This window comes from Somniosus microcephalus, chromosome 3 (genome assembly GCF_052327205.1).
Source record: "Somniosus microcephalus isolate GS21.2 chromosome 3, FLI_Smic_1.0, whole genome shotgun sequence".
Classification (NCBI taxonomy): Eukaryota; Metazoa; Chordata; class Chondrichthyes; order Squaliformes; family Somniosidae; genus Somniosus; species Somniosus microcephalus.
The window spans coordinates 182,530,681-182,602,769 of record NC_140989.1 but is presented as its reverse complement, the minus strand read 5'-3'; positions in this window follow the sequence as shown (position 1 = coordinate 182,602,769).

The following is a 72,089-nucleotide window of genomic DNA, read 5'->3' as shown; positions in this document are numbered from 1 at the left end:
ATATGAAATTGAGTATAAGGGCACGAAATAGCATGGAAACGCTGATGGGCTATCACGCCTGCCACTGCCTACTGCGGAGGAAGCACCAGCAGTGGACCCTGTCGAAATATTTCATTTGACTATAATTGAACGCTTGCCAGTAACGAACGCTGGTATAGAGAAGGAGACCCGAAATGACCCGACACTGTCTCGGGTATATGACTTGATGGTGAAGGGATGGCCAACACATGGCGACTCACTGTTGCCAGCATTCTCATCCAGAAGAGAACAGCTGTCAGTATGCCAGGGGACCTTGATGTGTGGATCCCGAGTGGTAATTCCACCCAAGTTAAGGGAGAGAGTGCTCAATGAGCTTCACGACGGTCATCTGGGAGGGGTGAAAATGAAAAGCCTTGCTAGGGCTTATCTGTGGTGGCTGGGGATCGATCAGCAAATCGAGGACCTGACAAAGAGCTGCTCAGGATGCCAGAAGGTCCAAAATGCACCACCACATGCCCCTCTACACCCATGGGAGTGGCCCTCATCTCCATGGCAACGGGTGCATATTGATTTTGCTGGTCCATTCATGGACTCAATGTTTTTAATAGCCGTGGATGCGCACTCGAAATGGCCTGAGGTGATCAAAATATCCTCCACCACCACGGAGAAAACTATTGCAGTCCTACGGACCATATTTGCCAGGAACGGCTTGCCAGAGCAGATTTGCTCTGATAATGGACTACAGTTTGTGTCTGAAGAGTTTCGGAGATTTATGAAAAGGAATGGGGTAAGGCATTACACATCCGCCCCGTATCATCCAGCCACAAATGGATTGACTGAGAGGTTCGTACAAACCTTTAAAAAAGCAGTAAGGGCCATGTGCGATGACGACATTCCACTGCAGCATAAGGTGGACAATTTCCTGTTAGCCTACAGAAATGCGACACATGCAGTCACCAACCAGACCCCGGCCATGATGTTCTTTAACCGAAGGTTGAGATCTCGTCTGGATTTGCTCAGACCAAATGTACGAAGAGATGTTGAGAATAAGCAATTCCAGCACATCAATGAGAAGCCGACAAGGAGCTTCAATGTAGGGCAACCAGTCTTGGCCCGCGACTACCGAACAGAGAAATGGCAACCAGGAACGATATGCACACAGCAGGGGCCACTAATGTACACTGTGGATGTTGGGGAGAACATTGTGAGATGCCATGTTGACCAGATCCTAGAGTCACAGGAAGGAGTCAACCCCATGTCTCGGCCATACGTACCTGGTGATGAACCCGACGTACAGGTAGCATCTACCCCAGAAACAGTAGTATCGGAAGCTGATGAACCAACCGACGACAGGGGGCCAGAATCGCCTCCGCACCAAGAGCAAGACACTCAGGAAAGGCGCTATCCAGAAAGGATCAGGAAGCCTCCCCAAAGACTGAATTTATAAATAGACTATTTTCAGTTAATGTTGCATGTTAAAAGTGTTAATTGTAATTAGTTGATATTTAATTGTTAAATGAATGTTATGGTACTGTTAATCTAAAAGGGGAGGAATTGTAATGCATGTACCTTTAAGGGGAGAACTACTTTTTACAGCTCCTGTATACTGTAGTACCGGCAGTGACCACACCTGTGTATAAACCCTGAGTAGGGATCTGTACAGTTAGTTTTGAAGTAACCCTCATTCAGTAAACACCTGTTGATTGTTCCCTGCAGTCTCTTGTCTAATTATTGAAGGACACAACATCAAGATACACGGATCTAACACTAACCTGCAGGGCTACAGACCAAGAGCTGTGAAGTGGGATTAGGCTGGATAGCTCTTTGTTGGCTGGCGCGGACATAATGGGCTGAAATGGCCTCCTTCCGTGCTGTAACTTTCTATGATTCTAAGGTACTCCCACAGTGCTGTTAGGGAGGGAGTTCCAGGATTTTGACCCAGTGACGATGAAGGATCGGCGATATACTTCTAAGTCAGGATGGTGTGTGACTTGGAGGGGAACTTGGAGGTGGTGGTGTTCCCATGCGCCTGCTGCCCTTGTCCTTCTAGGTGGAAGAGGTCGCGGGTTTGGGAGGTGCTGCCGAAGAAGCCTTGGCAAGTTGCTGCAGTGCATCTTATAGATGGTACACACTGCAGCCACGGTACGCCGGTGGTGGAGGAGTGAATGTTTAAGGTTGTGGAAGGGGTGCCAATCAAGCAGGCTGCTTTGTTCTGGATGGTGTCGAGCTTCTTGAGTGTTATTCATAGAAACATAGAAACGTAGAAGATAGGAGCAGGAGTAGGCCATTCGGCCCCTCGAGCCTGCTCCGCCATTCAATGCGATCATGGCTGATCATTCAAATTCAGTACCCTGTCCCTGCTTTCTCCCCATATCCCTTGATCCTTTTAGCCTTAAGAAATATATCTAACTCCTCCTTGAATATATTTAATGAATTGGCCTCTACTGCCTTCTGTGGTAGAGAATTCCACAGGTTCACCACTCTCTGGGTGAAGAAATTCCTCCTCATCTCTGTCCTAAATGGCTTACCCCTTATCCTTAGACTATTCGAGCTGCACTCATTCAGGCAAGTGGAGAGTATTCTATCACACTCCTTACTTATGCCTTGTAGATTGTGGAAAGGCTTTGGGGAATCAGCAGGTGAGACACTTGCCGCAGAATACTTAGCCTCAGACCTGCTCTTGTTGCCACAGTATTTATGTGGCTGGTCCAGTTAAGTTTCTGGTCAATAGTGACCCCCAGGATGTTAATGGTGGGGGATTCAGCGATGGTAATGCCGTTGAATGTCAAGGGGCGGTGGTTAGACTGTCGCTTGTTGGAGTTAGTCATTGCTTGGCACTTCTGTGGTACGAATTACTTGCCACTTATCAGCCCAAGTCTGAATATCAACAGTTTTTTTGCATGCGGGCATGGACTACTTCATTATCTGAGGAGTTGTGAATGGCGCTGAACACTGTGCAATCATCAGCGAACATCCCCATTTCTGACCTTATGTTGGAAGGAAGGTCATTGATGGAGCAGCTGAAGATGGTTGGGCCTAGGACACTGCCCTGAGGAACTCCTGCAGTGATGTCCTGGGGCTGTGATGATTGACCTTCAACTACCACAACCATCTTACTTTGTGCTAGGTATGACTCCAGCCAGTGGAGAGTTTTCCCCTGATTCCATTGACTTCAGTTTTACTAGGGCTCCTTGATGCCACACTCGGGCAAATGCTGCCTTGATGTCAAGGGCAGTCACTCTCACCTCACCTCTGGAATTCAGCTCCTTTGTCCATGTTTGGACCAAGGCTGTAATGAGGTCGGGAGCCGAGTGGTCTTGGTGGAAGCTAAACTGGGCATCAGTGAGCAGGTTATTGGTGAGTAAGTGCCGCTTGATAGCACTGTCGATGACACCTTCCATCACCTTGCCACAAGGCTTGAAGTTCATACTGGGAGGTAGCAATAATACAGTAAGTGATACACACATTTGGAATATTTTTTTGATTTATTCTCATGATGGGGGTATCTCTGGCAAGACTAGCATTTATAGCCCATCCCTAGATTTTTAAAATTATTCTTCGTTCCTGGGATGTGGGCGTCACTGGCAAGGCCAGCCTTTATTGCCTATCCCTAATTGCCCTTGAGAAGGTAGTGGTGAGCCCCCTTCTTGAACCGCTGCAGTCCGTGTGGTGAAGGTACTCCCAACAGTGCTGTTAGGGAGGGAGTTCCAGGATTTTGACCCAGCGACGATGAAGGAACAGCGATATATTTCCAAGTCAGGATGGTGTGTTAACTTGGATGGGAACTTGGAGGTGGTGGTGTTCCCATGCGCCTGCTGCCCTTGTCCTTCTAGGCGCTAGAGGTCGTGGGTTTGCGGGGTGCTGTCGAAGAAGCCTTGGCGAGTTGCTGCTGTGCATCTTGTAGATGGTACACACTGCAGCCACGGTACGCCGGTGGTGGAGGGAGTGGATGTTTAAGGTGGTGGATGGGGTGCCAATCAAGCGGGCTGCTTTGCCCTGGATGGTGTTGAGCTACTTGAGTGTTGTTGGAGCTGCACTCATCCAGGCAAGTGGAGAGTATTCCATCACACTCTTGACTTGTGCTTTGTAGATGGTGGAAAGGCTTTGGGGAGTCAGGCGGTGAGACACTCGCTGCAGAATACCTAGCCTCTGACCTGCTCTTGTTGCCACAGTATTTAGTTGCCCTTGAGAAGGTGGTGGTGAGCCTTCTTCTTGGACCGCTGCAGTCCATGTGGTGAAGGTACTCCCACAGTGCTGTTAAGGAAGGGAGTTCCAGGATTTTGACCTAGCAACGATGAAGAAACAGTGATGTATGTCTAAGTCAGGATACTGTGTGACTTGGAGGGGAATTCTGCAATTTTTAAGCAGGCACATCTGCTGCAACCATCACCAAGTGCAATGCTTTGCTTCTGAGTGCAGTCGAAGTGACACTAAATTGATTTTTACGTTTAAAGAAATATTACATGTTCCCCAAACATCTTACTATTATTTTTCCTCAGCCCCAATATCTGTCCTTCATCAAGGGAGGAAACGGCCATGGTCATTTCATTCTACGTGTGAAGCTGAATGCGAGCAGGTTCCCTGTAACTTTAAAGACTGAAACGCCCATTTAAAAAGGCCGAGCTGGACCCTGGGGTGAGCGGGGTGAGTGCGAACTCGCTGGCCTAAGTTCGAGGCCCAGGTTAATTTCAGTGCCGGACTTCACCAATTGCCGCCAGGCAGTTGCCGGCTCGAAATGGCAGCTGGCCAGGAGGTGGGAGATGACGTTCGGGCGATCAACCGGTACTGTGGGAAGGCTCACTGGCAAGCAGGTAATTCGCAGCGTAGGGGGCTTCGGGAGGGCCCCGCAGGAGTGAAGAATGGGACAATCTGGGGCAGGGGAGGCCACAACTTTACTTGTGAGTGTTATGTTCATTAATAACTAGTCGTTTTCATTATGAACAGCTTGCTTGAGCTAGTCACTTTATTCATGCCATGTGGACTTCTGTATGCAGGCATCCATCTTGACTACTGCCTTCTGGGTAGCCTCCTCTTATATACATAGAGCTCTACAGCTCCACCTAGTGTACCATTCTAGAATGACAGGTTACTGATCATTACATCCCCCTTTCTTTGAGGTTAAACAAAATCAATATCAATCAATATCAATCCACTTTCAAGAAGCACGATAAATATGATATCAGTAACGCTTTTGTTAGTGCTCTATAAACATAAACATTTTCACAACAGTCAACACATTTTCAAAGCTTTACTTTATACTCAAAGATTAAGTCTATCAGGCTTTTTTACTTCACGTGTTTATCTTCTCAGCACGGGTAAGTCTGATGTGTTTTCATGAGAGCCTGTATGTGTGTTTGTGTTAGATTGTTCTGGTGGTGATTGACAAGATTCAGTTGCGGCATTGTCATCAATCTGCTCTTGGATAGTTTCTTGTGTTTTTAGGAGGGAACGGTGGTTCCTCCTGAGAATCTGTCCTTCCTCAGTTCTAACAGTGTATGACCTTGGTCCTACTTCCTCAAGAACTGTAGCTTTCCTGTTCCATGCATCTGGATCCTCAATCCTGGCAACATCATCCCTTGTCAATGGTTTCAGAGTTTTGGATGACTTGTCATAGTATGATTTCTGTTTCAGCTTTAACAGTTGAAGTCTCTGTCTCAGTTCCTTACTCTGCTTTTCTTTTGCACAGCAGGGTAGCGTGGTGTGCAACTTGCAGGAGTTCAGCAGGTGAAGAACCAGAGTCTAAAGGTGAGGCTCGGTAGCTCAGCAGGGCGAGATAAGGATCAGACTTGCTTTCTGTCACTTTCTTCAGTAGCTGCTTGAGAACTTGAACACCTTTCTCTGCCTTACCATTTGACTGAGCATACAGAGGACTGGCTGTGATGTGCTGAAAGTCATATTGTGCTGCAAACTGTTGCCACTCCTTACAGTTGAAGCACGGACCATTGTCGCTAACGGCAATCCTGGGAATTCCATGTCTGGCGAAGATGGATTTCACATGCATTATGACACTGCTTGCCGTGGTGCTTGAGAGCAGCGCCATCTCAGGAGAATTAGAATAGTAGTCAATCACTATTAGATATTCTTTACCATTCAAATGAAAAAGGTCAATACCAGCCTTTTGCCATGGTGCTGTTGGTAAGTCAGCTACTATCATTGGTTCCTTTGTTTGTTTGTTTTGGTGTTTCTTACATGTCTCACATTCACCTATCATGTTCTCAATGTCCTTATTTATGCCAGGCCAATAAACAGTGTCTCTTGCTCTCCTTTTGCATTTTTCAATTCCGAGGTGTCCCTCATGAATCCTTTTGAGCATGTCTTGACGTAAAGCCTGTGGAATGACTATTCTGTTCTGTTTTAGTAATAGTCCACTTGCGACACTCAACTCTGACCTGATGTGAAAGTACTTTGGACAGGAACCTTTTGGCCAATCATGATGACTGTTCTCTATTACTGTTTGTAACACTGTATCTTTTACTGTTTCTTCTGCTATTTGTTTGATTTTGTGTCTGACACGGGCAGCGCAGCAGTGACCATACTCACATGAACATCCACGTGTTCTTCAGTAGAGCTCACATGACTCATTGTGGGTGCTCGGGATAGTGCATCTGCTAACACTATATGTTTGCCTGGTGTGTAGATCAGTTCAAAGTCATATCTTTGCAGCTTCATCATGAGTCGTTGAATCCTTGGAGACATCTCATTCAGGTTTTTTTTTATGATGGCAACCAGTGGGTTCAACTGTGAAGGTGGGAAGTCCATATATGTAGCCATGGAACTTTTCTAGTCCAACTACCAAGCCTAGACATTCCCTTTCAATCTGGGCGTATCGACACTCAGAATCAGTCATAGACCTGGAGGCATAGGCAACAGACTTCCAATCTTCACCCTCTGCTTGTAGCAAGACCGCGCCTAGGCCATCTTTTGATGCATCCGTTGACACTTTGATTCTCTTTGTTGGGTCAAAGAAGGTGAGTACAGGTGTGGTTGTCAGCACTGTTTTGAGGTTCATCCACTCTTGTTCATGTCTTTCTGTCGATGCGAACTCATTTGTTTTATGTAGCAGGTCTCGCAGACAGGCTGTCTTGGCTGACAAGTTAGGAATGAACTTTCCAATGAAGTTTATCATCCCCATGATGCATAGCACTCCTTTTTTGTCAGTGGGTTGGGGCATGTTGAGTATAGCGTTTACTTTTTCCATATCTGGCTCTATTCCTTTACCAGATAGATTATCTCCTAGGAAAGTGACTTTTTGGACGCCAAACTGACACGTGGCTTTGTTGAGCTTCAGTCCATTCCGGCGTATGCTCTGTAGCACTTTAGTCAGTCTCTCATTGTGTTCTTTCAGTGTGGAGCCCCAGATGATGATATCATCAACATAGACCCGAACTCCTTCCAGACCTTCAATTATGTGTTCCATCGCTCTATGAAAGATTTCAGATGCAGATATTATCCCGAAAGGCATTGTGAGGAAACAATACCTGCCAAATGGTGTGTTGAAGGTACAGTATTTGGTGCTCTCTTCATCTAGTGTTAGTTGCCAAAATCCTTGTGAGGCATTGAGCTTTGTGAAGTATCTGGCACCTGACATTTCACTGGTGATTTCTTCTCGCTTGGGAATCTGGTAGTGTTCACGTTTTATGTTTGCATTTAAGTCCTTTGGATCCATGCATATTCTTAGATCATTGTTCTTTTTCTTTACACCTACCACGGAGTTAACCCAGTCTGTTGGCTCTTCGACTTTCCTGATGACTCCTAGTGTGATCATTCTGTCCAGTTCTTTCTTGAGCCGGTCACACAAGGGTGCTGGAACTCTCCGTGGAGCATGGCTGAGCATCCTCCTTTAGCTGGATCTTGTAAGTGAATGGTGGAACTCCAAATCCTTTGAACACACCCTGGAAATTACTCACTACAGAATCCACCGAGTCATCTGGTCTGCTTATGGCACAGTTTATATGGTAGACTCTCTTGACCAGTTCTAAGTCCTCACAAGCTTTGTCACCTAGTAGTGAATCAAGTCCTTCAGCCACAACAGAAAACATGAGGTGATGCACTTTGTCTTTGACTGTCACTTTAAGTCTGCATACACCTAAGCTATCTATTTTCTGTCCATTATAGTTCTTCAGTAGTACTGACTTTTTCTGTATTTTGGGCTTTTCTTTCATGTTTTTAATGTCACTCATACTGATTAAGTTTGCTTTTGCCCCAGTGTCTAGTTTCAATGTAACTAATGCTCCATTTACCTGCAGTGGGATCATCCATTTGTCCTCTTTTACTGCATTAACTTTATGTTCAGCATTGTCAATTCCTGAGGGCTGCACATTTTCTGTATCCTTTTCTATATTGTCACATGACACCATTCCTACAGAAAATGTCTCACTTAAATCAGTGTCCTCAATCACATTGACTTGGACTTGTTGCCCTTTCTTTGTTTTTACTTTTGAAAAGCATTGTTTGGCAAAGTGATTCTTTCCATGACATTTTGTGCACATTTTTCCAAACGCTGGGCATTGTCGTGACTGGTGTTTGTAACCACAGCGTTTACAATTAAAAATTCCTTCCTCCGATTGCTTTTCATTTCTGTTCTGCCCACGTTTCTTCCCTTTGTAGGACACAGCACCGACAGCAGCACTATCACTTACTACAATCGCATTGTTATTAATTTCACTGAAAGTCCTCACGTGCTTTTGAGCTAGCTCACTGGCTTGGCATATTTTCACATCATTTTCCAATGTTATTTCGGTTTCTCTCAACAGATGTTCCCTGACCTTTTTTATCATGAATACCAAACACAATCTGGTCACGAATCATGGATGATTTCAGTTCAGTGAAATTACATGTCTGTGCTTTCAGTTTCAGATCGGTCACAAAGCTATCAAAAGTCTCATTTTGCTGCTGTGTCCATGAACGGAACAAGTACCTCTCATAGGTTTCATTCTTTTTGGGAGAACAATGTGTATCAAATTTCTTTAGCACATCTTCCAATTTTTCTCTGTTCTCCTCTTGATTAAATACAAATGTATTAAATACCTCTATCGCTTGTGGGCCTGCAACCGTGAGCAGTAACGCTATTTTCCTTGCGTCTGGCTTCGTACCGAACCCGATGGCAGCAATGTAGAGTTCGAATTGTTGTTTGAAAGTCCGCCAATTGCAGTCGACATTCCCCGTGAGTTTCAAACCCTCCAGTGGCTTCAAAGTCTCCATGTCGCGTTTCACAATTTTCAGCAGATTTTACCACTTCTGGTACCATGTTATGTTCATTAATAACTAGTCATTTTCATTATGAACAGCTAGCTTGAGCTAGTCACTTTATTCATGCCATGTGGACTTCTGTGTGCAGGCATCCATCTTGACTACTGCCTTCTGGGTAGCCTCCTCTTATATACATACAGCTCTACAGCTCCACCTAGTGTACCATTCTAGAATGACATGTTACTGATCATTACAGTGAAGTCAGAGGAGCATTCTTGCTTCCTCAAGGAATGTCAAAAAGACTTGCATTTATATAGCACTTTGTCATTCCCTCGGAAACATCTCATGTTTACAATTCTTCTTTCCTTGGAAATGGATGGTTCTTCCCCCAAGAAAAGAAACACACATGATGCGCAAAGTACAATTTACACAGACTGTCCCAAGACCAAGACAACTTTGTCTTGGCCAATAAAGTGGCACCAGACATGAGCCGAATGCCACCTAGACAAGAAAAAAATCTCAACGTGCTTTGCACCCTATGAAATACTTTCAAGTGTAGTGATTGTTGCTATGGAGGAAAATATTGTAGCCATTTTCTGCAAAGTAAGATCCCACAAAAGGGCAATGAGAAGACTGACATTTAATCATAAGAATATTAGTCATGAAACTTGGAGAACAGTGCCATGAGATCTTTAATGTCCAAATAAACCACTGGAATACACAAATGTGACCTATTCTGATCCAAGAGATGCACCTTTGACAATGCAGCACTCCTCTATTACACTGAAGTTCTGCAGTGGGGCTTGAGTGTGCTTTCTTCTGACTCAGCTGCACGAGTGCTACCAACTAAGTCAAACTGACATTTTAGATCAGTAAAGTATGAATTATGAAGAACTTGTATAAGTGTATGAAAGGCACTTGGACCAGGGGAGAGGTACTCTAGAATTCTCAAAGAAATGAATGAAGAAACAGAAAATACTCTGGTTAATATGTTTAGAAGCTTCATAAATACAAAGGCTGTAGCTGAAAATTGGAGAAAGTGACGATTTGTTCTTATATTTCAAAAAAGTTTAGGACGTGAACCCAGGAATTATGGACCAGTTAACCTGACCAATCTTCTCTCCTCTCCTCTCCTCCTGAGCTGCTTCGATGGCCACTGGTGACCCAATCGTATCTTGCCCAAGAAGCCACTTTTTATTTGTGAGCTTAGATGGTGAGAGCTCCGAGGCTATTTGACTAGTTGGCCAGCAGAACTGAATCAAATCCTGTCTACACCTGATTGTCTAAACATGCACTTCCAACAGGGGTTGCTTGACAGTCATCAGGAGCAGGAGCAATGGCCAATTTCCCCCTCCCTAACGCAGGGACATTGAGACCAATTGCAGTACCTCCACTGTTGCCCTGGATGAGATTAACCAACTCATCATAGACTAGGAGATTAAATCTGGGACCTTTGTGATCTATATGGTTCAGTTACAAACTATATGATGAAGTTAGTAGGATATGGTAGCCTAGTGGTTATGATACTATGGAGATTATGTTCAAAGCTCACCATGGCAAGTTGTGAAATTGAATTCAGTAAATCTGCTTGACTCTTGATGCCTTCTGAAGTGGCTGAGCCAGCTGTACAGTTGTAAAGTAGCCACTACAAAAACAGAATAATAAGCACGAACACCAAAAGGACTGTAGTGGTTCAAGGAGAAGGCCAATCACCATCTTCTCAAGGTAACTAGGGATGGGCAATGAATGCAGCCAGGATGCGCTGTCCACGTCCTGAGCACAAAATTTTAAAAAGTTAGCTGTTGGGGAGCTGTTTATATGAAGCTTTTAAAAAAAGCACAAAGGCTCATAGAGCTAATGACTAGCTGGACTGAAAATTAGCTTAGAAATAGAAAGCAGATGGGGGAAAAAGGCTCTGTCTGGGCAGCAGTCATTAGAATAGTTCCTCAGGTGTCTGTTCTGGGTTCCCTACTGTTTACAATGAGCAATATGGAGCCAGTGCTTAGACTCTAATTATAAAATCCATTCATGCGAGCAAGTTATGTGATGGTATGACCAGTGTGAGGGAGATTGAAATACCAGCTGAAGAAGTGAAGCAGATGGACTGAGGAACAGTAAATTGATTTTAATGTAATGTTATGTACTTTGGAACAGGAAACCGAGCTGGCCGAGTCCTGAAGGACATAACTGCCAGACTGGGCCTGCGGCAGATAGTGAGAGAACCAACACGAGAGAAAAACCTACTTGACCTTGTCCTCACCAATCTACCTGTCGCAGATGCATCTGTCCCTGACAGGATTGGTAGCAGTGACCACCGCACAGACGAAGTCCTGTCTTCACACTGAGGACACCCTCCATTGTGTTGTGCGGCACTACCACCGTGCTAAATGGGATAGATTCAGATCAGATCTAGCAGCTCAAAACTGGGCATCCATGAGGCGCTGTGGGCCATCAGCAGCAGCAGAATTGTATTCCACCACAATCTGTAACCTTATGGCGTGGCATATCCCTCACTTTAACATTACTGTCAAGCCAGGGGACCAACCCTGGTTCAGTGAGGAGTGTAGAAGAGCATGCCAGGAGCAGCACCAGGCATACCTAAAAATGAGGTGCCAACCTGGTGAAGCTACAATACATGACTGCATGCATGCTAAACAGTGGAAGCAGCATGCTGTAGACAGGGCTAAGCGATCCCACAATCAATGGATCAGATCAAAGCTCTGCAGTCCTGCCACATCCAGTCGTGAATGGTGGTGGACCATTAAACAACTAACGGGAGGAGGAGGCTCCATGAATGTTCCCATCCTCAATGATGGTGGAGCCCAGCACGTGAGTGCAAAAGTCAAGGCTGAAGCGTTTGCAACCATCTTCAGCCAGAAGTGCCGAGTGGATGATCCATATCGGCCTACTCCTGAGGTCCCCACTTTCACAGAAGCCAGTCTTCAGCCAATTGGATTCACCCCATGTGATATCAAGAAACGGCTGATAGCACTGGATACAGCAAAGCCCTGACAACTTCCCGGCTGTGGTGCTGAAGACTTGTGCTCCAGAACTAGCCGCATCTCTAGCCAAGTTGTTCCAGTACAGCTACAACACTGGCATCTATCTGACAATGTGGAAAACTGCCCAGGTATGACCTGTCCACAAAAAACAGGACAAATCCAATCCGGCCCATTACCGCCCATCAGTCTTCTCTGAATCATCAGCAAAGTGATGGAAGGTGTCATCGACAGTGCTATCAAGCGGCACTTACTCACCAATAACCTGCTCACTGATGCCCAGTTTGAGTTCCGCCAAGACCACTCGGCTCCCAACCTCATTACAGCTTTGTTCCAAACATGGACAAAGGAGCTGAATTCCAGAGGTGAGGTGAGAGTGACTGCCCTTGACATCAAGGCAGCATTTGACCGAGTGTGGCATCAAGGAGCCCTAGTAAGACTGAAGTCAATGGAATCAGGGGGAAATCGCTCCACTGGCTGGAGTCATACCTAGCACAAAGGAAGATGGTTGTGGTTGTTGGAGGCCAATCATCTCATCCCCAGGACATTGCTGCAGAAGTTCCTCAGGGCAGTGTTCTAGGCCCAACCATCTTCAGCTGCTTTATTAATGACCTTCCCTCCAACATAAGGTCAGAAGTGAGGATGTTCGCTGGTGACTGCACAGTGTTCAGCGCCATTCACAACTCCTCAGATAATGAAGCAGTCCATACCCGCATGCAGCAAGACCTGGACAACATTCAGGCTTGGGCTGATAAGTGACAAGCAACGTTGGCGCCACACAATTTCCAGGCAATGATCATCTCCAACAAGAGGGAGCCTAGCCACCTCCCCTTGACATTCAATGGGATTACCATTGTTGAATCCCCCACCATCAACATCATGGGGGTCACCGTTGACCAGAAACCTAACTGGACCAGCCACATAAATACTGTGGCAACAATAGCAGGTCAGAGGCTAGGTATTCTGCGGCGAGTGACTTACCTCCTGACTCCCCAAAGCCTTTCCACCATCTACAAGGCACAAGTAAGGAGTGTGATGGAATACTCTCCACTTGCCTGGATGAGTGCAGCTCCAACAACACTCAAGAAGCTCGACACCATCCAGGACAAAGCAACCTGATTGATTGGCACCCCATCCACCACCTTAAACATTCACTCCCTCCACCACCGGCACATCGTGGCTGCAGTGTGTACCATCTACAAGATGCACTGCAGCATATACCGCTGTCCCTTCATCGTTGCTGGGTTAAAATCCTGGAACTCCCTCCTCAACAGCACTGTGGGAGTACCTTCACCACACAGACTGCAGTGGTTCAAGAAGGCAGCTCACCACCACCTTCTCAAGGGCAATTAGGGGTGGACAATAAATGCTGGCCTTGCCAGTGACGCCCACATCCCAGGAAAGAATAAAAAAAAGTTGTGGAAGGTGAAGGTGCGGTCTTTAGCGTAGGTGAAAAAGTCTTATCACTTCCCTTTCAGCTTCCAACAGCTTCCTTCGGAACCATCTCTTGAATTTTGCTTTCATTCAATTGTGGCGGTACCACCGGTTGTACCCTACATAAAGACACATAATTCCCTTTAACTTACCTTACTGTATGTTTAACTTAACTTTTGGGGCCGTTGCCCTTTTAACTTACCTGTTGGGGCCATTGCCCCTTTAAGACGCGCCCTAGCGCGCTGACGTCACGTCATGTATGACGTGACGTGCGTACGGCGGCTGCCGGCCCGACTCGGCCTTCCAGGATGGCCGCCAGCACAGCCCGGCCTAGCGTCTTCGGCCTCAACAGCCAGCCGATGGGAGCGACGCAATCTTCCGCTCCCGCGGCAAGCACCGGCACAGCCCGGCCTCGCGACCTCGGCCTCAAAGGCCAGCGACGCAACGACACGCATCACGTGATGCCCTAAGCACGGGAAACGTGAACAACGTGATGACATCACAACACAAACACGATGACCCATCACGCTCCCCACAGGACTGCGAACTCAGTCCACGTGGAGTCCCTGCTGGGACAAGACCTATACCATGGTGCTCCTACAGTCAGCCACCTTACCTGCCATCTTACCTGATGTAATTAGTCTGTTCCTGTAAATAAACAACTTGTTAATAGTTCGTCGAAGTCAAACTCTCTTATTTAGTGGCGATCTACACGAACCGCTACATTGGTGACCCAACGACGTGAGTACGGGAGTTCATCAATTCCTACACTACAATTGGTGACCCCGTATCCGTGAACGATTTTCACGGTAGCAACGCGCAGCCTGACCCTCGTCTTCACAGATGTACAGCACGCCCAACGGCAACCGTCGACCACCAACGCTACATTGGTGACCCAACGACGTGAGTATGGGAGCTCATCAATTCCAACACTACAATTGGTGAACCCGTATCCGTGAACGATTTTCACGGTAGCAACGCGTGCCTGAACCTTTTCTTCCCAGAAGACGACCGACGCACAACTGATGAACAACCATGGAACAGCAACCGCCTAACACCGATTCCTCCAAAGGCGACCCCGTCTTTGCGAACGTATTCGCAAGGTAAGCGCAGCCTGGAGCAGATCCCGTTTGACACGGACAAACCTCAACCGGACCGCCACGGAACAGCAACCGCCTAACACCGATTCCTCCAAAGGCGACCCCGTCTTTGCGAACGTATTCGCAAGGTAAGCGCAGCCTGGAGCAGATCCCGTTTGACACAGACAAGCCTCAACCGGACCGCCACGGAACAGCAACCGCCTCACTCCGCCAAAGGCAACCCCGTCTTTGCGAACGTATTCGCAAGGTAAGCGCAGCCTGGAGCAGATCCCGTTTGACACAGACAAATCTCAACTGGACCACGTTCATTTTTTTTTTGTGAGCAATTTTCACAAAAGAAGCACGCCATGGAAGCACCAGCCGTTTTGCTGTCACTACCGCAATCCAGGGAGCCACAGTCTCCCTCGTGCTTTATACCGGTAGAAGCCCCGTTCGACGAGAACATCGATGCGGCGCTGACCATGCACTTGCTCACGGTCCCCATACTCGTCTTTCCTACCGTCACACGGATCGTCCGCCTCTACATCCACAGCGACAGCAGGTATAAATCTCTCCAAGTGCGGGGTACAGCATGTTCGGGCCCACAAAATCGGAGCGTGCCCTGCGGGGATACCACGAGGACTCACCCCCGCGAAACACGAGGACCCACTCCTCGCGCACGAGGACCCATCCCTCGTGAACCACGAGGACCCATCCCTCGTGAAAAACGACGACTCCTTCTCCGCCGACGACACACCAGCCCTTCAGCCTGCTGGTTGTGTTACCTACTACACGATTCGGCGTGAACAAAAGGCGTGCCGCCCTCCCGGCTGTTTTCTCCCAAATCTACAACTGTTACAAGTGTTGCTGCCCTCCAGGCAGAGTTAACCCCTCCTGAAAGCAACAACAACCTGGACTGTTGCCGCCCTTTCTCCAGTTTTCCCTTTAACAAACGCAAACGTCTACTGAAGCTGCACACATCGAGGATGGGTCCAACGGGCATCCTGTGGCCACGATCAGCCACGTGAAAGTTGCTAGCTTCACCGATCACAGGTTAACGCAGTAACTCTTCACCCTCTGTTGTGTTAACATCGTAGCACTATGGCACGCACCGTTCTGCGTGTTCCAGCCTCCTGAAGGTTTCGCTCACCTGTCGGCGAGTTCACTCACCTCGCCTGTCAAGTCCTTCTGGAACGTTCATTTGGCGTTCCTGCAGAGTTCGTTATAACAAGGACTTGTTCCAACATCAACAGAGTCATCGCCCGCGTCCGCCCAACCTGCCCGTCACTCTGACAAGGCCTGCTGTTTCGCACGTCTCCACGGTCCTTCGCCTGACGGATACACTTTATTCACCATGACGCGCGTACGGATCCCCTCATGAGCAGCATCTTCGGAACTCGCTCGCCAAGCCAAGACAGCACGACCGCCGAGACCACCAGCGTCAGACCATCTCATCCTTGGACTTTCGTTAAAGCAAATTCTGGGGGGGCCCATGTGGCAGTACCACCGGTTGTACTTTACATAAAGACACATCATTCCCTTTAACTTACCTTACTGTATGTTTAACTTACCTTTTGGGGCCGTTGCCCTTTTAACTTACCTGTTGGGGCCATTGCCCCTTTAAGACGCGCCCTAGCGCGCTGACGTCACGTCACGTATGACGTGACGTGCGTGCGGTGGCTGCCGGCCCGACTCGGCCTTCCAGGACGGCCGCCGGTACAGCCAGGCCTAGCGTCTTTGGCCTCAACGGCCAGCCGACGGGAGCGACGCGATCTTCCGCTCCCGCGGCAAGCACCGGCACAGCCTGGCCTCGCAACCTCGGCCTCAACGGCCAGCGACGCAACGACGCGCATCACGTGATGCCCTAAGCGCGGGAAACGTGAACAACGTGATGACGTCACAACACAAACGCGATGACGTCATCACGCTCCCCACAGGACTGCGAACTCAGTCCTCGTGGAGTCCCCGCTGGGACAAGACCTATACCATGGTGCTCCTACAGTCAGCCATCTTACCTGCCATCTTACCTGATGTAATTAGTCTGTTCCTGTAACTAAACAACTTGTTAATAGTTCGTCAAAGTCAAACTCTCTTATTTAGTGGCGATCTACACGAACCGCTACACAATCCTACTTGTTCCCTTTTCCCTCCTGCTTGATGTCCACTCTTTTCCCACCACCCAAAAAAGCATTCTGAGACATCTCTTTGTGAATGAGGAGCACTATAGAAATATCAGTTGTTTTTCTCTTCCGTCTTTCTACTTTCTTCCTCAGATGTTTTCCTCTTGCCTATTTTAATATTCTATGAAGGGGACGTGAATGTAGAAAGTAGGGCATGCTAAGCGATGAGATTCTAGAGCTTGCCAGTCATTGTTTCTGACAGGATAAATGGCTGTGTTTTCAGATTCTGCTGAAAACATGTAGCCTGTGTGATCCTGCTTTTGGCAGTTCTACAAAAAGCACTAAACATGATCTCTTACTTGTCAGTACCACTCCGTATAGACCTCTAGGCAGGTAGTGGTGTAAGAGTTAGTAAACCAGGAGGAATAGCTAGAATTATGTACAGGATTAGGTTGTAGTATTAGTAAGGGATAAATGTGATTTAATCAGTCTCTGGACACTGAGAGATACAATGACCAGTAGTTAGGTGAAGTGTGGAATTTTAATTGCTGGACTAGCGCCAACACGTCTGGGTGCCAGTAGGGGAGTATGAAAGGAGAATAAAGCTCTCTGTAATAAATATCTAAAGAAGATAAGGAAGTGAAGGCTAGCAACGACAGGCATAGTCACTCGTGGATGAAGAATGTCCGGAGAACAATAAACAGACAGTAACACTAATGAGCATGAGCACGGGAAGGAGAGATGATCCATGTGTCTGCTGACGCGATTACGTATTACATCGAGTTACATAGAGTCCACAGCACAGAAACAGGCCATGCCACTCAACTGGTCTATGTTGGTGTTTATGCTCCACATGAGCCTCCTCCCATCTTACTTCATCTCATCCTATCAGCATATCCTTCTATTCCTTTCTCCCTCATGTGTTTATCGAGCTTCCCCTTAAAAGCATCTATACTATTCACCTCAAGTACTCCTCACCACATCCTCACCACTCTCTGGGTAAAGAAGTTTCCCCTGAATTCCCTATTGGATTTGTTAGTGACAAATACAAATAATTTATTGTCTTTAGTTTTGGACACCCCACACAAGTGAATACTTTTTCTCTACATCTACCCTATTAAACCCTTTCATTATCTTAATGACCTCTATCAGGTCACCCCTTAGCCTTCTCTTTACTAGAGAAAAGACCCCCACCCTGTTCAGCCTTTCCTGATAAGTATATCCTCTCAGTTCTGGTATCATAGAGTCATAGAGTCATAGAGTTATACAGCACGGATAGAGGCCCTTCGGCCCATCGTGTCCACGCCGGCCATCACGCCCTGTCTAATCTAATCCCATATTCCAGCATTTGGTCCATAGCCTTGTATGCTATGGCATTTCAAGTGCTCATCCAAATGCTTCTTGAATGTTGTGAGGGTTCCAGCCTCCACAACCCTTTCGGGCAGTGAGTTCCAGACTCCAACCACCCTCTGGGTGAAAAAGTTCTTTCTCAAATCCCCTCTAAACCTCCCGCCCTTTACCTTGAATCTATGCCCCCTAGTTATTGACCCTTCTACTAAGGGAAAAAGCTCCTTAGTATCCATCCTATCTATGCCCCTCATAATTTTGTACGCCTCAATCATGTCCCCCCTCAGCCTCCTCTGCTCCAAGGAAAACAAACCCAATCTGCCCAGTCTCTCTTCATAGCTGAAGCGTTCCAGCCCTGGTAGCATCCTGGTGAATCTCCTCTGCACCCTCTCCAAAGCTATCACATCCTTCCTGTAGTGTGGCGACCAGAACTGCACACAGTATTCCAGCTGTGGCCTAACCAGTGTTTTATACAGCTCCATCATAACCTCCTTGCTCTTATATTCTCTGCCTCGGCTAATGAAGGCAAGTATCCCATATGCCTTTTTTACCACCTTATCCACCTGTTCCGCCGCCTTCAGGGATCTGTGTACTTGCACACCCAGATCCCTCTGACCCTCCGTCTTGCCTAGGGTCTTACCATTCATTGTGTATCCCCTTGCCTTGTTAGTCCCCCCAAAGTGCATCACCTCGCACTTTTCCGGGTTAAATTCCATTTGCCACTGCTCCGCCCATCTGACCAACCCATCGATATCGTCCTGCAGACTGAGACTACCCTCCTCGCTATTTACCACCCTACCAATTTTTGTATCATCCGCGAACTTACTGATCATACCTTTTACATTCATATCCAAGTCATTAATATAGACCACAAACAGCAAGGGACCCAGCACCGATCCCTATGGTACCCCACTGGCCACAGGCTTCCAGTCACAAAAACAACCTTCGACCATCACCCTCTGCCTTCTGCCACTAAGCCAGTTTTTTATCAAACGTGCCAAGGCACCCTGGATTCCTTGGGCTCTTACCTTCTTGACCAGTCTCCTGTGCAGGACTTTATCGAAGGCCTTACTGAAATCCATGTATACCACATCCACTGCGTTGCCCTCATCCACACACCTAGTCACCCCCTCAAAAAATTCAATCAAATTAGTCAGACATGATCTTCCCTTGACAAAGCCATGTTGACTATCCCTGATTAATCCTTGCCTCTCCAAGTGGAGACTGATTTTTGTCCCTCAGAATTTTTTCCAATAATTTTCCCACCACTGATGTTAGGCTCACTGGCCTGTAGTTCCCCGGTTTTTCCCTACTCCCCTTCTTGAATAATGGAACTACATTAGCGGTTCTCCAGTCCTCTGGCACATCCCCTGTGGCCAGAGAGGTTCTGAATATGTGTGTTAGAGCCCCCGCAATCTCTTCCTTTGCCTCACACAGCAGCCTGGGATACATTTCATCCGGGCCTGGGGATTTATCCATTTTTAGGCCTGCTAAAACCACCAATACCTCCTCCCTCTCGATGTTAATGTGTTCGAGCATATCACAGTCCCCCCGCCCTATTTCTATGTCTACATCGTCCCCCTCCATAGTGAAAACAGATGCAAAAAATTCATTTAGAACCCCTCCTACATCTTCCGGCTCCACACACAGATTGCCACTTTTGTCCCTAATGGGCCCTATTTTTTCCCTAGTTATCCTCTTACCCTTAATATACTTATAAAACATCTTAGGATTTTCCTTTATTTTGCTCGCCAGTGTTATTTCATGGCCCCTCCTTGATCTCCTAATTTCTTTTTTAAGTATCCCCCTGCACTTTTTGTACTCCTCTAGGGCTTCCTCCATCTTTAGCCTTTTGTATCTGCCAAAAGCCCTCCTTTTTTTTCTAATCCATTCTCGTATATCCCCTGACATCCAAGGTTCCCTGTGGTTTTTGGAACCACCCTTGACCTTTACGGGAACATGTTGCCATTGTATGATCTCAATCTCCCTTCTGAAAGCCTCCCATTGCTCCGATGCGGATTTTCCTACAAGTAGCTGATCCCAGTCCATTTTGGCCAGATCCTGCCTTATCCTATTAAAATCGGCCTTCCCCCAATTTAGAACCTTTATTTCCGGCCCATCCCTGTCCTTTTCCATAACCACCTTAAATCTCACCATATTATGGTCACTGTCACCAAAGTGCTCACCTACTAGCACTTCTTCCACTTGGCCGGCCACATTCCCTAGAATTAGGTCCAGTACCGCCCCCTCTCTTGTAGGACCTTCTACATGCTGGCTCAAAAAGCTCTCCTGGATGCACTTTAAGAATTCTACACCCTCTGTGCCTTTCACGCTCTGACTATCCCAGTTAATATTGGGGAAGTTGAAATCCCCCATTATTATTACCCTATTATTTGCACATTTCTCTGAGATTTGCCTACATATCTGTTCCTCTATCTCCCCCTGACTGTTTGGAGGCCTATAGTACACTCCCAGCAAAGTGCTTGTCCCCTTCTTGTTTTTAAGCTCCACCCATATGGCCTCATTAGAGGAACCTGCTAATATGTCATCCCTCCTTACTGCAGTAATTGACTCCTTAATTAATATTGCTACACCTCCTCCCCTTATACCCCCCCCTCTGTCTCGCCTGAAGATTCTGTACCCCGGAATATTGAGCTGCCAGTCTTGCCCCTCCCTCAACCATGTCTCCGTGATAGCAACAATATCATACTCCCATGTGTTTATCAACACCTTCAGTTCATCCACCTTATTTGCAAGACTCCTTGCATTAAAATAGATGCCATCCAGCCTTGCCCTTGTATATTTGCCCTGTCTACCAAGCTGACTTGTTTTTTTCTCTATAATTGGCAGCACATCACCCACTATTTCAGCTCCCCTCTGTATCCCATCCCCCTGCTAAGTTAGTTTAAACCCCCCACAACAGTGCTAGCAAACCTCCCCGCAAGGATATTTGTCCCGCTCTGGTTCAGGTGCAACCCGTCTGACTTGTACAAGTCCCACCTTCCCCAGAAGCAGGCCCAATGATCCAGGAAAGTAAAACCCTCCCCCCTACACCAACTCTTTAGCCACGCATTCATCTGCTCTATCCTCCCATTCCTATACTCACTAGCACGTGGCACTGGGAGTAATCCAGAGATTACAACCTTTGAGGTCCTGCTCTTTAATCTGTTACCTAGCTCCCTAAATTCTTGATGCAGGACCTCATCCCCCTTCCTACCTATGTCGTTGGTCCCAATGTGGACCACGACCTCTGCCTGCTCACCCTCCCCCTTAAGAATGCCCTGTAGCCGCACAGTGACATCCATGACCCTGGCCCCAGGGAGGCAACAAACCATCCTGGAGTCACGTTTGCGGCCACAGAAACGCCTATCTGTTCCCCTTACGATAGAATCCCCTACCACTATTGCTCTCCCACTCTTTTTCCTCCCTTTCTGAGCAGCAGAAGCGTCCCTGGTGCCAGGAAGCTGGCTGCTGCTGCCTTCCCCTGGTGAGTCATCCCCCTCAACAGTATCCAACTTGGCATACCTGTTTGAAAGGGGGATGTCCGCAGGGGGCCCCTGCACTTCCTGCCTGCCTCTGTTGCTCCGCCTGATGGTCACCCCCTGTGCAGCCCTACCCTGAGGCGTGAACAACTCGCTAAACGTGCTATCCACGACCCTCTCAGCATCGCGCATGCTCCAAAACTCATCCACCCGCAGCTCGAGCGCCACAATGCGGTCTACAAGTAGCTGCAGCTGGATGCATTTCCCGCACACATGGTCGCCAGGGACACTGGCAGCGTCCCTGACTTCCCACATAGAGCAAGAGGAGCAGAACACGGGTCTGAGCTCTCCTGCCATGACTTACTCCTTTAATTAATCTAAAAATTTATTCAATACCCCAGTTACAGGTATACTCTAGGGCGCTTTATTTACCAACTGTCCTCACTACAACACAGAGCCCCTAGAAATTTAACACCACAGAAATCAAGCTTGTAATGAAGAGAGAAATACTCACCAACCAATCACTTACCTGCTCCCTGGTGACGTCACACCCCGATTACTTTTTACCTCTCTGCAACTTCTGAGCTCGCAGACTGGAGTTTGGTATGCCTCTCCTGGCCCCACTGCCACCTTTTGTAGCTCACCGCCGCCGAGTCTCCCGCAGGTCCGCTGCTCCCGCTACCTGCCGCCGCTGCTCTGAGGCCTCTCCTGGCCCCGCTGCCGCTTTTATTACCTCGCCGCCGAGTCTCCCACAGGTCCCGCCTCTCGCTGCCTGCCGCCGCTGCTCTGAGGCCTCTCCTGGCCCCGCTGCCGCTTTTATTACCTCGCCGCCGAGTCTCCCACAGGTCCCGCCTCTCGCTGCCTGCCGCCGCTGCTCTGAGGCCTCTCCTGGCCCCGCTGCCGCTTTTATTACCTCGCCGCCGAGTCTCCTACAGGTCCCGCCTCTCGCTGCCTGCCGCCGCTGCTCTGAGGCCTCTCCTGGCCCCGCTGCCGCTTTTATTACCTCGCCGCTGAGTCTCCCACAGGTCCCGCCTCTCGCTGCCTGCCGCCGCTGCTCTGAGGCCTCTCCTGGCCCCGCTGCCGCTTTTATTACCTCGCCGCCGAGTCTCCCACAGGTCCCGCCTCTCGCTGCCTGCCGCCGCTGCTCTGAGGCTTCTCCTGGCCCCACTGCCGCTTTTATTACCTCGCCGCCGAGTCTCCCACAGGCCCCGCCTCTCGCTGCCTGCCGCCGCTGCTTGTGAATCTTTTTTGCAGTTACTCCAGTGACTCAATAGCCTTTTCATAATATGGAAACCAGAACTGTGCACAGTGCTCCTAGTGTGGTCTAACCAAGGTTCTATATAAGTTTAACATAACTTCCCTGCTTTTCAATTCTATCCCTGTGGAAATGAACCCCAGTGCTTAGTTTGCTTTACGCTACTTTTAGTGATTTGTGCATCTGTACCCCTAGATCCCTTTGTTCCTCTACCCCATTCAGACTCTTATTATCCAAGCAGTATGTGGCCTCATTATTCTTCCTACCAAAATGCACCACCTCACACTTACCTGTATTAAAATTAATTTGCCAATTATACGTATTAACCATGCGTACTCACACATTAACCGCACTTAGTAGAAAGGTGCTTACACAGGAACCTCAGGCTTATCTTACGTGATTGACCATATAAAGGTACTGCACACCGGAGCACTTTAGGAACTCTACCTAGTCTTGCATAGGACTACCGTGTGTGGTTTGGAGGATGCAGCTTACGAATCTTTGATGAGTTCTGTGTTCGTGAAGCTTATTGTCACCGATCTCATGAGCGCTGCATGTAATGGGTTGTATTAGTGTGTTTACTCATAAATATTACTGATCGGACCTCTCTCTACCTCTTGAGTTCATATGCATATATAAGGGAAGGATAGGATTATCCTACACCCAACAAATGGGGGAGAGCATCCGTATGAATAAATCACCCCTTGCTTATCTTTCACTCCCTAGAAAGTGCCCAGCCTCTGCTTTTCTTCTCCCTCTTACCGTACAGCTAAGATTGTGAACTGCCTTTGTGAGGAATGATGAGCACACAGGTAAGTGTATATTGTAAGTCATAAAAATATAGGAATGTTTTACCTCTGACTGTAATGCAGAATTAGAATTGTTTTGGATTTATGTGCAATGACATATTTGTACAAAAAAATTCTACTGCAACTAAAATAAATCATAGCATTACATTAAGATGGAATTGAAAAAAATAGCAACATAGGAACATTGGAATTGCTGGCCAAGTAAAGCCCAAGGTCGGTCTAGCTCACCTCCTACCATCCTGGGAGTCACATGAAGTGATAATGGAGTTGTTGACTATTCATAGCAATCACTCTCTATCAAAGAGTCTACAACAGACCCAGACATGACACAAGGAAAACCTCCGTGGTGGAGATCTTTGGGAACCATAGGTGCAAAAGTCACCTTTTTCCTCCCAAGTATGCTACAGTTACCCCATGTCATGTCTCAAATTACTGTATTCCAAAACGTTATTTTCTGAAAGAAATCGATCTGATTTGCATTTGAATGAATCAATGCTAACTGCTTCCAGCATCTCACTGGGAAGTCTGTTCCACAGATTAACCACCCACTGAAATATTGTTCCTGCAGATTAGTTTTGAATTTACCCCCCCTTCAAGCGCAGGCGGTGTCCTCTGGTTCTACTGTCCTGGACAAGGTGAAATAATTTGTCCTGGTCCACAATATCTAGTCCCCTTAGAATCCTAAGAACAGCAATCATCTCACCTCTCAAACTTCCCTTTTCCAGTGAGAACAAGCCCAATATGTCATTCTGTTTGTAATAATGGTGTTTACATTTATGTGGCACCAAACAAGCAGCTTTGACATACCTTTATTAAGAAAGTGGGACAGTGAAAGCAGTGCAGGAGCACTGAATATTGGAATATGGTGTTGCAGATGTGAGTTAAAACCCAATTCCCTCCGTTCCTGATATGGGCTGTGATGTGCTGAGAGATGTTGCGCGAAGGCTTGCCATCTCCCAGCAGGAGGGAAAATCTGAGAGGGTGTCCTCATTGGTTGCAACTGTGCATCTCCTGGCAGCCAGAATAGCAACAATTTGTGAGGAAAAGAAACTCCCTTCACAATGGCACAAGATGCAAAAGAAAGAAAGAAAGACTTGCATTTATATAGCGCCTTTCACGACCACCGGACGTCTCAAAGCGCTTTACAGCCAATGAAGTACTTTTGAAGTGTAGTCACCGTTGTAATGTGGGAAACCCAGAAGGACATGTGAACAGGAGAAAATTAAGGAAAAATGGGAGCTGCGTGCATCGATTGGAAGGTTCATTAAAAAAAGGAAACCAGGACTGTGAAGATAAAAGACAGCCACATGTGCCAGAACAGAAAGGGAAATTGCTGGGCGCAGGGCCATGTACAGGATGAAGCGATTTTCCTTTGTTTAAAACATAAATTGCTAAAAGATTACTTACACTGGTGGAAAATGATTGAACACAGAAGTGATGGAAAAGTCATAAAATAATAAAATGTAAATGAATATCATTTTTACTTGCAAAGAAATGAAGTAGTTGACTTCATGGTAGCTTTTAGCTATATAATAATACAAAATATTACCGGATGTTAAATTTTGAGAGCTGGTCACTGGAAAAATAGTTCACATAAATTGCCTGTTAATGAAGTAGTGGTCCTTGAAGACATTTTAACAATCCAATCAGGGTGAACTTTAGAGGGCTGAAAGTGAAATCCCTGTGAGGATGTGGGTCAGTTGAGCAGATTGATTCGATAGCCAACCTGGGATGCTAACTGTGTCCTTATTGCTGGCATAGTGAGATGCATGACACTCATGTCACTTTGTATCTTTTAGATACCACAGCAGCAAGATTATTATCGGTACCCTGAGGTCTTGGCACAGTCCCAAGTTCATGTATGCCCAAGGTATTGGGTAAGGGACAATGCTAGCCACTGGTGTTGACGTGTCCCTTCATGCATTACAGTCACAAGACAAAACATGTGGCCTGTCCCAGGAGTAGCCATGTGGAGAATCCATTAAATATGTTGATGTTCTCAGGGTGTCACAGGGCTGTGGCTGGCCCTTGGATGGTGATCCTGGGAAATTGTGTGTTCCCCGTCACAATCCTAAATGTTGTTTTCTTTCCCCTCAGATTAGGTAATCAGTCTTGCAGGGAGGACCAAGCCAAAGAATAGTGTTTGGAACAATCATTCATGATATGAAACATTGATTTAAGAAGAAATGAATTTTCATTATCTGAGAAATGATAAATAACTTGGAAAATTATCATAAGTCTTATGGAAATGGTTATGCCCTTGCATAGGAAGCACAATATTTTGGCTACCTTAATTCCAGCTGAAGTTAACTTTGGTGTCGATTTTAACCCTAACCACCCGGTAAAAACCGGGCAGGTGGGAAGTTCAAAATGAGTCGGTGACTTACTCGCTCAGATCTCAACCCTTTGCGCCATTTCAGAATTTAACCTGCAGGCAACTGCAGGCGAGTGAGGTGCCTGCCTAAAGCCGAATGAATTTATGTGAATTGGGGTCCCATTGCGCCACCACAGCTCTCCCGGCAGGCTGAAGATGGTTTGCAGACACAAGCGGCCCTCCAAATTTTCCTCAGTTGGGCCAGGAGGAGCAGGAGCACCCCTCTGGGCTCCACAGTGGAATTCACGGCTGCCCCCCCTCCCCCCGACTCTCCCCCTTTCTCCCCCGCAGGCAGCCAAGGACAACATGGTCTTGAAGAGATCGCAAAGTCTCTGAAGAATGGACTCAGTCGGGAAAATTTTTGTGGACTTTATGGGATTTTTCTGAGGATATTTTCCCTGTTATGGGATTGCCCTGTGCAGATAAGTGAAAGTCTGGTTTGTTAAAACTCCAGAGAACGCATGGCAGTTGACTGTAACAAAAGAACTGTCCATCATGTATGGGTTCGCCCAACAGCCCTGGAAAAAGGAAGGGGGCCATTGAACCTGATTAGAAAAGCCACTCTAATATGCAAAGTACTTCTCACCTCCATCTCAGAAGAGAAGCAGAACAATGAACCCACTGGCCTCACCCAGCCAGAAGGGAGCCAGTTTTCCCAACACAAAGACCGAAAGATATGTCCCAGACTTATGGCCATTAATCCAATACGCATGGGTCTGACGATGACCCATCACTGATTAAGCATCGGAGTGCTTAGAATTTCTCCCAACACAAAGACCGAAAGATATGTTCCAAACTTAGGGCCATTAATCCAATACGCATAGGTCCGACGATGACCCATCACTGGTTAAGCACCAGAGTGCTTAGAATTTTTCCAACACAAAGACCGAAAGATATGTCCGAGACTTAGGGCCATTAATCCAGTACGCATGGGTCTGAGGATGACTCATCACAGATTAAGCACCGGAGTGCTCAGAAGCAAATGGATTTTATAGATTGGCGGGAAAAGACAGGCAGCCTATCTATAAAGACAGATTCTTTTCCACCATTCTCTCTCTCTCTCGCTCCTGCTCCAACAAGACAAGAAGTACCAGAGAAGCCGACGAGCAGAGCGATCGAAACCGGGGTAAGCATAGTCTCTAAGAAGTGAAGCTTTTGGGCTACTCCGAGGGTGGGAGCTTCGTTTGGTTCAGACAGATGAAGGGGTTTATGCAACTGGGTAGTTCGTTGGTAGGGGTGGCATTAGCGTCCACCATAGCAATAAGGGAATTACTGCTTGTTATAGTCTCCAGTTTTGTACTGTATGTATGTTGATTGTAATCCGGATTTTATTCTCCACAGGGATAGTGATTTCATTTAGTAGTGCATGTTTTAACCAGTGTATGTTAGGCCAAATAAATACAAGTTTGATTTTTCACTGAAGCGTTCCTGTCTGTGACTTATTTCATTTACACTCTGAATAATAATTCTGGGGTATAGAACTTTTGTAAGGCGGGGGCTATTCGAACCATCCATCTAGCAATTGGGCTAGGATCAAAAACCGTTTACCTATCTTGGCGACCAGCGGCAGGATCTGGGTTAAAAGTGTGTAAAAAAAATGCCTACATCTCTTGGCGACCGCGGCAGGACCTGGGTTAAAAGAATGTAAAAAACCGCCTACATCTCTTGGCGATCAGTGACAGAACCTGGGTTAAAGGAGTGTAAATCAGTCATGGACAGTGCTTCTGGCGAAAGATCCCAAATGGAGGAAAGGATTTCTTCATATGTGTTTAAGAAGGTTAACGTCACTAAGAAGTGGGTGCTAGGCTTGTTGCGTGCTGAGCGTCCGGTGGACACAGCGGCAGAATGGACGGAGGGCAAGGAGAATAGGTGCAGCATTGAAAAGGCAATATGGCTTGTCTGTCTACAAAGGCAAGTGCAACTGCTAGATAAGCAGGTTGCTAAGTTAGAGGCAGAGCTCAGGGAGTCTGAGGCACAGTCAGATGCAAGGGCTCTAGTAGGGAGCAGGTTATGCATGGAGCTAAGGGATGAGAAGCAGGGAAGAATAAGCCAGGAGAAAACCTTCCATAACCATAAGGAGTTCCTGCAATGCCAGGTAACTGAGGCAAAGGGGAACGAGAGGGTGGTTAGGGAGGAGAACGCTCGCTTGTCGAGTGAGGTAAAGTTGCTGGGAGAGCAGTTGAAGGATATTCAGGTGGCATACAGAGTCGCTAGCACTGGAGGGTTTGATACGGGTAATCATGGTCCTTGCCAGGAGCAGATCCAGAATTTGACCGATGCTCTATCTAAAGCCAAAGGGATGGTCTGCTTGGTAGCTCCAGGAGTGGTCCGGGTAGATGAGAAAGAGCAGGAGGGAGATAAGGAGGACTGTAAGACAGAGGAGGACGCTCGACCACCGCCCGAAGAGCCGGGACCAGGACCCATGTGCCCTGTCCGGCAGCGGAAATATGGTGCACTCGTAGGCGGTCAAGAGCAAGGAGCACTGCAGAGTGACTTTGTGGTCCCGTATATGACCCCCCCAGCTGCAGGCAATGGTCTCTAACCTAACCAAACTGACCAGCACAGGGGACCCATCTGTCCATTTTACGGATGTGGAGCAGGTGGGGGGGATCAATAATTGTAACGAAGCTGAGACAGCCAAATTACTTTTATTTTCCCTGGATAGTAGGTTGTACCAGTCACTCTCAGCGGGTAGCAAGAGGGGGCAGGGTACGTTAGAGGGGATAAAGGATGACATCCTAGAGGCTATGGGCCTCAATGATGGAAGTCCCTTTTCCCGAGTGGAAAGGAAACTGCAGTCAGCTGGGGAGGCACCGCAGGCTTTCGCGGACAGGCTTTGGCCCGTCTACCGGAGTGCCTGTGCAGGGGTGCCCGACCGGGCGCAACTGCAGGGGGAGCCTAGGGCTCATTGGCTGAGGACCCAAGTAGCGAACAGCCTGCCCAGGATCAAGGCCAAAGCAGAGGGGTGGTTCGATTCCAGGGATCCCCAGACCACAGAAGAGAGTGTGATCTGGCAGTTAACTCTCTCTTTTAAAAATGGTAGCGGTGAGGATGACAAACCAAAGGGCAGTGTACACGAGTTAAAGCCTAGTGGAGGCAACGTTAGAAGAGAGTGGCACCAGGAAGAGCGTGGCGCCAGGAAGGGCGAGAGCGGAGAGGCGGCGGACCTGCGAGGGAGCACCAGAGGCGGCACATAAAGAGCACCAGAGGCGGCGAGCAGCGAGGCCCAGAGCCCCGAGAGAGCGGAGAGTCGGCGGACCTGCGAGGGAGCACCAGAGGCGGCACATAGAGAGCACCAGAGACGGCGAGCAGCGAGGCCCAGAGCCCCGAGAGAGCAGAGAGTCGGCGGACCTGCGAGGGAGCACCAGAGGCGGCACATAGAGAGCACCAGAGGCGGCGAGCAGCGAGGCCCAGAGCCCCGAGAGAGCGGAGAGGTGGCGGACCTGCGAGGGAGCACCAGAGGCGGCACATAGAGAGCACCAGAGGTGGCGAGCAGCGAGGCCCAGAGCCCCAAGAGAGCGGAGAGTCGGCGGACCTGCGAGGGAGCACCAGGGGCGGCACATAAAGAGCACCAGAGGCGGCGAGCAGCGAGGCCCAGAGCCCCGAGGGAGCGGAGAGGTGGCGGACCTGCGAGGGAGCACCAGAGGCGGCACATAGAGAGCACCAGAGGCAGCGAGCAGCGAGGCCCAGAGCCCCGAGAGAGCGGAGAGTCAGTGGACCTGTGAGGGAGCACCAGAGGCGGCACATAAAGAGCACCAGAGGCGGCGAGCAGCGAGGCCCAGAGTCCCGAGGGAGCGGAGAGTCGGCGGACCTGCAAGGGAGCACCAGAGGTGGCACATAGAGAGCACCAGAGGCGGCACATAAAGAGCACCAGAGGCGGCGAGCAGCGAGGCCCAGAGCCCCGAGGGAGCGGAGAGTCGGCGGACCTGCGAGGGAGCACCAGAGGCGGCACATAAAGAGCACCAGAGGCGGCGAGCAGCGAGGCCCAGAGCCCCGAGGGAGCGGAGAGTCGGCGGACCTGCGAGGGAGCACCAGAGGCGGCACATAAAGAGCACCAGAGGCGGCGAGCAGCGAGGCCCAAAGCCCCGAGAGAGCGGAGAGGTGGCGGACCTGCGAGGGAGCACCAGGGGCGGTTTACCAATCCAGGTTCCGGGAGAGGGAAGCAAAAAGTAATCGAAGTGTGACGTCACCAAGAAGCAGGTAAGTGATTGGTTGGTGAGTCTTTTCTTTCTAAATTTTTCTAAACTTAAATTTTGTGGTTTCTAAGGTCTCTGTTGTGTAGCGGGGACAACTATTAAGCAAGGGCCTTTGAGTATATCATTTAATTGAAGTGAAATTGGTGGGATTCATTTAATTTTAATTAATTAATTAAAGGGTAAGTCATGGCAGGACAGCCCAGCCCCGTAGTGTGCTCCTCCTGCTCTATGTGGGAAATCAGGGACGTTTCCTGCGTCCCTGACGACCATGCGTGCAGGAAGTGTGTCCAGCTGCAGCTACTGACAGACCGCATTGCGGCACTGGAGCTGCGGATGGATTCATTTTGGAGCATTCGCGATGCTGAGAACGTCGTGAATATCACATTTAGCGAGTTGGTCACACCGCAGGTAAAGGGTGTACAGGCAGGAAGGGAATGGGTGACCAGCAGGCAGAATAAGAGGCGCAGGCAGGTAGTGCAGGAATCCCCTGTGGCCACCCCCCTCTCAAACAGATATACCACTTTGAATACTGTTGGGGGGGATGACGCATCAGGGGAAGTCAGCAGCAGTCAACTTCCTGGCACCATGGGTGGCTCTGCTGCACAGGCTAGGAGGAAAAAGAGTGGAAGAGCTATAGTGATAGGGGACTCAATTGTAAGGGGAATAGATAGGCATTTTTGCGGCCGCAATTGAGACTCCAGGATGGTGTGTTGCTTCCCTGGTGTAAGGGTCAAGGACATCTCGGAGCGGCTGCAGAACATTTTGGAGGGGGAGGGCGAACAGCCAGTTGTCGTGGTGCACATAGGCACCAACGATATAGGTAAAAAATGGGATGAGGTCCTAAAAGCAGAATACAGGGAGTTAGGAGGTAAATTAAAAAATAGGACCTCAAAGGTAGTAATCTCAGGATTGCTACCAGTGCCACGTGCTAGTCAGAGTAGAAATAGGAGGATATTTCAAATGAATACGTGGCTAGAGGAATGGTGCAAGGGGGAGGGATTCAAATTCCTTGGACATTGGAACCGGTTCTGGGAGAGGTGGGACCAGTACAAACGGGACGGTTTGTACCTGGGCAGGTCCAGGACCGATGTCCTAGGTGGAGTGTTTGCTAGTGCTGTTGGGGAGGGTTTAAACTAAAGTGACAGGGGGTTGGGAACCTGAGCAGGGAGACAGAGGAATGGGAAACAAGGAAAAAAGCAAAAGACAGGAAGGAGAAAAACAAAATTAGAAGGCAAAGAACTCAACGGTTTAAATCAAACATGGTAACAGTAAATAATAATTCATATAGGTCTGAGAGCATTAAAAAAACAAGCCTGAAGGCTTTGTGTCTTAATGCAAGGAGCATTCGGAACAAGGTGGATGAATTAGCTGCGCAAATAGAGGTAAACGAATATGATTTGATTGGGATTACAGAAACATGGCTCCAGGGTGGCCAAGGCTGGGAACTCAACATCCAGGGGTATTCAATATTTAGGAAGGATAGGCATAAAAGAAAGGGAGGTGGGGTAGCATTGCTGGTTAAGGAGGGGATTAACACAATTGAAAGGAAGGATATTAACTCTGATGATGCGGAATCTGTATGGATAGAACTGAGAAATAGCAAGGAGCAGAAAACGTTAGTGGGAGTGGTATATAGACCTCCAAACAGTAATACGGAGGTTGGGGATGGCATTAAAAGGGAAATTAGAGAAGCATGCAGTAAGGGCACAGCAGTCATCATGGGTGACTTTAATTTACATATAGATTGGGCTAACCAAATTAGTAAAAATACTGTGGAGGAGGAATTCCTAGAATGTTTACGGGATGGTTTTCTGGAACAATATGTCGAGGAACCAACCAGAGATCAGGCCATCTTAGACTGGGTATTATGTAATGAGAGAGGATTAATTAGCAATCTTGTTGTACGAGGCCCCTTGGGTCAGAGCGATCATAATATGATCGAATTCTTCATTAGGATGGAGAGTGAAGTAGTTGACTCGGAGACTAGGGTCCTGAATTTAAATAAAGGAAACTACGATGGTATGAGGCGCAAATTGGGTAGGATTGATTGGGGAATGTCACTCAAAGGGTTGACGGTTGATCGGCAATGGGAAACATTCAAAGACTGCATGGATGAACTACAGAAGTTGTTCATCCCAGTTTGGGATAAGAATAAAACAAAAAGGGTGACTCAACCATGGCTAACAAGGGAAATTAGGGATAGCATAAGATCCAAGGAGGGGGCATATAAATTGGCCAGAAAAAGCGGTAACCCTGAGGATTGGGAGCAGTTTAGGATTCAACAAAGGAGGACAAAGGGATTAATTAAGAAGGGGAAAATAGAATATGAAAGTAAGCTTTCAGGGAACATAAAAACTGACTGTAAGAGCTTTTATAGATATGTGAAGAGAAAAAGATTAGTGAAATCAAGTGTAGGTCCCTTGCAGTCAGAAGCAGGGGAAGTTATAATGGAGAACAAAGAAATGGCAGACCAATTAAATGCATATTTTGGTTCTGTCTTCACAAAGGAGGACACAAATAACCTCCCAGAGATGTTGGAGAACATAGGGTCTGATGAGAGGGAGGAACTGAAAGAAATCAGTATTTGTAGGGAAATTGTGTTAGGGAAATTGACGGGATTGAAGGCCGATAAATCCCCAGGGCCTGATAATCTACATCCTAGGGTACTTAAGGAAGTGGCCCTAGAAATAGTTGATGCATTGCTGATCATCTTCCAAAATTCGCTGGAATCTGGAACTGTACCCATGGATTGGAGGGTAGCTAATGTTACCCCACTATTCAAAAAGGGTGGTAGAGAGAAAGCAGGGAATTACAGACCGGTAAGCCTGACATCGGTAGTGGGGAAAATGCTAGAGTCCATTATAAAGGATGTATTCGCTGAGCACTTGGAAAACAGTGACAGGATCGGACAAAGTCAACATGGATATACAAAAGGTAAATCGTGCTTGACTAATCAACTGGAATTTTTTGAGGATGTAACTGGGAAAATAGATAAGGGAGAACCAGTGGATGTGGTGTATTTGGACTTTCAAAAGGCTTTCGATAAGGTCCCGCATAAGAGATTAGCGTGTAAAGTTAAGGCACATGGGATTGGGGGCAAGGTATTGACTTGGATAGAGAACTGGTTGGCGGACAGAAAGCAGAGAGTAGGAATTAACGGGTCTTTTTCTGAGTGGCAGGTAGTGACTAGTGGGGTACCGCAGGGGTCGGTCCTTGGACCCCAGCTATTCACAATATACATTAATGATCTAGATAAGGGAACTAGATGTAATATCTCCAAATTTGCAGATGACACAAAGCTGGGTGGGCGTGTGTGCTGCGAGGAGGATACCGAGAAACTCCAGGATGATTTGGACAGGTTGGGTGAATGGGCAGAAGCGTGGCAGATGCAATATAACGTGGATAAATGCGAGGTTATCCACTTTGGTGTCAAAAACAGAAAGGCAGACTATTATCTGAATGGCAATAGATTGGGAGAAGGGGAAGTGCAATGAGACCTGGGTGTCCTTGTGCACCAGTCACTGAAGGTAAGCATGCAGGTGCAGCAGGCGGTGAAGAAGGCAAATGGTATGTTGGCCTTCATAGTGAAAGGGTTTGAGTACAGGAGCAAGGATGTCCTGCTGCAGTTGTACAGGGCCTTGGTGAGACCACACCTTGAGTACTGTGTGCAGTTTTGGTCGCCTTATCTGAGGAAGGATGTTCTTGCCATGGAAGGAGTGTGATGAAATATGCCATTCATCAGGCACTGTATTCCCTGTGTTTAGTTTAGTTTCAGTTTCATGAGGCACATCAAGGAGTTCAGCGAAAATTCACAAGGCTGATCCCTGGGATGGCAGGAATAATGTATGAGGAGAGATTGGGTCGATTGGGATTATACTCGCTGGAGTTTAGAAGAATGAGAGGGGATCTCATCAAAACTTATAAAATTCTGACAGGTCTGGACAAACTAGTTGCAGGTAGAATGTTCCCGATGGTCGGAGAGTCCAGAACCAGGGGTCATAGTCTAAGGATAAGGGGTAAGCCATTTAGGACAGAGATGAGGAAGAATTTCTTCACCCAGAGAGTGGTGAACCTGTAGAATTCTCTACCACAGAAGGCGGTTGAGGCCAAGTCTTTAAATATATTGAAGAAGGAGTTAGATATATTTCTTAGAGCTAAAGGTATCAAGGGATATGGGGAGAAGGCAGGTACGGGGTACTGAGTTTGGATGATTAGCCATGATCTCATCGAATGGCGGAGCAGGCTCGAGGGGCCGAATGGCCTACTCCTGCTCCTATCTTCTATGTTTCTATGTAAGAAGCAGGGTTGTTATAGGTGTGGGAGTAAAGGGCACTGGAGGAAAGACTGCCCAGTCTCTGACAAAAGGAGCGGGAAGGTCAGAAGTGGGGATGTTCACTGATGATTGCACACTGTTCAGCACCATTCGAGACTCATCCGATACTGACGCAGTCCGTGTCCATATGCAGCAAGACCTGGACAACATTCAGACTTGGGCTGACAAGTGGCAAGTAACATTCGCACCACACAAGTGCCAGGCAATGACCATCTCCAACAAGCGAGACTCTAACCACCTCCCCTTGACATTCAATGGCATTACCATCGCTGAATCCCCCACTATCAACATCCTGGGGGTTACCATTGATCAGAAACTGAACTGGACCAGCCATATAAATACTGTGGCTACAAGAGCAGGCCAGAGGCTGGGAATTCTGCGGCGAGTGTCTCACCTCCTGACTCCCCAAAGCCTTTTCATGATCTACAAGGCACAAGTTAGGAGTGTGATGGAATACTCTCCACTTGCCTGGATGAGTGCAGCTCCAACAACACTCAAGAAGCTCGACACCATTCAGGATAAAGCAGCCCACTTGATTGGCACTCCATCCACGTTCAACATTCACTCCCTCCACCACCGGCGCACTGTGTTTGCAGTTGTTGAGTCTGTGTGTCCCAGTTATGTTTACGATCAATTACTGGACACAGCCAACAAGAATAACTTTTAACAGGTCTTTACTATTCGGAGGTCAGGGCTGAACTGCCCAGCAAATCCTTGCACAACACTTATATACCGGTGTGGTCACCACCGGTATTACAGTATTACAGTATACAGCAGCCAAGAGAAAGTAGTACATCTCTTAAGGTACGATAGCAAAATACTGCAGATGTTGGAAATCCGAAATAACAACAGAAAATGCTGGAAAAACTCAGCAGGTCAGGCAACATCCGTGGAGAGAAATTTGAGTTGACGTTTCGGGTTTGACCCTTCTTCAAAACTGGAGAGAAAAGGAACTAGATCGAAGGCAGGGCTGCGATCGGACAAAAGAATAAAAGAACAGGTTACATACACCACAATCCTCCCTTTTTAGCTTAACAGTTATATCCCCATTTAACATAACATAATAACATATATATATATACAACTTCATGCAAAACAGTTCAAAGATTCAGTCTCTGAGGAGGCCTCCTGATTCGAGTTGGATAACGCCTTTCAGGGGTCTCTGATTCTCGTTGCTGGGGTGACTCATCTAGTTGATCTCTTATGGGTTGGACATCATCATCAGGTACATTCACTTCTGAGGTAGATGCTTCAGGTTCACTAACTTCTTCCACGGTTGTCTCTGCCATAACCCTGGGTTCGACCCTTGTTCTCGATTCTACCAGTTGGTCAGCATGACGCCGTATTACATTTTCACCAATATCTACCATGTACATCAGGGGTCCTTGTCTGGCCCGAATTGTTCCAGATTGCCATTTCTCGTTTTTATAGTCCCGGGCTAACACTGGTTGTCCTATTTCGAAACTCAGAGTGGTCTTGTTATTTATATGCTGGAACTGTTTGTTTTCAACTTCCCTCCGCACATTTGGTTTTAACAAGTCCAACCTGGACCGCAACCTCCTGTTATAGAACATCACGGCAGGACTTTGGTTTGTCACTGCATGAGTGGCGTTTCGATATGCCAGTAGGAATTTGTCCACCTTGTGTTGTAGTGGAATCTGATCTTCGCTCATGGCCTTTATTGCTTTTTTGAACGTTTGTACAAATCTCTCGGCCAACCCGTTTGTAGCCGAATGATATGGGGCAGAGGTATAATGTTTCACCCCATTCTTCTTCATGAATTTCTGGAATTCTTCTGACACGAACTGCGGTCCGTTGTCTGAACATATTTGTTCTGGCAATCCATTTCTTGCAAATATCGTTCTCAGCACCGCGATCGTCTTTTCCGAGGTAGTGGTAGTCATCTTAATCACTTCTGGCCATTTAGAATGTGCGTCCACCGCAATTAAAAACATGGAGTCCATGAATGGACCAGCAAAGTCAATATGTACATGTTGCCATGGGGTTGAAGGCCATTCCCATGGATGCAGCGGTGCAATCGGAGGTGCATTTTGCACATTTTGGCACCCTGAGCAGCTTTTCGTCAGATCCTCTATCTGTTGGTCGATACCCGGCCACCACACATAAGCCCTAGCAAGGCTTTTCATCTTGACTCCCCCCAGATGACCTTCATGCAGTTCCTTTAGAACTCTCTCTCTTAACTTAGGAGGAATAATCACCCTTGTTCCATACGTCAATGTTCCTTGACAGACGGACAGCTGTTCTCGTCTTGCTGAGAATGCCGGTAACAGTGGATCATCATGTGCTGGCCATCCCTTCACTGTCACTTCGTAGACCCGGGACAGTGTCGGGTCGTTCCTGGTTTCTCTTTCAATACTTGCATTGGTGACTGGTAAACATTCGATGATGGTCGAGTGAAATAACTCAACAGGGTCAACCGTCGGTGCCTCCTCCTCTGTAGGTAGTGGCAGGCGCGACAGCCCATCAGCATTACCATGCTGCTTTGTACCTTTGTATTCGATCTGATATTGATGTGCCCCTAGGAAAAGGGACCATCTCTGGAGTCTCTGTGCTGCCATCACCGAAACACCCTTCTTAGGGTTAAAAATGGATACCAACGGCTGGTGGTCTGTCAGAAGCGTAAACTTTTGGCCCTGCAGGTAATGATTAAACTTCTTTACTCCCCACACAAGGCTGAGAGCCTCCCTATCTATCTGAGCATAGTTGCGCTCAGCGGAGGTCAATGATCTGGATGCGAACGCAACTGGCCTCTCCAGGCCATTTGGCAACTTGTGTGAGAGTACTGCCCCAATACCATATGGAGAAGCATCACAAGCCAAACGAATAGGCAGCGTTGGGTTGAAGTGAGCCAACACTTCCTCTGAGGTGATCAATGCCTTGCTTTTGCGAAAGGCCCTCTTACAGTCCTCGCTCCACTTCCATGGTACTCCCTTCTGCAAAAGAGCGTTCAGCGGGTGCAGCACCGTGGATAAATTTGGCAGAAACTTATGGTAATAGTTAATCAACCCTAGGAACGACCTCAACTGGGATACATTATCCGGAGCGGGAGCCTTCACAACAGCTTCGATCTTGTCAGGAGACTTATGAAGCCCCTCCTGGTCAATGACATGACCACAGTACGAGATCTGCTTCTGAAAGAACTCACATTTCTGGCGATTAACTCGAAGTCCATATTCTTTCAATCTGGTGAGCACCAGTTCCAAATTTGCAAGGTGTTCCTCGTCGTCATCTCCTGTAATCAGAATATCATCCAGGTAACATTGTGTGCCTGGAATTCCCTGTAATACCTGCTCCATGGCCCTCTGCCAAATTGCTGGAGCCGATGCCACTCCAAAAACCAGTCTATTATACCGGTACAAGCCTCTATGCGTGTTGATCGTGAGATACTGGCGTGACTCTTCCTCAACTTCCATCTGTAAGTACGCCTTCGCCAGGTCTATCTTGGTGAAGTGTTTCCCGCCAGACGACGAAGCGAAGATATCCTCAATCCGCGGAAGCGGATACTGCACCGTGTGAAGCACCGGATTAACAGTGATCTTGAAATCTCCACAGATGCGAACCTTCCCCGGTTCCCCCGGCTTGTTGCTCGATGAACGCTTCATGACGGGAACAATGGGCGTGGCCCACTCACTCCAGTCTACCTTAGACAGTACTCCTGAACGTTCTAGCCCTTCCAGCTCAGCTTCCACAGCAGGTCGTATCGCATAAGGTACCGGTCTGGCTTTGAAAAATTTCGGGTTTGCATGTTCTTCAACCTTGATGTTTGCCGTAATTCCTCTCAGTGTTCCCAGTCCCTGTTGGAACACCTCTTTAGCATCGTCCAATATTCTAGACAATCGTTTAGGTTTGACATCTTTTTTACCGGAATCTACCGTTAGTGCTTTTAAGGAATGCCAGTCCATATTTATTTTCCTAATCCACTCCCGTCCCAGTAGTGGTGGACCTCCCTCAGGTAGCACATATAAGTCCATTCCTCGGCTTTCTTTGCCCTTGTGGACCACCTTTACCTCTATCTTCCCGATGGGGTATACTCTTTGCCCCGTGTATGTTTTCAATACAATCTCCGTATCCCGTAGGGGAATATGTGGGAATAACCTTTTGTAATCTTTCTTATTCATGACCGTCAATGCCGATCCAATGTCCAATTCCATCTTCACTTGGACTCCTGCTATCTGAAGTGTGACCCAAATTGTTTGGAGATCTGCTTCCTTACCAACATTGTGTACTCTTAGACTACCCAGTTCATTACTGCTGGAGTCTGAATCTGACTCCTGTTCGTTCGAACTGTTCTCCGTCACCTTGTGTACCTTTTTGTACTTTTCCTGCGGTGACTTTTTGTTGCTGGTCATCTTTCCTGACCGGCATACTTTAGCTATGTGACCAAGCCTGCCACATTTTCTACATTCCTGATTTTTGAACCAGCACTGGTTCTGATCGTGCGTTGTCTTTCCACAACGATAACATTTTACTGTACTCAAGACCATTTGATTGGTGCAGAGTTCCGGTGACCGTAGCTGCATTTCCGCAGTGCCTCTCGCTGCGGCTTCTTGCGATGCTGCAATAGTGACAGCTTTATCAAGCGTAAGATCATTCTCTTCAAGCAGTCGCTTTTGTGTTCCTTCTTTTAACAATCCACTCACAAATTTATCTCTCAGCGCATCTGCTAGCCCTGTTCCAAACTGACAGTACTTCGATAGCTTACGTAGTTCAATTAAAAATTCAGCGTTGCTTTCGTCTTTCAACTGCGTTCTTCTGTAAAATTTAAATCGTTCCGCTATCATCAGTGGCGTGGGGTTTAAATGATTTTTCAGGACAGTAACAATATTCACGAAGGTCTGATCCGCCAGTTTATTTGGTGATAGAAGGTGCTTCAATAGCCCGTATGTCTTCGCCCCCATTGAGCTTAATAAGGTTAGTGCTTTCTCATCATCTGGTACTTTATTTGCTTTACAATAAACTTCCATGCGTTCTACATACGTGGTCCAATCTTCGATATCACTATCAAAGGCATTAATGCTCCCATGTTTAGGCATCCTTGCAAGTTTTTAAATTTTTCTTTTTCTCAAAATGGCGGCTTCCCGCGCTTGTCTTCTTCCCCCGCCTACTAAAATGGCGGCTTCCCGCTCTTGGCGGTCTTTCCCGCGCTCGTCTTCTTCCCCCGCCGACTACAATGGCGGATTCCCGCGTTTGCCTTCTTCCCCCGCTGGCTGCAATGGCGATTGCCTTGCTGCTGCCGTTCTCGCCTCCCCAGCGGTTCTCACTCCCTGACGCTGCTTTGCCTCGCAGCCCCGCTTGCAGCCCGGTCCTTTACACCGGCTGCATTTGAATTCTCCGCGGCTCTCGTGCCTTAAGCTTCTCAACTCCCCGACGCTGCTTTGCCTCGCAGCCCTGCTTGCAGCCCGGTCCTGTACACCGGCTGCGTTTGAGTTCTCCGCGGCTCTCGAGCCTTAAGCTGCCCCAGTCGCTGCGCCTCTTGGCCTCGATTGCAGCCCGGCCCTTTCTACCGACCGTGGTCGAGCTCTCCGCCCTTATTCCTCCGTTTTCCCTCCCCTACTCCACAGTCAACGCGGCCGACTTTCTGCTCGTGTCGCTGATCGGCTTACCCACCACCGTGGTAGAAGGGATGATCACCGCCTGTCGCTGATGGAGGGCTTCGTGGTCAGAATTCTTTTTCTTTTTAAACCCGGGTTCTCGATGCCTCCCGTGCGATGGTGCTCAGCAGGATGATGAGGGCGGATGCCTCTTCTCGACGCCCGTTTTGAGGACGAAGCTGCCTTGGATGTAGAATTGCCGCAGGGTAAGATCGGACTCGTCGCCACTGTTGAGTCTGTGTGTCCCAGTTATGTTTAGGATCAATTACTGGACACAGACAACAAGAATAACTTTTAACAGGTCTTAACTATTCGGAGGTCAGGGCTGAACTGCCCAGCAAATCCTTGCACAACACTTATATACTGGTGTGGTCACCACCGGTATTACAGTATTACAGTATACAGTAGCCAAGAGAAAGTAGTACATCTCTTAAGGTAGTTCTCTTAAGGTGGAACAGGTTACATACACCACAGCAGTGTGTACCATCTACAAGATGCACTGCAGCAACTTGCCAAAGCTCCTTCAACAGCACCTTCCAAACCCGCGACCTCTACCACTTAGAAGGACAAGGGCAGCAGACGCATGGGAACATCACCACCTACAAGTTCCCCTCCAAGCCACACACCATCCTGACTTGGACCTGTATCGCCGTTCCTTCACTGTCGCTGGGCCAAAACCCTGGAACTCCCTTCCTAACAGCATTGTGGGTGTACCTACACCATATGGACTGCAGCGGTTCAAGAAGGCGGCTCACCACCATCTTCTCAAGGGCAATTAGGGATGGGCACTAAATGCAGGCCTAGCCAGCCAGCGACACCCACATCCTATCAATGAATTAAAAAAAAAGGGGATCCTCCAGCGCCAGTGTAGAAAGCCGCAGCAGTGGCAGGAATCAGCACTGATCCGTTCACGGTATTAGTGGCTGCTCTCTGCGCAGTCTTTCTGGCAGGGCAGGGTAGGGTGGATGCGGCAGCGGGCAGCGTACTCCCATCCGCCCCGAACAATCCCGACCCATGACTAGGGGCTTCTCAGCCTGTTTACCTGTGCTCACTAAGTTATGATGCTTGGAAGAGACCATGCGTGAAAATGGGGGTGGAGAAGGTGCAAGGAACCTATCTGCTGGACACTGGAGTTTCAAGCACCATTGTTTATGTGGATAACCCGACCACATCACCTCTATCGAGCGGGATCCCATATAACTTAATAGGGTTCACTGGGAACGAACAGGCTGGGTCTTTCTCCATCCCGCTAGCCATCGATCTGGGCACACTCCATACAGAGTGGAAATGTGTCCTGATGCGGTGGGAGCGGGAGGTGTTAAGTCTGTGTGTCCCAGTTATGCTTATTATAAATCACTGGACACAGACCACAAGAATAACTTTAACAGGTCTTTACTATTCGGAGGTCAGGGCTGAACTGCCCAGTAAATCACTACACAACGCTTATATACCGGTGTGGTCACCACCGGTACTACAGTATACAGCAGCCAAGAGAAAGCAGTACATCTCTTAAGGTAGTTCTCTTAAGGTGGAACAGGTTACATACACCACAATCCTCCCTTTTTAGCTTAACAGTTATATCCCCATTTAACATAACATATTGGGCCAGAAATTCCAGGCCAGAAGCGTGAGTGCGCTCGGGGTACTCACGCTTCTGGCCGTTGGAAATGCCGGCGTTCAGCATGAACAGCGCATGCGGGGAACGCCGGCATTTCCAGACCTCGAGCGCGTGCGACTGCACAGGCAGCGCTTGCGCAGTGAACTTCGTGGATTTCATTCATGAAATCCGTGAGGTTAAGTCCTTAGAAGTTACACTTGAAAAAAGCAAGTGTAAAGTTGTTCATTGGCTGCGGAGGAAGATATATTTTATCGTGGAGCTTTTGAAATGCAATATTTTTGTTTGGGAAAGGGAGGGAAGTTATTTTAAGAAATTTTAAGTAAGTTTAAAAGTTTAAATTTTTTTTTTAAAAGCGTTTTCAGAACGGTAGGTAGAAGGAGCAATTGTGGCTGTGTGAATGGAATGTGAGAATGAGTTATGTATGTATGTCCACATATATTCCTTAACGTATATGTATGTATGTTTTATATTCCTTTACTAATGTGTATGAATGTATGTTTTTAATTATGATTTTCCAACAAGTTACTTTCTCTGAAAGTCATAATTAAATAATACATTCATACACATAAGTAAAGGAATATATACATAACACGCAAAGGAATATATACAGACATACATACTTTCAGAAGCTCCACGATAAGAAATATCTTCCTCCGCAGCCTCTGTAGCAACTGTACCCATGCTTTTTTCATGTGTAAGTTGTAATGACTGGACCTCACTGAAAGCATTAATGAAAGCGGCGAATTATACTGCGCACGCGCTGCCTGTGCAGTCGCACGTGTTCTGCCTCTGAACCCCTTCGTTCAGAGGACAGGAAATGCCGGTTTTCCCCACATGCACTGTGCATGCTGAAAACCGGCATTTCATCCGGCCAGATGCGTAAGTACCCCGACCGTACTAGCGCATTTGGAAGGGAATTATTGGGCCAACATTTTACATGTCAATAAAATAAAAAATTTAACAATTGCACGACTTGCCCCCTCGCATCTGCGACTGAGGGTCCAAGGAGGTGCATTGCGCAAGAGGTCATCATCGGACGTATCCTCACACTGTTCCCTTTGGGGAACTGCATGAAGTGGTGGAAGGATTTATGGCCGTGATTAACGCTCATTCTGTGACCGTAACCATCTTTGAACCAGCCATTAGGGTGGTTAGTCCTATGGCGGGAGGGTTTTACGGGCTCCCACAACCCATCTGAGTGGGGGGGGGCCACCAACACCCACGGACGCAAGGATCCCGCTGGATGTCCACCCAGAATTTAAAGTTGGAGCTCCGACTCCACTTGCCGGGACTGTCTGGAGTGGGGTTCAAAACCCTACTCCTTCTGGCCCAGCGGCGGGGATGCTTACTGCTACGCAAAAGGCCCACTCCGCACAAAAGGTGACACCCATACGTTTCCTGCGCCTTTTCCCTCCCCGTGACTGGAGCCCTATGCTGCCATTTCACGTTGCTAATCGGATTGGGCCTTTGTCATAGCGGTAGGATCCCCGCCGCTGGGCCAGATCAGGGTAGGGTTTCGAACCCCGCTCCAGACAGTCCCGGCAAGTGGAGTCGGAGCTCCGGCTCTAAATTCTGGGTTGACATCCAGTGGGATATTTGCATCCGTGGGTGTGGGTGGCCCCCCTCCTTGTATAGCTTGTGGGAGCCCGTAAAACCCTCCCGCCATAGGACTAACCGCCCTAATGGCTGGATCAAAGATGGTTACGGTCACGGAATGAGCGTTAATCACGGCCATAAATCCTTCCACCACTTCATACAGTTCACCAAAGGGAACAGTGTGAAGACACGTATGACGACGACATTGCTAAATAAATAAATGGAATTAAAAAAATTCTTTTAGGGCTTTTAAAAGTCTTTAAATTGCTTTAATTCTCTTTAAAACTACTTCAGATTACTCAAAATAATGTAAACATTTAAAAAAGTTTATAAAAGTTAACAAAATCTTCAAAAAACTTCCAAAAACCTATTTAAACTGCTGCTTTGCATGTAAAAAAGCAAAGCAGCTTGACAGAAACATTGGGGGCGTGTCCAGTGAAACTGAGACCTCAAGGGGCGTGTCTCACTTACACTGCACGCTCCTGGCTCCGCGCTGGCTGCACTCCTGGGCGGCGTGACGTCATACGCTGCCCGGGATTCTTCTTTCAGTTTCTGCAAGTGCAGGCGTCCCTGGAGCTGATCGGCAGGAGCGCGGGGTAAGTGCAAATACGGGGCTTGCACGCGCTGCAAGCCCCATTCTGGAATTTCTGGCCCAATAACATATATATATATACAACTTCATGCAAAACAGTTCAAAGATTCAGTCTCTGAGGAGGCCTCCTGATTCGAGTTGGATAACGCCTTTCAGGGGTCTCTGATTCTCGTTGCTGGGGTGACTCATCTAGTTGATCTCTTATGGGTTGGACATCATCATCAGGTACATTCACTTCTGAGGTAGATGCTTCAGGTTCACTAACTTCTTCCACGGTTGTCTCTGCCGTAACCCTGGGTTCGACCCTTGTTCTCGATTCTACCAGTTGGTCAGCATGACACCGTATTACATTTTCACCAATATCTACCGTGTACATCAGGGGTCCTTGTCTGGCCCGAATTGTTCCAGATTGCCATTTCTCGTTTTTATAGTCCCGGGCTAACACTGGTTGTCCTATTTCGAAACTCAGAGTGGCCTTGTTATTTATATGCTGGAACTGTTTGTTTTCAACTTCCCTCTGCACATTTGGTTTTAACAAGTCCAACCTGGACCGCAACCTCCTGTTATAGAACATCATGGCAGGACTGCATGAGTGGCGTTTCGATATGCCAGTAGGAATTTGTCCACCTTGTGTTGTAGTGGAATCTGATCTTCACTCATGGCCTTTATTGCTTTTTTGAACGTTTGTACAAATCTCTCGGCCAACCCGTTTGTAGCCAGATGATATGGGGCAGAGGTATAATGTTTCACCCCATTCTTCTTCATGAATTTCTGGAATTCTTCTGACACGAACTGCGGTCCGTTGTCTGAACATATTTGTTCTGGCAATCCATTTCTTGCAAATATCGTTCTTAGCACCGCGATCGTCTTTTCCGAGGTAGTGGTAGTCATCTTAATCACTTCTGGCCATTTAGAATGTGCGTCCACCGCAATTAAAAACATGGAGTCCATGAATGGACCAGCAAAGTCAATATGTACACGTTGCCATGGGGTTGAAGGCCATTCCCATGGATGCAGCGGTGCAATCGGAGGTGCATTTTGCACATTTTGGCACCCTGAGCAGCTTTTCGTCAGATCCTCTATCTGTTGGTCGATACCCGGCCACCACACATAAGCCCTAGCAAGGCTTTTCATCTTGACTCCCCCCAGATGACCTTCATGCAGTTCCTTTAGAACTCTCTCTCTTAACTTAGGAGGAATAATCACCCTTGTTCCATACATCAATGTTCCTTGACAGACGGACAGCTGTTCTCGTCTTGCTGAGAATGCCGGTAACAGTGGATCACCATGTGCTGGCCATCCCTTCACTGTCACTTCGTAGACCCGGGACAGTGTCGGGTCGTTCCTGGTTTCTCTTTCAATACTTGCATTGGTGACTGGTAAACATTCGATGATGGTCGAGTGGAATAACTCAACAGGGTCAACCGTCGGTGCCTCCTCCTCTGTAGGTAGTGGCAGGCGCGACAGCCCATCAGCATTACCATGCTGCTTTGTACCTTTGTATTCGATCTGATATTGATGTGCCCCTAGGAAAAGGGACCATCTCTGGAGTCTCTGTGCTGTCATCACCGAAACACCCTTCTTAGGGTTAAAAATGGATACCAACGGCTGGTGGTCTGTCAGAAGCGTAAACTTTTGGCCCTGCAGGTAATGATTAAACTTCTTTACTCCCCACACAAGGCTGAGAGCCTCCCTATCTATCTGAGCATAGTTGCGCTCAGCGGAGGTCAATGATCTGGATGCGAACGCAACTGGCCTCTCCAGGCCATTTGGCAACTTGTGTGAGAGTACTGCCCCAATACCATATGGAGAAGCATCACAAGCCAAACGAATAGGCAGCGTTGGGTTGAAGTGAGCCAACACTTCCTCTGAGGTGATCAATGCCTTGCTTTTGCGAAAGGCCCTCTTACAGTCCCCGCTCCACTTCCATGGTACTCCCTTCTGCAAAAGAGCGTTCAGCGGGTGCAGCACCGTGGATAAATTTGGCAGAAACTTATGCTAATAGTTAATCAACCCTAGGAACGACCTCAACTGGGATACATTATCCGGAGCGGGAGCCTTCACAACAGCTTCGATCTTGTCAGGAGACTTATGAAGCCCCCCCTGGTCAATGACATGACCACAGTACGAGATCAGCTTCTGAAAGAACTCACATTTCTGGCGATTAACTCGAAGTCCATATTCTTTCAATCTGGTGAGCACCAGTTCCAAATTTGCAAGGTGTTCCTCGTCATCATCTCCTGTAATCAGAATATCGTCCAGGTAACATTGTGTGCCTGGAATTCCCTGTAATACCTGCTCCATGGCCCTCTGCCAAATTGCTGGAGCCGATGCCACTCCAAAAACCAGCCTATTATACCGGTACAAGCCTCTATGCGTGTTGATCGTGAGGTACTGGCGTGACTCTTCCTCAACTTCCATCTGTAAGTACGCCTTCGCCAGGTCTATCTTGGTGAAGTGTTTCCCGCCAGACAACGAAGCGAAGATATCCTCAATCCGCGGAAGCGGATACTGCACCGTGTGAAGCACCGGATTAACAGTGATCTTGAAATCTCCACAGATGCGAACCTTCCCCGGTTCCCCCGGCTTGTTGCTCGATGAACGCTTCATGACGGGAACAATGGGCGTGGCCCACTCACTCCAGTCTACCTTAGACAGTACTCCTGAACGTTCTAGCCCTTCCAGCTCAGCTTCCACAGCAGGTCGTATCGCATAAGGTACTGGCTTTGAAAAATTTCGGGTTTGCATGTTCTTCAACCTTGATGTTTGCCGTAATTCCTCTCAGTGTTCCCAGTCCCTGTTGGAACACCTCTTAAGCATCGTCCAATATTCTGGACAATCGTTTAGGTTTGACATCTTTTTTACCGGAATCTACCGTTAGTGCTTTTAAGGAATGCCAGTCCATATTTATTTTCCTAATCCACTCCCGTCCCAGTAGTGGTGGACCTCCCTCAGGTAGCACATATAAGTCCATTCCTCGGCTTTCTTTGCCCTTGTGGACTGCCTTTACCTCTATCTTCCCGATGGGGTATACTCTTTGCCCCGTGTATGTTTTCAATACAATCTCCGTATCCCGTAGGGGAATATGTGGGAATAACCTTTTGTAATCTTGTTTATTCATGACCGTCAATGCCGATCCAGTGTCCAATTCCATCTTCACTTGGACTCCTGCTATCTGAAGTGTGACCCAGATTGTTTGGAGGTCTGCTTCATTACCAACATTGTGTACTCTTAGACTACCCAGTTCATTACTGCTGGAGTCTGAATTTGACTTCTGTTCGTTCGAACTGTTCTCTGTCACCTTGTGTACCTTTCTGTACTTTTCCTGCGGTGACTTTTTGTTGCTGGTCTTCTTTCCTGACCGGCATACTTTAGCTATGTGACCAAGCCTGCCACATTTTCTGCATTCCTGATTTTTGAACCAGCACTGGTTCTGATCGTGCGTTGTCTTTCCACAACGATAACATTTTACTGTACCCAAGACCATTTGATTGGTGCTGAGTTCCGGTGACTGTAGCTGCATTTCTGCAGTGCCTCTCGCTGCGGCTTCGTGTGATGCTGCAATAGTGACAGCTTTATCAAGCGTAAGATCATTCTCCTCAAGCAGTCGCTTTTGTGTTCCTTCTTTTAACAATCCACACGCAAATTTATCTCTCAGCGCATCTGCTAGCCCTGTTCCAAACTGACAGTACTTTGATAGCTTACGCAGTTCAATTAAAAATTCAGCGTTGCTTTCGTCTTTAAGCTGCGTTCTTCTGTGAAATTTAAATCGTTCCGCTATCATCAGCGGCGTGGGGTTTAAATGATTTTTCAGGACAGTAACAATATTCGCGAAAGTCTGATCCGCCGGTTTATCTGGTGACAGAAGGTGCTTCAATAGCCCGTATGTCTTCGCACCCATTGAGCTTAATAAGGTTAGTGCTTTCTCATCATCTGGTACCTTATTTGCTTTACAATAAACTTCCATGCGTTCTACATACGTGGTCCAATCTTCGATATCGCTATCAAAGGTATTAATGTTCCCATGTTTAGGCATCCTTGCAAGTTTTTTAATTTTTCTTTTTCTCAAAATGGCGGCTTCCTGCGCTTGTCTTCTTCTCCCGCCTACTAAAATGGCGGCTTCCCGCGCTTGGTGGTCTTTCCCGCGCTCGTCTTCTTCCCCCGCCGACTACAATGGCGGATTCCCGCGTTTGCCTTCTTCCCCCGCTGGCTGCAATGGCGATTGCCGTGCTGCTGCCGTTCTCGCCTCCCCAGCGGTTCTCAATTCCCCGACGCTGCTTTTACTCCCCCGCGGTTCCCGTGGGCATTCACGCTTCCCCTGCTGTTGCGCCTCTCAGCCCCGCATGCAGCCCGGTCCTTTACACCGGCTGCGTTTGAGTTCTCCGTGGCTCTCGTGCCTTAAGCTGCCCCAGTCGCTGCGCCTCTCGGCCTCGATTGCAGCCCGGCCCTTTTCACCGGCCGTGGTCGAGTCTCCGCCCTTTTTCCTCCGTTTTCCCTCCCCCACTCCACAGTCAACGCGGCCGACTTTCTGCTCGTGTCGCTGATCGGCTTACCCACCACCGTGGTAGAAGGGATGATCACTGCCTGTCGCTGATGGAGGGCTTCGTGGTCAGAATTTTTCTTTTTAACCCGGGTTCTCGATGCCTCCCGTGCGATGGTGCTCAGCAGGATGATGAGGACGGATGCCTCTTCTCGACGCCCATTCTGAGGACGAAGCTGCCTTGGATGTAAAACTGCCGCAGGGTAAGATCGGACTCGTCGCCACTGTTAAGTCTGTGTGTCCCAGTTATGCTTATTATAAATCACTGGACACAGACCACAAGAATATCTTTAACAGGTCTTTACTATTCGGAGGTCAGGGCTGAACTGCCCAGTAAATCACGACACAATGCTTATACACCGGTGTGGTCACCACCGGTACTACAGTATACAGCAGCCAAGAGAAAGCAGTACATCTCTTAAGGTAGTTCTCTTAAGGTGGAACAGGTTACATACACCACAGGAGGGAATAGGCATTTTGGGGGCAGACTTCATATTGGCCCACAAGATATTGGTGGATTTCCGGAATCACAATCTTTGGGGGACAGTATGCACGGGAAAGGAGAAGGAGATGGTAGTTATACCAGGGAAGCAAGGCAAGGGAACCGTGTGTACGATGAAGCTCAAGGGTAGTTATGACCTGGAACTTTTGGTCACTTCTACCCCGGCGGAGTACATAGCGGATGTGCGAGCCAACCTCGCGGCATTCGCTACACACAAGCACGACTGTGGGAGGGTAATAGGGGTGGAGGTCAGAGTAGAAGGGGACCCCATGGCCCGACCACAGAAACAGTACAACTTCCCCAGAGAGGCAGAGGTGGATTTAGAGACGGCAGTGGGATCACTGGTTGAGCAGGGTGTGTTGAGACCCACAGCGACACATGTGAATTTTCCTCCAATTTGGCCAGTTAGGAAACCGAACAATTCGTGGGGAGCCACTGTGAACTATTGGGTTCTTAACAAGAACATCCCAGCCTGTGCCCCCACTGTCGCAGCCGTGGCGACCTGATCGGGACTATCCCAGCATCCGTGAAAACATTCACGGTGCTGGACATTTTGAACGGATTCTGGTCTATCCCTCTCAAAAGGGAGGACCAGTATAAGTTCGCATTCACTTTCAAGGGTCAGCAGTACACATGGACCTGCCTTCCCCAAGGGTTTCACAACAGTTCTTCTATTTTCTACCAATGTATTGCCAACTGTTTAAAAGTGTTTAGCAGACCGCAGCAGCTTGTGCAGTGTGTGGACGACCTGCTTTTGTTCTCCAACGAGGGGGAGGAGCCTTGCCCCCGGCTGGCTGAACTGCTGAGTCTGTTAAAGGGAGCTGGGTTTAAAGTTAATCCCAAGAAAGCACAGATCGGCCAGCAGGAAACATAGAAACATAGAAACATAGAAGATAGGAGCAGGAGCAGGCCATTTGGCCCCTCGAGCCTGCTCCGCCATTCAATGCGATCATGGCTGATCATCCAAACTCAGTACCCTGTCCCTGCCTTCTCCCCATATCCCTTGATCCCTTTAGCCTCAAGAAATATATCAAACTCCTTCTTGAATATATTTAATGAATTGGCCTCAACTGCCTTCTGTGGTAGAGAATTCCACAGGTTCACTACTCTCTGGGTGAATAAATTCCTCATCATCTCTGTCCTAAATGGCTTACCCATTATCTTTAGACTGCGACCCCTGGTTCTGGACTCCCCCACCATCGGGAACATCCTTCCTGCATCTAGTCTGTCTAGCCCTGTTAGAATTTTATTAGTTTCAATGAGATCCCCTCTCATTCTTCTAAACACCAGCGAGTATAAGCCCAATCGACCCAATCTCTCCTCATACATCATTCCTGCCATCCCAGGTATCAGCCTGGTGAATCTTCGCTGCACTCCCTCCATGGCAAGAACATCCTTCCTCAGATAAGGCGACCAAAACCGCACACAATACTCAAGGTGTGGTCTCACCAAGGCCCTGTACAACTGCAGCAAGACATCCTTGTTCCTGTACTCGAATCCTCTCGCTACGAAGGCCAACATACTGTTAGATCCGTGATTCTGAGAGTATGATGTTTTTCCATAACCACACGGATGCTGTAACTTAACAATCAACAGGTATTTACTGGAGTAGGGTAGTCTCAAGACTGAAGTACAGAAGCCTGCTCTGGCTTTATATACAGGTGCGGTCACTGCCGGTACTACAGTATACAGGAGCTGTAAAACAGTTCTCTCTTAAAGGTACATACACAACAATTCCTCCCCTTTTAGATTAACAGTACCATAACATTCATTTAACAATTAACATTTTTAACATGCAACATTAACTGAAAATAGTCCATTTATAAATTCAGTCTTTGGGGCGGCTTCCTGATCCTTTCTGGATAGCGCCTTTCCTGAGGTTCTTGTTCTTGGTGCGGAGGCGATTCTGGCCCCCTTTCGTCGGTTAGTTCATCAGTTTCCACTGCTACTGTTTCTGAGGTAGATGCTACCGGTATGTTGGGTTCATCCCCAGGTACGCGAGACATGGTGTTGACTCGTTCCTGTGACGCTAAGATCTGATCGACGTGGCGTCTCACAATGTTCTCCCCGACATCCACTGTGTACATTAATGGCCCCTGCCTTGTGCATATCGTTCCGGGTTGCCATTTCTCTGTTCGGTAGTCACGGGCCAAGACTGGTTGTCCTACATTGAAGCTCCTTGTCGGCTTCTCATTGATGTGCTGGAATTGTTTATCCTCAACATTTCTTCGCACATTTGGTCTGAGCAAATCCAGACGAGATCTCAACCTTCGGTTAAAGAGCATCATGGCCGGAGTCTGGTTGGTAACTGCATGTGTCGCATTTCTGTAGGCTAACAGGAAATTGTCCACCTTGTGCTGTAGTGGAATTTCATCATCGCACATGGCCTTTATCGCCTTTTTAAAGGTTTGTACGAACCTCTCAGCCAATCCATTTGTGGCTGGATGATACGGGACGGATGTGTAATGCCTTACCCCATTCCTTCTCATAAATTTCCGAAACTCTTCGGACACAAACTGTGGTCCATTATCAGAGCAAATCTGCTCTGGCAAGCCGTTCCTGGCAAATATGGTCCGTAGGACTGCAATCGTTTTCTCTGTAGTGGTTGAGGACATTTTTATCACCTCAGGCCATTTCGAGTGCGCATCCACTGCTATTAAGAACATTGAGTCCATGAATGGACCAGCAAAATCAATATGCACCCGTTGCCATGGAGAGGAGGGCCACTCCCATGGGTGTAGAGGGGCCTGTGGTGGTGCATTTTGGACCTTCTGGCATCCTGAGCAGCTCTTGGTGTTGTGTCGGTACCTTTCTACCTAGACACAATTTAGGACTCAGAACTCAGAGATTCAAACATGAAGTGCTTTATTGGAAGGAAAGGAAGTTCTGGAAAGTTCTGAACAAAGAGTGCTAAACTTAACCGAGAGAATACCCAACCATTTATCTCCTGTGACAGCGCCACCACAGGTGGGAGGAGAACACACAATAGAACACACAATACATAACATTTCCTCCCCTCTTAAATGGAAGGTCCACATTATTCCTCAATAGGTGAGTTACTTTCAATACACTCAACTAACCTAGGGTAGAGGTAGACTGCCTCAAACCCTGACTTTACCCTGGGGTTTATTCTGCCCCAGTATTCACAGAACAGAATTCACAGAATCACCACAGTGCAGATAGAGGCCATTTCGGCCCATCGAGCCTGCAGGAACACATATCCCACCCGATCCCCGTAACCCCTACACCAACACATATCCCACCCTATCCCCGTAAACCAACGTATTTAATCCCCCTAACACTAAGGGTCAATTTATCATAGCCAATCAACCTAACCTGCACATCGTTGGACTGTGGGAGGAAACCGGAGCACCCGGAGGAAACCCACGCAAACACGGGGAGAATGTGCAAACTCCACACAGACAGTCACCCGAGGCCGGATTCGAACCCGGGTCCCTGGTGCTGTGAGGCAACAGTGCTAACCACTATGCCACCGTGCCAGTCTTGTGGGTAAGTCACTAAGCCTACAGATCCAAGCGTCTTGGAGGCCGCCGCTCTCTGACAGGATACTGGCGGTCATCGCTGGCTTCCACAGCAGTAGGCATTGACACAGGCCTGGATGGAGAAGGTGCCTGTGTCAGTTGAAAGTCAGGAGTTTGCACAGGTGGAACAGTCTCTTTGACTTCCTGTGTTGGAGAAGAGCACGGTGGCAAAGGATGCATGTAGTGGTGCATTTTGGACCTTCTGGCATCCTGAGCAGCTCTTGGTTAGGTCCTCGATTTGTTGATCGATCCCCGGCCACCACACATAAGCCCTAGCAAGGCTTTTCATTTTCACACCTCCCAGATGACCTTCATGAAGCTCATTTAGCACTCTCTCCCTTAACTTGGGTGGAATCACCACTCGGGATCCACACATCACTGTCCCTTGGCATACTGACAGCTGTTCTCTTCTGAATGAGAATGTTGGCAACAGTGAGTCGCCAAGTGTTGGCCATCCCCTCACCGTCAAATCATATACCCGAGACAGTGTCGGATCATTGCGGGTCTCCTTCTCTATATCCGCATTAGTTACTGGCAATCGTTCAATTATTGACGAATAAAATATCTCGATAGGGTCCACTGCTGGTGCTTCCTCCACAGTAGGCAGTGGCAAGCGTGATAGCCCATCAGTGTTTCCATGCTGTTTCGTGCCTTTATATTCTATTTCATATTGGTTCACCCCTAGAAAAAGGGACCATCTTTGTAACCGTTGTGCAGTCATCACCGGAACGCCCTTCTTTGGATTGAAGATGGAGACAAGTGGTTGGTGGTCAGTCAACAAGGTGAACTTCTGCCCATGCAGATAGTGGTTGAATTTTTTTACTCCCTATACTAGGCTGAGGGCCTCCCTGTCAATCTGGGCGTAGTTGCGCTCGGCTGAGGTTAGTGACCGAGACGCAAAGACTACTGGCCTCTCCAACCCGACTGGGAATTTGTGCGACAGCACCGCTCCAATACCATAGGGTGATGCATCACATGCCAAACGAATTGGTAGTGCTGGGTTGAAATGGGCCAACACCTCTTTTGATATGATCAATTCTTTACACTTCTGGAAAGCTCGTCTACGTTCGTCATTCCACTTCCATGGTACCCCTGTTTGCAGTAGGGTGTTCAGTGGGTGTAATACCGTGGACAAATTTGGTAAGAACTTATGGTAGTAGTTTACCAGCCCGAGGAACGACCTCAGTTGTGACACATTTTCCGGTGCTGGAGCCTTGACTACTGCCTCAATCTTTTCAGGGGACTTATGTAACCCCTCTTCATCGATGACATGGCCACAATACGAGATCTGCTTCTGGAAAAACTCGCACTTGTGGCGATTAGCTCGTAGCCCATATTCCTTTAACCTGGTGAGCACCTTCTCCAGGTTGGCGAGGTGATCACTGTCATTTTCGCCCGTGACCAGGATGTCGTCCAAATAACACTGGGTCCCTGGAATCCCTTGCAGGACTTGATCCATCGCCCTTTGCCAAATAGCCGGAGCCGATGCTACCCCGAACACCAGCCGCTTGTATTGATAGAGACCTTTATGAGTGTTGATCGTGAGGTATTGTTTTGAGGCTTCTTCTACCTCCATTTACAAGTACGCCTGGGCTAGATCAATTTTGGTGAAGCGTTTACCTCCAGATAGCGAGGCGAAAATATCCTCAATTCGTGGAAGCGGATATTGTACCATGTGGAGGATTGGGTTCACTGTCATCTTAAAATCCCCACAGATGCGGACCTTCTTTGGTTCCCGAGGCGTATTACTCAACGACCTCTTCATTACAGGAACGATGGGTGTAGCCCACTCGCTCCAGTCTACTTTGGACAGTACTCCTGAACGTTCCAACCCTTCCAGCTCTGCTTCGACGGCTGGTCTGATCGCATAAGGCACTGGTCTGGCCTTAAGAAACGTTGGGCTTGCATTTTCCTCTATTTTAATCGTTGCTGTTATGCCTTTTAGTGTTCCGAGTCCCTCCTGGAACAGTTCTTTTGCGTCAGTTAGCATTTTTGACAGTCGTCCAGGTGTGACGTCGTCATCCTTTTTGGCCTCAACCTTCAGTGCCTGTATGGAATGCCAATCTAATTGTATCTTCCGGACCCATTCACGTCCTAGCAGTGGTGGTCCTCCATCTGGCAATACATATAAGTCCATTTTAGGTATTTCCTGGCCTTTGTATACCTTTTTGTACTTCTCCTGTGGAGATTTCTTGCTGTTTGTTTTCTTCCCAGACCTGCAGACTCTTGCTATGTGTCCTGCTTTTCCACACTGTCTGTACACTTGGTCCTTGAACCAACAATCCTTCTGGTCGTGTGTTGTTCTGCCGCAGCGATAACACTTCCCTGTTCCATAGGACATTTCATTGGTGCCATATTCTTGCGGTCTCCGTTGTATCTCTGCAGCGCCCCTTGCGGCTGCTTCGTGTGATACTGCCATACTGAAAGCCTTGTCCAGCGTAAGATCCTTTTCTGATAGAAGCCGTTTCTGGGTTCCTTCACTTTGAAGCCCACACACAAACTTGTCCCTTAACGTATCTGCTAGTCCCACTCCAAACTGGCAGTGTTTTGATAGCTTGCGCAGTTCCGTTAAGTACTCAGCATTGCTTTCGTCTTTGTGTTGGTTCCTTTTATGGAACTTAAATCGTTCTGCTATCAGCAGCGGTGTGGGGTTTAAGTGGTCCTGTAGGATTTCTACTATGCTTTCAAAATTCTTATTCACAGGCTTCTCTGGGGTTATTAGATTTTGCACCCATGGAATTTAACAAAACCAGTGCTTTCCTAGCATCTGGCACTTCAATTGCCCTGCAGTACACCTCAATACGTTCCACATATGTCGCCCAATCTTCGACTTCATTGTCGAACGTAGAGATACTTCCACTCTTCGGCATCCCTGGGTGTGATTTAACTGTCAAAAATGGCATTTCCCGCGCTTTCCCTTCTCCGCTGGCACAAAATGGCGTCTCCCGCGCTTTCCTTTCTTCCCGCGCTCGCCCTTCTTCTCCGCTGCGGCTTCTAAAAATGGCGTCTCCCGTGCTCTTCCTTCTTCTCCGCGGCTCAATGGCGTCTCCCGCGCTCTCCCTTCTTCTCCCCACGGACACTGTTCAGCCCTTGAGCCCTGGCTGTGCTCTGCGCGTTTTTTTTTTCTGTTTGCCTTTCCCGTTTCCGCTGCTCGGTCCTGAACCCGGCTGCTGCTTTACCCTCTCTCTCTCCATTTTGTTTTTCCTTGACGCCTCTCGGTTTTCAACCCCCGGCTGCGCCCTGTGCGCTTCACCCTCTATCTTACCCCGTCGACGCTGCTCGGCTTTTTCTCTGCCGTCGGTCGGCTCCAGCCGCCGCTGTCCGGGATGGGTCTGCGCTGTAACTGTCGTCAGTCTGTTGCTGATCGTCGTGGCTGGGGAACCAAGCCCGGCTCTCCACAGCCTCCCCTGCGATGTTCACTCTCTGCCGGATGACTGGGCGGTTGCTCGTGGTCGACGCCCGTGTTTCTGGCCTCGACTTTCTTCCACCGCCCTCCCGGAGCGAATCCTCGAAGGGAAATGCAGAGTTGCAGGTAGATTCGAATCGACACTCGTCGCCACTGTTAGATCCGTGATTCTGAGAGTATGATGTTTTTCAATAACCACACGGATGCTGTAACTTAACAATCAACAGGTATTTACTGGAGTAGGGTAGTCTCAAGACTGAAGTACAGAAGCCTGCTCCGGCTTTATATACAGGTGTGGTCACTGCCGGTACTACAGTATACAGGAGCTGTAAAACAGTTCTCTCTTAAAGATACATGCACAGCACATACCATTTGCCTTCTTAACCGCCTGCTGCACCTGCATGCTTATCTTCAGCAACTGGTGCACAAGGACACCCAGGTCTCGTTGCACTTCCCCTTCTCCCAATCTATTGCCGTTCAGATAATAATCTGTCTTCCTGTTTTTGCCACCAAAGTGGATAACCTCACATTTATCCACATTATACTGCACCCGCCATACATCTGCCCAATCACCCAACCTGTCCAAATCATACTGTAGTTTCTCTGCATCCTCCTCACAGCACACATGCCCACCCAGCTTTGTGTCGTCTGCAAACTTGGAGATATTACATCTAGTTCCCTCGTCTAGATCATTAATATATATTGTGAATAACTGGGGTCCTAGCACCGATCCCTGCAGTACCCCACTAGTCACTGCCTGCCACTCGGAAAAAGAGCCGTTTATTCCAACTCATTGCTTACTGTCTGCCAGCCAGTTCTCTATCCAAGTCAGTACCTTGCCCCCAATCCCATGTGCTTTAACTTTACACTCTAATCTCTCATGCGGGACCTTATCGAAAGCCTTCTGAAAGTCCAAATGCACCACATCCACTGGTTCTCCCTTATCTATTCTACCAGTTACATCCCCAAAAAATTCCAGTAGATTAGTCAAGCACGATTTACCTTTTGTAAATCCATGTTGACTTTGTCCGATCCTGTCACTGTTTTCCAAGTGCTCTGCTATTACATCTTTTATAATGGACTCTAGCATTTTCCCCACTACCGATGTCAGGCTTACCGGTCTATAATTCCCCGTTTTTTCTCTACCACCTTTTTTGAATAGTGGGGTTACATTAGCTACCCTCCAATCCATGGGAACTGTTCCAGAGTCTATAGAATTTTGGAAGATGACCAGCAATGCATCTACTATTTCTAGGGCCTCTTCCTTAAGCACCCTAGGATGTAGATTATCAGGCCCTGGGGATTTACTGGCATTCAATCCCGTCAATTTCCTTAACACCATTTCGCTACAAATACTGATTTCATTCAGTTCCTCCCTCTCATTAGACCCTATGTTCCCCGACATCTCTGGGAGGTTATTTGTGTCCTCCTTTGTGAAGACAGAACCAAAGTATGTATTTAGTTGGTCTGCCATTTCTTTGTTCCCCATTATAAATTCCCCTTATTCTGACTGCAAGGGACCTACGCTTGACTTCACCAATCTTTTTCTCTTCACATATCTATAGAAGCTTTTACAGTCAGTTTTTATGTTCCCTGAAAGCTTACTCTCATACTCTATTTTCCCCCTCTTAGTTAATCCCTTTGTTCTCCTCGGGCTGACTGTGCATGCTGGGGAGAGGGCCATCAATGAGGCGAGGAAGAAGGTGGTACAAGAGCAACCTGCCCCGACCACGGGGCAAGATCCTTCCTGGGACTCACAGGGTACTGCAGGGATTTCATAGAGGACTATGCCGCTACGGCAGCTCATCTACTCCGGCTCCTCCACAAGGGAGTGGGCTGGGAGTGGGATGAGGACTGCATGGCAGCTTTTAGTTGTCTGAAGGGAGATCTGCAGACTGCCCCGGCTTTAGGAGCAATTGATGGGGAAAAGGAGTTCTTATTGGAGGTAGCTGCCACAGGGGACAGTTTGAGCGCAATGCTGCTCCAGGAGTGGCATGGCAAGCTGAGGCCTGTGGTATACTCATCAAGAATCCTCACAGATGTAGAGAGGGGGTACCCCAATTGTGAGAGGCACCTGCTTGCCACACACTGGGCCGTGAGGAGATCACAAATCCCCGGTAACTCTCTTAACTCATCATACGCCCACTCAGATGCTTCTGGATGGGAGGATAAAGGACGGCATGGTGAACAGTGCACGCATTGCTCGCTGGACTTTATTGCTCTCTCAGATGAATTTGAGTGTGAAAGACCTCTGTGAGCCCGAGCTCGCCGCAAATTTGATCTACACAGGGGTGGTCCACAAATGTTCTGTTGAAGGGGTATGGGCCGTAGACATAGGGTTTCAGGCTGGGATCCATCCCACGGGCCGCGAGATCTATGTAGACGGGTCCAGTACAGTGGTGGCCGGGGAGCAACGCACTGGATGCGGGATTTTTGACCCAAAGGCAGGCATTGCCAAGGCCATTAAACTCCCGAGCACCATGAGCGCCCAGCACGCTGAACTGTCGGCGGTGGTGTATGTTGTTACCCACCCCGAAGAGTTCCCTACACCCTACATGATTTGCTCGGACAGCATGTTCACTTACAATTCGTGTACAGAATATTTAGCCATTTGGTTTCGTCGCGGGTTCACATCTGCAGACGGGAAACCCCTAGCAACCAAGCCATTGTTACGACAGATCCTAACATCGCTAGGAAACCAGGCGGATTTCTATATCCACAAAGGCAAGCCCCATTCTAAGACAGAACCCCGTGTGGAGGGCAATCAGCAGGCCAACGTGCTGGCCAAAGAGGGTGCTCGAACGGGCACGTTTTGGGATCCATATGGGTCGAGTCTGGTAGCAGCGATCAGAGGCAGAGGTGGGACCCAAGGGAGTGCAGGGGTAGCATTGGCCCTGGACCTAAAGATGGTCCAGGCACGGGAGCCCGCCCTAAAGACTGTTCTGGAGACGCTGGCTAAGGGAGATAAGGTAGAGGGTCCATACGGAGTGGCAGGTATTACGGTAAAGGAAGGGATGGTTTTCAGAGGGGAACAGTGGGTAGTTCCGCAGCAGCACCGAAGGGAATTCCTTCAGTTGGCCCACGAGGGTCCAGGAGCGGCGCACCCCTGGCCGGAGACCACCTGGCAATGGGTGGTATAGGCAGGGTGGTGGCCGCAACTGAGGGAGGACGTCTGCGACTTCTGCGATTGCTTGGTGTGTGCTGCAAACAACCCTGACCCCCAGAAAAGGAAGGTATCCATGGGACACACTAGGAGAGTGGAGGGACCATGGCAGTCCATACAGGTCGATTATATCGGACCGCTGCCCACCGCTCAGGGGAGTTACAAGTACTGCCTGGTCCTGGTAGATGTGTTCTCTAAATGGGTAGCAGCCTTCCCATGCCGAACAGCCACAGCTTTGGGGACCGCAAGGATTCTAGTGAGAGAAGTGTTCTCTAGGTGGGGGCTACCACAGTATGTGGAGTCCGATCAGGGGAGTCACTTCACAGGGGCAGTCATGCAGGCGACTCTGAAGGTGCTAGGTGTAGAGGGTAAATGGCACATCGCATACAACCCGCAGTCATCAGGGATTGTTGAGTGGATGAATAGGACCATCAAGGAAAGGTTACGGAAGGAGACGGGAGACTCGCCCAGAAAATGGGCGGAGGTCTTGCCGTTAGTTCTCATGGGGGTCCGAGCCAGCCCGTCTAGAGGCACAGGGTATTCCCCGCATGAGCTTGTGACTGGCAGGGTCATGAGAACGCCCAGCCATGTACTGGCCCCGGTTCTCACGGAAGGTCAGTTGAGAGAGCTGAACCGGGACAGGTTTGTTAAGAATTTGCTTGAGCATCTCAGACAGATCCATTGGCAGGCTGCCAGTAACATGGGGAAGCAACATCATAGAAATCATTTATTGCTTGAGCCTCAGAGGCACCACGAGTGGAAGGTCGGAGATCAAGTAATGGTTAGAAACTTCGCCAGGGTAGGGACTTTTGAACCGCTATACATGGGACCGTACAGTATCGTAGATAGGGCGAGTCCGATGGTATATGCGGTCAAAATGCCCCGACGCACGAAGTAGTTCCATATCAATCAGTGCAAGCTTTTTAACCCTGGGGAAAAAGCTGATAAGAGGAGGAAACAGCAGGGAGTGGTGAGCTGCGCTACAGGTGTGGGTCTCCAGCCCATAATCTGGGACTGTGAGGAGCCCACAGAGGGACCAGTCATTCCGCCTGTGGGGGCAGGAGCGAGAAGGGGTGCCAGGATCCCACGGCCGAGGGATCCCACACCGGTGAACGAAGGAAGCCGGAGTTGTAAGAGGCCCAGGGTCGAGGAGACCTAGTGTGGCCACCCGGAGACGGGTGGCGCTGTACATAACTTCTTTCTCTCCTGTCTGTTGCCTTAGCTTGTCGGTATAGTTTGGATTTTAATCATGTGTAGCTGCGTCTGGAAAGGTGAGGCATCACCCAAGGACAACGTTGCATTCTGTGTGTTTTCAGGGAACGCCTAAGCCAGCACGAGTCACAGGGGCAACACAGAGGAATCGGTTGTCTTTGGCTGCACCAGCGGAGACGGACCGACCGTGACCACAGGAGGTGGCTCAAAGGATGGGGTGAGCGTCTATCTCCACGAGGGAAGATGGCCTGGATAGCTGGGGTCGAATTCCACCCGGTATTCCAGCCATGACGAGTTCACCTATGGTGAAGCGTCCATCCCATACCCGAGGATAGGGGTTACCGCCTCCCGGGTTAGGGTAACAGGGTAAACGGGTGTGCCTTAGCTGTAGGGGACACATTCCACTGGGAAGGTGGTGGTGGCTCAGGAAACTGAGCACGGATACAGGGGACCAGACAGCTGACTGGGAAAGACTAAGTAATGACACGTACCGGACGATCACGGGTTCTCAGGGAGGAGTGAATGTGTGTTGGGATAAGTGGTGGGAATCCGAGGAAGGGATTTATGTGTGTGTGTGGGGGTCAGAAAAGATCTGCCCAGCAGGTATGTCGATCGCGTTTAGCAGGCGATGGCAGGATGCCGGGCGTGGGATTGGTTGGGATCGGAGTGTGGACTCCTGTGTAATCCCAAAACCCCCGAACACCATCAACGCCACAGAGCTCATCTCATACACCAGGAAGCCCCCGCCCAGAGCCCCGACGGTACCGATGACTGTAGATGGGTGTCCTACCACCACCAGGGGTCCAGGGAGTGGGTTGGTGTTAATCCCTACTGACAAAGTGTTGTTTCAGAATGTGCACTACGCCGTGGCATCCGTGATCCTGAACCTGACTGAAGTCCATCTGCCTGTATGGTGTCCAAGGAAGATGGAGAAGCTTTATGAAGCTCTGTTAAAAGTGATGTTTCAGGAATTTTATGAACTGGTCTATGGAAATGTAGAGAAAGAACAGCTTTATAATAATAATAAAGAGCGTTGAGCTTTCCCAGAAACATTTTTACACTTTAGAGCAAAAGACAGTAGAAGTGGGGGAGGAGATCAAAGGGATTGTCTCACCACCATGGTGGGACATCGGTCTGAGTATAGAGATTCCCCCCTGGATTCGCATCTGTTCCCATGCATTAGTTATCATACAATTATTGCTTGTAAGCTACTTGTTTCACACCAGCTGCAGGCGACGGAGCCAGATACTCGAGCGTGGTGGCAAGGGGTGTTAGATCGATCCGGAAATGTGTAATTCGATTTGTGTTGATGATGGTTTCTCCCTGCAAAACCTGTAATGTACTGAAATTCTGTAAGCAAGTGTATTGTATTCTGGTTATAGTTTTGCACTCTATATTGCGCAATGTGCGCTGTTGCATTTTTTTGTAATGTGTTACCACCTGTCAATGCTGTACTGTGTGATGTGCGCGGTGACTTTTTGGTAACGTCCTGTGGATCTTATTAATGTTCTGTATTTTGTAAGAAGCCGTTTCGCTGATGTTTTGACCCGGTAAAAGGGAACTATGACATGCAGTAAGGGGTACAGTTCCGGGGTTTTAAAATGCAAAATCAGGGAAACAACTTCACTTGTGGGAGACTTTGGCCTTTACTCTCTCATCGAGTGATGCTTTGTGGAAAGAAAAGCATCAAACGGGGGACTGAAGAGATCGCAAAGTCTCTGAAGAATGGACACAGTCGGGAAAATTTTTGTGGACTTTATGGGATTTTTCTGAGGGTATTTTCCCTGTTATGGGATCACCCTGTGCAGATAAGTGAAAGACTGGTTTGTTAAAACTCCAGAGAAGGTATGGCAGTTGGCTGTGACAAAAGAACTGTCCATCATGTATGGGTTCGCCCGACAGTCCTGGAAAAAGGAAGGGGGCCATTGAACCTGATTAGAAAAGCCACTCTAATACGCAAAGCACTTCTCACCTCCATCTCAGAAGAGAAGCAGAACAATGAACGCACTGGCCTCACCCAGCCAGAAGGGAGCCAGTTTTCCCAACACAAAGATTGAAAGATATGTCCCAGACTTAGGGCCATTAATCCAATACGCATGGGTCCGATGATGACCCATCACTGGTTAAGCACCGGAGTGCTTAGAATTTTTCCAACACAAAGACCGAAAGATATGTTCCAGACTTAGGGCCATTAATCCAGTATGCATGGGTCTGAGGATGACTCATCACAGATTAAGCGTGCTGCCTTTCTTTAGGAATTTATGTTAGTTTTCCAGTTAATTCAGGGGTTTGAGTAATTTGGGTTGATTTCCATTGTGTGCCGCCACCTAGTGGATATTTGGTACCTAGCAAGTGCAGTAAAGCACAGTAAAGTGCAGTAAAGTAAACTACTGTATATCACAGACCTGCAGCCACACATGGTCTGGGAAGTTATATTCTTGTCACGCTCCAGCCTTGGACACTATTTGTCTGTAAGTACTTGAGAATGTTATAGATGATTAGTGTACACTATATTTTGCAGAAAATGTAACTTTTCTCTGTAAGCAAACTTACACAGCTAGCCGTGAAGTGCTCGCTCTCTGTCTAGCTGGTTAACTTGTAGCTGTATTTTGATGCACTATGTACAGGGCTAATTTAAAGAGAATGCCTTTCAGTTTGCTAAATGTATATTCACAGTAAGCTGTGTTTCCACGTGTTTTGGTAATTTACATGCCAAATGTACTGTGTTGCTCAGGCGTACCTAAATTTGTGTATGCATATCAGTTATGTGCTTGTATACTAATGTGTGCTTCCATTTCTGTGTTGTATTTCAGTTTCACAATAAGAATCTTTCAGTAAAGTTTACAAGAAAAGTCAAGCCTTGTGATTTTTATGGGAAGATATCAAGTTGTTAGCTACCTGTCTAGCTCTGCATAGGAACGCGCTGTGAGGGCAGAATAACCGGAGTGCTCAGAAGCAAATGGATTTTATAGATTGGCAGGAAAAGATAGGGGAAGACAGACCCCTATAAAGACAGACTCCTTTTCCACCACTCTCTCTCGCTCTTGCTCCAACAAGACATGAAGCACCAGAGAAGCTGACGAGCAGAGCGATCGAAACCGAGGTAAGCATAGTCTCTCAGAAGTGAAGCTTTTGGGTTATTCCGAGGGTGGGAGCTTCATTTGGTTCAGCCAGATGAAGGGGTTTATGCGACTGGGTAATTCGTTGGTAGGGGTGGAATTAGTGTCCACCATAGCAATAAGGGAATTACTGCTTGTTATAGTGTCCAGTTTTGTACTGTATGTATGTTGATTGTAACCTGGATTTTATTCTCCACAGGGACAGTGATTTTGTTTAGTAGTGCATGTTTTAGCCAGTGTATGTTAGACCAAATAAATACAAGTTTGATTTTTCACCGAAGTATTCCTGTCCGTGACTTATTTCATTTACACTCTGAATAATAATTCCCGGGTATAGAACTTTCGTAAGGTGGGGGCAATTCGAACCGTCCGTCTAGCAATTGGGCTAGGATCAAAAACCATTTACATCTCTTGGCGACCAGCGGCAGGATCTGGGTTAAAAGAGTGTAAAAAACCGCCTACAGTCTTTCGCTGCTGGTTTTTGGACTGCCGGTACTTAAGTGAGCTCTAGGAGTTAAAACACCTGGGGCCTGAAACTTAGGCCAGTGAGCCCTGTTGCGTATGTACCTTTAAGAGAGAACTGTTTTACAGCTCCTGTATACTGTAGTACCGGCAGTGTCCACACCTGTATACAAAGCCGGAGCAGGCTTCTGTACTTCAGTCATGAGACTACTCTACTCTAGTAAACACCTGTTGATTGTTAAGTTACAGCCTCTGTGTAGTTCTTGGGGAAAACATCCTATTTAAAGAATCACGGATCTAACAGTGGCGATGAGGTTGATTCGAATCTGCCTGCAACTCTGCATTTCCCGTCAAGGAGTCGCTCCGGGAGGACGGTGGAAGAAAGTCGAGGCCAGAAGCACGGGCGTCGACCACGAGCAACCACCCAGTCATCCGGCAGCAAGTGAACATCGCAGGAGTGGCTGTTGAGAGCCACGACGATCCAGCAACAGACTGGCAACAGGTGCCGCGCACACCCTTCCCGGACAGCGGCGGCGGGAGTCAACCGACAGCATAGAAAAGCCGAGCAGCGTCGACGGGGTAAGAGAGAGGGTGAAGCGTACAGGGCGCGGCCGGGGGTTAAAGAACCGAGTGGCGTCGAGGAAAAACAAGCAGAGAGAGAGAGGGTAAAGCAGCAGCCGGGTTCTGGACCGAGCGACGGCAACGGGAAAGGCGCACAGGAGAACGCGCAGAGCACAGCCAGGGCTCAAGGGCTGAACCGCGTCCGCGGGGAGAAGAAGGGAGAGCGCGGGAGACGCCATTGAGCCGCGGAGAAGAAGGGAGACGCCTTTTTTTTTGAAGCCGCAGCGGAGAAGAAGGGCGAGCGCGGGAAGGAAGGAAAGCGCAGGAGATGCCATTTTGTTCCAGCGGAGTAGAAGGGAGAGCGCGGGAGACGCCATTTAGACAGTTAAATTACACCCAGGGATGGCGAAGAATGGCAGTATCACGGCGTTCGACAATGAAGTCGAAGATTGGGCGACATATGTGGAACGCATTGAGGTGTACTGCAGGGCGAATGAAGTGCCAGATGCTAGGAAAGCACTGGTTTTGTTCAATTCCATGGGTGCAAAAACTTATGGCTTACTGCCAAACCTGATAACCCCAGAGAAGCCCGTGGAGAAGAATTTCGAAAGTATAGTAGAAATCCTACAGGACCATTTAAGCCCCACACCGCTGCTGATAGCAGGAAGATTTAAGTTCCACAAAAGGAACCAGCATAAAGAAGAAAGTAATGCTGAGTACTTAATGGAACTGCGCAAGTTATCGAAACACTGCCAGTTTGGAGCGGGACTATCAGATACGTTAAGGGACAAGTTTGTGTGTGGGCTTCAAAGCGAAGGAACCCAGAAATGGCTTCTATCAGAAAAGGATCTTACGCTGGACAAGGCTTTCAGCATGGCAGTATCACACGAAGCAGCCGCACGGGGCGCTGCAGAGATACAACGGAGACCGCAAGAATACGGCACCAATGAAATGTCATATGGAGCAGGGAAGTGTTATCGCTGCGGCAGAACAACACACGATCAGAAGGATTGTTGGTTCAAGGACCAAGCGTGCAGACAGTGTGGAAAAACAGGACACATAGCAAGAGTCTGCAGGTCAGGGAAGAAAACCAACAGCAAGAAATCTTCACAGGAGAAGTACAAAAAGGTACATAAGGTGATGGACAGTAGTTCAGACGAACAAGGAAATGATACAGACTCTGGAAGCAAGGAGCTGGGTTGTCTGAAACTACATAAGGTAACCAAAATGGAGGATCACCAGACTATCTGGGTCACACTCAAGATAGACGGAGTCCAAGTGAAAGTGGAATTGGACACTGGATCAGCCCTAACAGTCATAAACCAAAGGGACTACAAGCGGCTATTTCCACATATACCCTTGAAAGCTACAGAGATTTTCTTGAAGACGTACACGGGGCAAAAAGTCTACTCCAAAGGCAAAATAAGGGTGAAAGTGATATACAAAGGCCAGGAAATACCTAAAATGGACCTATATGTATTGGCAGATGGAGGACCACCACTACTAGGACGTGAATGGATCTGGAAGATACAATTAGATTGGCATTCCATACAGGCACTGAAGGTTGGGGCCAAAAAGGATGACGATGCCACACCTGGACGACTGTCAAAAATGCTAACTGACGCACAAGAAGTGTTCCAGGAGGGACTCGGAACACTAAAAGACATAACAGCAACGATTAAAATAGAGGAAAATGCAAGTCCAAAGTTTTTTAAGGCCAGACGGCCTTATGCGATCAGACCAGCCGTTGAAGCAGAGCTGGAAGGGTTGGAACGTTCAGGAGTACTGTCCAAAGTAGACTGGAGCGAGTGGGCTACACCCATCGTCCCTGTAATGAAGAGGTCGTTGAGTAATATGCCTGGGGAACCAAAGAAGGTCCGCATCTGTGGGGATTTTAAGGTGACAGTGAACCCAGTCCTTCACACGGTACAATATCCACTTCCTCGGATTGAGGACATTTTCGCCTCGCTATCTGGAGGTAAACGCTTCACCAAAATTGATCTGGCCCAGGCGTACTTGCAAATGGAGGTAGAAGAAGCCTCGAAACAATACCTCATGATCAACACTCATAAAGGTCTCCATCAATACAACCGACTGGTGTTTGGGGTAGCATCGGCTCCGGCTATTTGGCAAAGGGCAATGGATCAAGTCCTGCAAGGGATTCCAGGGACCCAGTGTTATTTGGACAACATCCTGGTCACGGGCGAAAATGACAGTGATCACCTCACTAACCTGGAGAAGGTGCTCACTAGGTTAAAGGAATATGGGCTACGAGCCAATCGACACACGTGCGAGTTTTTCCAGAAGCAGATCTCGTATTGTGGCCACATTATTGATGAAGAAGGGTTACATAAGTCTCCTGAAAAGATTGAGGCAGTAGTCAAGGCTCCAGCACCGGAAAATGTGTCACAACTGAGGTCGTTCCTCGGGCTGGTAAACTACTACCATAAGTTCTTACCAAATTTGTCTACAGTACTACACCCACTGAATACCCTACTGCAAACGAGGGTACCATGGAAGTGGAATGACGAATGTAAACGAGCTTTCCAGAAGTGCAAAGAATTGATCACATCAAAAGAGGTGTTGGCCCATTTCAACCCAGCACTACCAATTCGTTTGGCATGTGATGCATCACCCTATGGTATTGGAGCGGTGCTGTCGCACAAATTCCCAGACGGGTTGGAGAGGCCAGTAGCCTTTGCGTCTCGGTCACTAACCTCAGCCGAGTGCAACTACGCCCAGATCGACAGGGAGGCCCTCAGCCTAGTATGGGGAGTAAAAAAATTCAACCACTATCTGCATGGGCAGAAGTTCACCTTGTTGACTGACCACCAACCACTTGTCTCCATCTTCAATCCAAAGAAGGGCGTTCCGGTGATGACTGCACAACGGTTACAAAGATGGTCCCTTTTTCTAGGGGCGAACCAATATGAAATAGAATATAAAGGCACGAAACAGCATGGAAACACTGATGGGCTATCACGCTTGCCACTGCCTACTGTGGAGGAAGCACCAGCAGTGGACCCTATCGAGATATTTTATTCGTCAATAATTGAACGATTGCCAGTAACTAATGCGGATATAGAGAAGGAGACCCGCAATGATCCGACACTGTCTCGGGTATATGATTTGACGGTGAGGGGATGGCCAACACATGGCGACTCACTGTTGCCAGCATTCTCATCCAGAAGAGAACAGCTGTCAGTATGCCAGGGGACAGTGATGTGTGGATCCCGAGTGGTAATTCCACCCAAGTTAAGGGAGAGAGTGCTCAATGAGCTTCATGAAGGTCATCTGGGAGGGGTAAAAATGAAAAGCCTTGCTAGGGCTTATGTGTGGTGGCCGGGGATTGATCAACAAATTGAGGACCTAACCAAGTGTTATGTATTGTGTGTTCTATTGTGTGCTCTCCTCCCACCTGTGGTGGCGCTGTCACAGGAGATAAATGGTTGGGTATTCTCTCGGTTAAGTTTAGCTCTCTTTGTTCGGAACTTTCCAGAACTTCCTTTCCTTCCAATAAAGCACTTCATGTTTGAATCTCTGAGTTCTGAGTCCTAAATTGTGTCTAGGTAGAAAGGTACCGACACAGCAAGTGGCAACGAGGAGCGGATGAATCTGCGTACGTTACGGGTGCAGTGATTAAACAGAAAATTTAATTTGAAATGTGAGATGGCTACTATATTAGGAAACATCGGTGATTTTGATGAAAATGTGGAGCAATGGAGCGCATATACGGAACGTTTTGACTATTTTGTATTGGCGAATGCGGTGGCAAATGAAAAGGTCGTGCCTACCTTTTTGAGTGTAATCGGGCCGAAGACTTTCAATTTACTTCGCAGCCTCGTGCAGCCAGATAAGCCAGGAACTAAAACATATAAGCAACTAGTGGAAATTCTTGGAGCACATTTTTCACCAAAACCTCTGGTTATTGCTGAGAGATTTAGATTTCACAAATGGAATCAAGAGGAGGGGGAATCAGTGACGATGTTTATTGCTGCTTTAAAAAGGTTGTCGGAACACTGCCAGTTCAAGGAGGTGCTGAATGACACCATTAGAGACAGACTTGTGTGTGGTCTGCAAAATGCAGCCACACAGAAGCGCCTTCTTACTGAGGACAACCTTACTCTTGAAAAGGCCATTGAAGTTAGTGTCTCCGTGGAGATGGCGGAAAAGGAGGCTCACCAGTTGAGTTCAACAGGGAGAGTTCACAAGGTGTCGTCTGAGCCTAAAGGTGCGCGGAACGGCACATGTTACCGTTGTGGGAAAACGGGCCATCACGCTAATGACTGCTGGTGTACGGAGCTGGAATGCCGAAATTGTGGCAAAAAGGGTCACATTGAACGCGCCTGTAGAGCTAAAAAAAAACAGATAGAGCTGGGAAGCATGGAAGCAAAATGTCTGTATTTGGACAAGAGAGGAAAAAGAGTGTTCATTCAGTGCAGTATGATGGAACAAGCAAAACAGAGGGGAGCGACACCTCTGAGGAGGAAGAAGTGCATATACTGACGGTTGCAGGTGGTTCAAATGGCTACTGGGTGTCACCACTGGTGGAGGGACAATCAGTGCGGATGGAGGTGGACACAGGCGCGGCTGTGTCCTTTGTTTCAGACACTGTCTACAACAAAATGCTAAAGCATCTTACCATTCAGCCAACAAACATTGTGCTAAAGACGTATACCGGCAAACCTGTGGCCATGAGAGGCGTCATTGAGGTGACAGTTAAATTGAACGGACAGACTGCAAAACTGCCACTATATGTGGTAAAGGGAAATTAACCATCGCTACTGGGACGTGCGTGGCTAGAGAAAATCACGCTGGACTGGCCTGCAGTCCGCATGATGTCAAAAGGGGAGTCAGGTCTGACTGCAGTGTTAAACAAACATGCAGAACTCTTCAATGGGGAACTTGGGAGCATGAGAAAGATCAGCGTGAGACTGGACATTAAACCTGACAGCAAGCCGAAGTTTCACAAAGCCCGACCTGTACCCTATGCAATTAGGCCAAAAGTTGAGGCTAACTTGGAGGCCTTAGTCGAGAATGGAGTCCTGGAGCCTGTGAGCGTGAGCAAATGGGCCACACCCATTGTTCCTGTCCTGAAAAAGGATGGATCTGTTCGAATCTGCGGGGATTTTAAAGTGACTATTAACCCGGTGCTGTCTGTGGAACAGTACCCTCTTCCCCTCATTGATGATCTTTTTACGGGCCTGGCCGGAGGGCAAAAGTTCAGCAAAATAGACTTATGCCAGGCTTATCTACAAATGCATGTCGATGACAAATCAAAGGAGCTGCTGACAATTGTGGCACACAAGGGGCTATACAGGTACTGCCGCCTTCCTTTTGGAATTACGTCGGCCCTATTATGTCCGTGTATAATTGAGACACGGACTGCAGGAGTTGATTATAACAAGTCTTTACTGAATGGAGACAACCTGGAAACTGAAACTACAGAAGCCTGCTAGGGCCTATTATACAGGGGTGATCACTGCCGGTACTGCAGTCTGAGACCAGTTATTCCCTTAAAGATACATACACAACAATTCCTCCCCTTTTAGATAAACAGTACATAACATTCATTTAACAACTAAATAATAACTAATTACAATTACAATTACGGTTGCTAGATACATTGGTTGAAGTTAAGCAATTATAAGTTCAGTCTTTGAGGAGGCTTCCTGATTCTGTCTGGATAACGCCTCTTTGGGATATCAGGTTCTTCTGGCAAGGTTGCGTCGGGATCAATGTCGTTGTTTGGTTCGTCTGCTTCCAATATCACAGATTCTGCGGTAGATGCAATTGGTACTTCAGTTTCATCGCCAGGTGTATCAGATTGTGGTGTGGAGTTGACGTTTTCCAGTGACTCTAGAATCTGGTCAGCATGGCATCTTACAATGCTCTCTCCAACGTCCACGGTATACATTAGAGGTCCTTGCCGTGTACAGATTGTTCCTGGCTGCCATTTCTCTGTGCGGTAGTCCCGGGCCAAAACTGGTTGACCTATCTTAAAACTCCTGGTCGGCCTTTCATTCATATTCTGAAACTGCCTGTTCTCCACATATCTTCTGACATTTGGCTTAACCAAATCCAAGCGGCATCGTAGTCTTCGATTGAAGAACATCATGGCTGGAGTTTGGTTGGTAACCGCATGTGTCGCATTCTGGTAGGCAAACAAGAAGTTGTCCACCTTGTGTTGTAGTGGTATATCTTCATTACATATTGCCTTGATAGCCTTCTTGAATGTTTGAACAAACCTCTCGGCCAATCCATTAGTGGCTGGATGATATGGGGCGGATGTGTAATGCTTAACACCATTGTTCTTTAAGGACCTCCGGAACTCTTCAGACACAAACTGTGGTCCATTGTCAGAGCAAATCTGTTCAGGCAGCCCATTCCTGGCGAATATGGTTCGTAAGACTGTGATAGTTTTTTCTGTGGTGGTTGAGGACATTTTTATTACCTCTGGCCACTTTGAATGTGCATCCACCGCAATTAAAAACATCGAGTCCATAAAGGGACCAGCAAAATCAATGTGCACCCTTTGCCATGGAGATGAGGGCCACTCCCATGGATGTAGAGGGGCTTGTGGTGGGGCGTTTTGGACCCTCTGGCATCCTGTACAGCTCTTGGTCATCTCTTCGATTTCTCTATCGATTCCCGGCCACCACACAAACGCTCTGGCTAAGTTCTTCATTTTTACCCCACCCAGATGACCCTCATGAAGCTCATTGAGCACTCTATCCTTCAATTTGGGTGGAATTACTACTCTGGATCCACACATCAAGGTTCCTCTGCACACTGACAGCTGTTCTTTTCTCGTCAAGAATGCTGGCAGCAGTGGTTTGCCATGTGCTGGCCATCCCTTCACCGTTAAATCATAGACCCAGGAGAGTGTCGGGTCATTTCGTGTTTCCTTTTCTATGTTTGCATTCGTCACAGGGAGACATTCGACTATAGTGGAGTGGAATAACTCCACTGGATCCACTGCCAGTTCTTCTTCCACCGTCGGCAACAGTAGGCGCGACAATCCATCAGCATTCCCATGCTGTTTAGTTCCTTTGTACTCGATGTCATATTGGTGTGCCCCTAGGAAAAGGGACCACCTCTGTAGCCGTTGTGCCGTCATTATCGGTACACCCTTCTGAGGGTTGAAAATGGAGACGAGAGGTTGATGATCAGTTAGTAGAGTAAATTTCTGACCGTGCAGGTAGTGATTGAACTTCTTCACCCCCAACACCAGGCTGAGGGCCTCTCTGTCAATCTGGGCGTAGTTACGCTCGGCTGAAGTTAACGAGCGTGACGCAAAAGCTATCGGCCTCTCTGAACCATCAAGGAATTTATGTGACAGTACCGCCCCAATGCCGTAGGGAGACGCATCACACGCCAGTCTTATCGGTAATGATGGGTTGTAGTGAGCCAATACTTCTCTTGAAGTGATTAGGTCCTTACTCTTCTGAAAGGCCCGCTTACATTCATCGCTCCATTTCCATGCTACTCCCGTTCGTAGTAGGGCGTTCAGTGGATGCAGAATTGTGGACAAATTCGGCAAAAACTTATGGTAGTAATTCACCAAT